General features: G+C 36.0%; 4 protein-coding genes across 8 annotated transcripts in view; all 4 read left to right on the forward strand.

The window, feature by feature from the left end:
• The first annotated feature begins 2,433 nt into the window (after window positions 1-2,433).
• Window positions 2,434-16,336, forward strand: LOC126827666 (Q-nucleotide N-glycosylase 1). 5 transcript variants are annotated; one of them, XM_050557121.2, is made up of 10 exons: window positions 2,434-2,482; window positions 5,131-5,238; window positions 6,030-6,124; window positions 7,209-7,341; window positions 8,426-8,575; window positions 9,728-9,851; window positions 10,583-10,697; window positions 11,442-11,512; window positions 13,384-13,451; window positions 13,676-16,336. In XM_050557121.2, exons 2-10 carry the CDS (start codon window positions 5,137-5,139, stop codon window positions 13,838-13,840), a joined length of 1,023 nt encoding a protein of 340 aa, XP_050413078.1. In that variant the 5' UTR covers window positions 2,434-2,482; window positions 5,131-5,136; the 3' UTR covers window positions 13,841-16,336. The 5 variants fall into 5 exon arrangements, with proteins under 5 accessions (XP_050413078.1, XP_055958521.1, XP_050413077.1 ...); XM_056102546.1 differs by lacking the exon at window positions 2,434-2,482 and adding an exon at window positions 2,918-3,300; XM_050557120.2 differs by lacking the exon at window positions 2,434-2,482 and adding an exon at window positions 3,345-3,826.
• Window positions 16,337-18,413: 2,077 nt separating this feature from the next.
• On the forward strand, window positions 18,414-32,537 carry LOC126827654 (uncharacterized). The gene is made up of 5 exons (XM_050557096.2): window positions 18,414-18,566; window positions 20,418-21,814; window positions 22,328-22,478; window positions 23,501-23,639; window positions 26,069-32,537. Exons 2-5 carry the CDS (start codon window positions 20,418-20,420, stop codon window positions 26,761-26,763), a joined length of 2,382 nt encoding a protein of 793 aa, XP_050413053.1. The 5' UTR covers window positions 18,414-18,566; the 3' UTR covers window positions 26,764-32,537.
• Window positions 32,538-33,379: 842 nt separating this feature from the next.
• LOC126827653 (uncharacterized) lies at window positions 33,380-57,773 on the forward strand. Its single transcript, XM_050557095.2, has 5 exons — window positions 33,380-33,508; window positions 51,782-53,229; window positions 53,450-53,600; window positions 53,995-54,133; window positions 54,790-57,773. Exons 2-5 carry the CDS (start codon window positions 51,794-51,796, stop codon window positions 55,446-55,448), a joined length of 2,385 nt encoding a protein of 794 aa, XP_050413052.1. The 5' UTR covers window positions 33,380-33,508; window positions 51,782-51,793; the 3' UTR covers window positions 55,449-57,773.
• A 2,567-nt stretch (window positions 57,774-60,340) lies between these two features.
• LOC126828047 (uncharacterized) overlaps window positions 60,341-72,089 on the forward strand; it is a 17,750-nt gene continuing 6,001 nt past the window's right edge. The window contains exons 1-3 of the mRNA XM_050557628.2: window positions 60,341-60,434; window positions 67,766-69,692; window positions 70,483-70,633. Of these exons, the coding sequence (XP_050413585.1) occupies window positions 68,242-69,692; window positions 70,483-70,633 (1,602 nt within the window). The 5' untranslated portion in view covers window positions 60,341-60,434; window positions 67,766-68,241. The remainder of the gene's footprint in view (window positions 60,435-67,765; window positions 69,693-70,482; window positions 70,634-72,089) is intronic.

Genomic DNA, 72,089 nt, shown 5'->3' on the forward strand with positions numbered 1-72,089 from the left:
TTTCATTCGTTACATTTATCGACTATGTCATAGTCTTGCCGATCCTCTCTCAAGCCCAACTCTGGGACATCACTGGATCACAGCCTGGACAGTAATGGTGAACAGGTGTAACTATAGAACATCAAATTTAATCCCCGCACCAACAAAAACCACAGGTTGGATATGAAATTTATATAGCTTACAAATTGCGATGTTGGTAAAGGACGTTGGTCTGAACCCACTAGACTTGTCTTTGTAAAACACACGAATAACTGATTGTAGTAGTGAAAGGCTGTAGATAGTACGAGCCGTGAAAGGGGCGTCTTTATGGGTGACTAGTCTGTAAAAGGTAGATATTTAATAGATGATGAATACAATATCTTATAAAGATGTCATAGCCGATAGAGAAACGAGTATGAGAAAGGGTTTGAAACCCCCGTTTTTCGAGTCACCTGTCCGTGAAAGGTGGGCCTAAGCTCATTAAAAAAAGTGGGCCTAAGCCTATGAAGAAAAAAGAAAAAAGAGAAAGAAAAAAGAAAGGAGGGGGGGGGGGAGAAAAGAAAGAAGGAAGGAGAGGAAACAGGACAGGAGAAAGAGAAGATATGAAAAAAATGACTTTCCAACAACACAAAAAAGAAGTGTACTGCAAGGAAAGAACTTTATGAGTTTGACCTCATTATACCGAGAACCGTGTAATAATGATAGTGCTCTTAGGTCATTCTGTTATCTAATTGTATCAGGAAATAAAAAAAATTGCCTTCTTCTGCTTTCGTCTGAAATGCTTGGAAAATGGGTTTGCGGTTGTCAATTTTCAAAATTTTCGAGGGGGGAGACCCCCCTCCAGACCCCTTGGGCGCGCTCGTGACGCGCCAAAGGCGCGTACTTGTGTGACCCTTGGTCAATGACCTGACAGGTCCGGCACTGTATCCACCCTATTTCAAAGACAAAGTGCATGGTCCGTTTTTCGGCTGTCGCACAACAACTTTGATGGTCAAATTGATAGACTTCTTTAAGTCTATAAAAATAAGAATATTGGTGAATTAAAGGTAAATCTTCCAAACTCTTTTGTTTTAGAATATATATATTTCTTGTATCTTAACAAAGCATTGTTCAAATATTTCTGTCCCGATAATGTGGCAGGGCAACTTGATAAAAGAACACTTTCTGTCTACCAGCAGCTGCTTCAATATCACATGATACTTTCGGCACTGTCTTGTATCTTGGGTCAGTACATCCACCATTCAGCTTCAATCCAGTATTTTTGTGTCTTGCTGTACAATTTCTTCCTCGCGTTTGGTTTCATCAACTTATTATCAACTACAGTTCCAACCAATGCCATACAGTCCTCACCATACTGAACTGGAGATAACCTGTGACAATGCCAAGCCCACTGTATATCGAGTGGTGCTGGTAGAATTTCATTAGGATGTTTAGCTGCTAGTGGTAACCATAGGCTTAAATATCTATGAATTTGAAATCAAGAGTGCCCACAAGCTAAAAACGCGATATTTCGTACAACCACGAGCAATGATCCATGAATTCACGGTCCGACACCTGCCAATATCGAAAGGTACCGAGATCTTTGGCATATAAACATAAATTTTATGTTTTATCAAAGTGCTTTGGGGGTATTCGCGGGTTGTTACAATAATTATTTTCAATTTGACGTGATTTGACACTATATTGCAGCTTGACCGGGCATGATCAAATTACATTGTATATCAAATTTCAGACGTATTGTACTCCAATCCATCGCTGAGATATTAAACGCTTTAATCATACAGTCGTTATCGCTCTCACAAAGAAAACAAAGTTACATTAATTTTGAATAATGACACCATTACGAAAAATCCAAGTACTAACATACTTAGAGATGGGCGTAGGAGCCCGACCATTTTTCGGACAATGTAATGTATTTCCGTTCTTCGGAATAGCACAGAATGAGACCATATATCGTAGAAATATAACTGTATAACGTTTTGAATACTATAAAGCTTAAGAGGAGCTTTGTGTAAAACTCGTTTTAGTTAATGATTGATTCGTTATGAAAATTCGGGTGACAAAGAAAATTTTCAGGTAAATAGCCTCAGTCCATTTTTCAGGGATGGCTTGGCAACATTGTGGAGACTTTTGAATAACACTCCCGATGATGTACATTCAAATTACGTCAAATCCAAAATTGCCAAACGACGATGAAAAATTAACACAGAAAGGGAATTTGGGCTGCTAATTTATGAAATGTTCACATCTATTACATTTCAATAATCTTAGAAAAACACATTCTGTCAACTTATATCACGACACGATAAAAGTTGATGATATTACTATGCCCTTTAATTTCGTTAAGGTAAGTTAACAAAGTTGTCAAAAATTGAATAGTATTTCTATGAATAACTATTTGTCGATAACTGGCACAGTTGCCATTAGGCTACGGTGATCAACTATTTATCACCGATGGGGCTCCATACTTCATGAGTGTTATCAACAAACTGGTGGCCTTATTGTTAGTAGACACTGTCAATTTGTATCTTCATCTGTTAATGTTATAGCGCCATTGTCATAGCCCAATCCTCACATCTATTACGAATATTATCTTATTTACCAACACAAATTACCAATATTTTGTGCGTGAATTCATAATTCATACAATCGGACATCAAAGACTCGATCACCCAGCCCAGCTTTATCGCAGAATATTACAAATTTATGTGCCCTTGTTCGACCCTGAGCAACACCCCAATTGGGATGGTGTAGTGCTGCTCTGTTTCAGCACCAACCACGGCACGCCAATGCAGTGTGCTATGTGGGAAATGATGCCCGGGCAGCGGAGTTCAATTTCCACTCTTCGTCAAGAATCAAGGTGTACAACCATGGACCTTGGGCTATTATACATGTATTATAAGGTCCATTCCCCCATGATACACAACGTGTGCACGAAACATGGACTCTTTTAAGTCCCATACAAACGACTAGACTTTCTGTGCCAGTCCCGCCGTCCTACCCAACTGGCAAGCGAAAAGAATGATGAAAAAACCCAAGAAACTTTCGCAGCCAACAGGATTGAGTCGAGATATGGTTTAAAGTGAGCCAGCGCCTTCCTAACTGAATTCTTTTGCGGGATATTAGCCTATAAACGTCCTACTTCAAAGGGCAAAAAAATATGAACCAAACAAAAAGAATGTCGATTTTAAAGACCACCCAGTTTTAAATCGATTTCTCGATGTTTATGCAGGAAAGTCTATTGGCTACACTGTTTTATTAATTATCACTTTGATGTCCATGTTAATGCTAATTGAACCCCAGCTGTCCAGGTGTATACGTGTACGTATCATCCGAAAGACTATTACGGGCCTACGCTGATCCTGCGCCACTGGCAAAGAGGAACCGAGCTGAATAGGCCTAATACCGAAGAACTTTCTCTGCCAGTACCAGTAACATGATCGAACCCTGGATTAGCGAGCCCGCGCCTTGGTCTATAAAATGTATTGCTTGTCATTGGCTAGATGCTTTGGTTATATAAAGGGTGTCTGTCGCTATATTTATTATTATAAGGTCCATGTTATCAGTAAGAAGTTTTGGTAATACTAAAACTAAGCTGAGGGTCGTTACGATGACCGTCTGGTTGTCAATATCTACGAACTGAAAACACTGTGAACTCAACTGTAATTATAGAGTACTGAAATTTGTTTTGGCGGGAAACAGGCGGCAAGACGCATAAAGCCACGTGGTCCAAGACTTTCATACTATTGTGCAATCACATCACAGCCAAGGTATAACAAGTCGTACTGCCAACGTTTGCATAAACCTATTTAATAGTGTGTGTCTTTTGGCGCTATCATTATCACAGGTGATGATTGTCGTTTGAAGTTCAGCATAAGATAAAGTAATGTATTGGTAAAATAAAATTAAAGAACATATAACAGTCACTGATCGACCTTGTCTAGTAGGCCTGCAAATGTATAATTTATTAGAATTAAAGATATAACAAAATAATTCTAATATTAAATCAAAACAAGAAATCATACGTCCTATATACTATCTTTATTTATCCAAAAGTGTATATCCTTGTTTGATTATTCCTATCAAATTGATAAAAAAAAAATTAAAGTGATTTTATTTTCATTTTTAGGGCAAATTTGCTCCATTTTGGAGCATTTTTGTCTCAGTTAACTGTTATATGGGCATTACATGGGTATGTAGTATTTCATAAAGTCTTGCTTTGACCTCATCCTTTGAGTAGTTAATCCATTATAGGGTAGAATCATAGAATGTATGAGTGATCGTTAATACCTCACTAACTCTCCCCCATTAAGACAAATACGATCCATTATTTTATACTTTTTTGGACAGTTTCTTTTAATAATGGACACTTTTTTTTTAATAATGGATTTTTTTTTTATTAGCAAGAAGAGCAAACGAACAACAAAGAAATCTATGAATCATAATTTTATTGTAATATCGTAAACATTTTATTCCACCACCCGCTCGGCTACATAACAAATTTGTAAAACAACACTTTTTATGAGAAAAGTGTCACCATTGTGTGCTTTATCCTTTATCTGGAGATGGTGTGATGGGATGGGCATTCAAAGCGCGGGATGATGATATAGGCTTAATAATATGTGATATAACAATTAATGCTTTGCATCAATGAAATTGAATCACAATGTCATTGTATTAATTCATCATAAAAATTGATGTCGAACAGGGGGTTGGGTTGTCTACGATATCACCATTGGTGTGTATGGATATATGCCAAAATGACAATAGAGACCATGTATTTCTCAAAAAAATTTGTCTCAGGTACCGGGCAAACCCCCTCCTTCAAATATTCCTGGATCCGCGTCTATTCATTCGGATTGTGCAAAAACACAAGGCTTGTTTTTTTTGCCCAATCCAAATGAATAGACGCTTTCCCTTGCTAGTCCCTCTGTCCTGTTCCTCCAAAGAACTTTCTCGGTCAACAACAGTAGTGAGCAAGCACTGTAATCACTAAGCCAACATGGTTCCCATTATTTGATCGAAATTTTAGTAAGTAGGATGAGAAGTGAAATTATTATAAACACAAAATTTGATAACTATACTTAGAGAGTAAGAGTGAAATTGTGATTTGTAAATAAAAGTAATCTCAATGGTTTCTTATTTTAACAGGTAAAGATGGCAGGAGTGTTGAGTCCAAGAGAAACAGGAAGATTAATTGCTGAAACAAGTAAAGATGTTTCAATATGTACTGATGGTATCAAGAAGACAGCTCAATTGGTGAGTCTAAACTGGAAGTAGAACATGTTGGAATGCAGGGTGGGACGGTACTTGACATCTGATGATATATGGGCCATCCCTGATTTATGGCTTATTCAACAAACAATTTTTTTTCGCTAGAATGCTAGACACTTCACTCCTAGATTATGCATGAATGCCCACCTTCTCTATTGTAAATTTTTCTTTGGTGTGGGGGGGGGGGGGTTGATATCTGGGGCATGTTATGAAATTAATTGAGCACTGGTGGGGGCGTATGGGTGGAGACAAGTCAAGTTTGGCATGAAGTCTGGGGGTTTACCAGAGAATAGCCCCCCCCCCAATAATTTGGCCACAAGTACTCTTTTCTCCAGGTTATTGCGGCCCCTGGACCCTTGCCTATAAGGACCTAGGATGGAAGCCCCCCCCAATCAAGAATTGCTTCTGCCGGCCCTGTTATATTTGGAGCTAAAAAATGGGCAACAATGCTTTGCATTATTGTTTGTTTGACTTTATTTCAATGAATGTTTGAGAAATAAATACACTCAATGTGAGAGGGAAGGGACGAGGGGACACAAAATAGGAAATTCTCTCTTAAACCATACAGGTGTGTGTGTATATATAGACACCTGAATGGGATTAACACTGTTTCCGATATTATCTTTATTTGCTAATTTTGTATAAATTTGTAATATGCCTATCCTTCAATTATTTATCAAACAAGGGTTTTATTATTTACAAAAACCTCATGGTAGTAATTGGTGGCGTGTCTGCTTAATCAGTTTTAACTTAGTTATCTCCCTTTTCTCTTATAGGTTTTTGATCATGTGAAAAAAGATGCCTTTAGTGTGAAGTCGTGGAAAGAACATGAACTCAATCCTAAAACAATGGATAAAGCTGCTGTAGATTGGTAAGTTATGCTAGTTAAAAGGAAAAGAAAAACAACTGAAATTAACTGACAATATAAATGTTATGTAATTCAGACTCGTTATCATTCATTTATTTTGTATTTCTTTATTAAAATTAGAAACATGTATAGCAAATACATGCTACTGCTGGCCCTGCATCAGAGCTATTTAGTAATCAGTTTAGACATTTTCATTTGACTATGATCATCTGTTGAGGTAGGGTAAACTCTTTTGGGCTGTGCGGGCAGGGGCGGATCGGGCAATCAGCCAAAGGGCCGGTCGGACAAAAAATGAAAACAATAATGGGGGGGGGGGGTATTGGACCGGCCATGGAGCGATGATGATCATGTTGTATGTGGCCGGTGGGTGGAATGGGCTGGTATAATAGACTTTCTGGGGTGTGGGCCGGAATTCGGAATCCTGCATAATATGACGATATGATAATTTCACAAGTTGATGGTTGTAAATTACTTGCAGGTCAGGGTTTTGGCCTAAATTAATCGATTTATGAGATATATTATTTGACAGAGATTATAATCAGATATGCCACCAAATCGCGTATTTGGGGTTCATTTTTTTAAAAATTTTCAAAGGGGAGAGCCCCCGGCCCCCCCTTCTGGGCTCCGTGGTCAGTAAAAGGGGCCGCTCCGACACGGGAGCCCGGGCCGGTTCCCGTCCCCAATCCACCCCTGTGTGCGGGGCATCCTACTGTTTATGTGTTTATTGTTGTTGCTGTATTTTATTACTAATATACCAACAGTGCCACTGTATATTATTACCAGTATACCGATAGCACTACTGGAACTTACTTGAAATGATAGAAAAAAGTAGTTTAGAATGTTTTTATTATGTATACAGATGAATATTTTGCCTATACAAAGTTATTAATGGTGGAATGGAGTTATATTAAAAGATGACCCCAACTATAAATGTCTGACTTGCAAAATTTAAAACAGAAACTCTGCTTTCCTTCTCATATAGTGTTGTATGATTCACCTTAGGCCTACTGTGTGATTTGGGAGAAAGTAGGATATTTCAGTTGTAAATAGGTATACATGGAAATTAATGGTAAAATAACTTTTTCAGGGTTTTTCTTGCGGACACCTTAAATTTTTCGTTTTATTCTGATGATGAGACAAAGAAATATAGCGTGGAATATGGTGGAAAGAAACATACAGGTTACTGGTCATTGTGTGCCGCCATTAATAGAGCTTTAGATGTGAGTAAAATTATCTTCAATATCTGTATCATTGAATCATAGATTTAACTTTAAACATGAAATTCTAGATATATTTTTGTGCCAAAAAAATGATTATTCTAGTCCTATTTAAATCTCAGAGAGAGAGAGAGAGAGAGAGAGAGAGAGAGAGTGTTTAATGTCCACTCCACACAAACTAGATTATTTAGGAAATAACACATGGTTCAATTTTATTTCAATAATTCGCTTGCGCATCTGGGTTTTTAGCAGTGGGAGGAAAGCGGAGGACCTGGAGAAAACCCACAAGGTTGAACACGCAACCCTACCCCTTGTCATGTACAAGCCGAGAATCAAAAACAAATTAAAATACTGTAATAATCTACCTAAGATATACTCTTCAAAAAGTAGGGGATATCCAGAAACAATACTAAACTCTGGAAATGCACTGCTGTTTTTATTAGAAGTAACCTGTGTATGTCAATAACAGGCCAATTGCCTACACATGAACATAAACAGTTCATATGGGTGGCTTATCTGACGGCCCCATTTCACTCGCAAAGAGATACACTGTCAAAAGTGAAAATGGACGCTTTTGATTTTTGTCTTAATAATGAGTAATTGCTCCACCAATCCTCAGACATTCAGCAATTCGTCGTGGCATGCTCCTAATCAACCGTCCAATCTGGCCCACTCCTCTTGCAGTGCCACGGCCAATTCTTGCTGTGTTGACGGTTGACGTCGCCGAACACGTCTCCCAATCAAATTAAACGTAACACACTAAAGCAAAGATACGCTAAACAGTAAATCTTATGCAAGAACCGATAGGAAAGCAAACATGGATAGGATAAACGAGCAAGCGACAGTTTTCATCAACCTTTCCTTGAAGTGTCAAATTTGACAATGAACCCCTCCCACGTGTATGGCGCTATTGCGTGTCGCACATGCAGCTCAGTGGTTCTGTTGGGGCTATAAGTTCTTCATCTGTGAACATACTCTCAAAGCATGTCAAGTGTCCATGACTATTTATCATATCTCAACCTGCATAGGTATTTGCATTTCAATATCCCCTACTTTTTTTTGAAGAGTATATATTTTGTAATTTCAGGATGGCATTCCTATTACTGATCCTAATTATTATGCTTCTATTGGTCAAGAGAAACTAGCAAGTATTCTACGTTCAGATACAGACTATAATATACCTCTACTAGATAAACGTGTTGAAGTTTTACATGAAGCTGGTTCTGTTTTATTAAAGGTAAATAAGAAAGCTGCTACTAGCTCAATTACAATGGGGTATTGGGCCATGGCCCCAAAGCTTAATTGGCTGCAGCCTTCATTGGGTTGAAATATTTTCCCTTTTTGCCCACACATAAACCTTTATCAACAAATAGTTTTTAAAAAGTGAACATAATACTCAGGGTGATTTATTTGTTCTGTAAGAAAAAGACAGCAATTTTGATTTTTATACGTCCACATTATGCACATTCATAATGTGGACGTATATTGCCGTCGCCACAATTCTTAAGTGATCATCTTCAAACTTTACATACTTATTCCTTATATCCTAAGGATGATCCCTATTGTTTTTGGTGCATGCCCAACCCCCAGGGGCAGAGCCACACCCATTTTTTCTTTGCGTCTCTGTGAGTTGCCTACAGGCCAGGATTCTTAATGGATTGTCTTTGAACTTGGGATATGTTTTCCTTATAGCCTAAGGACGACAACTGCATGTCACAACCCCCCAGGGGCAGAGCCACACCCAATTTTTATGTTAATCGTTTACAGGCCGGAATTCTGAATGGATCAACTTGGTATTTGGCATATGTATTCCTTAGAGCCTAAGGGCATCAACTATTGATTTTGGTGAATGCCCCGACGCCCAGGGGCAGAGCAATGCCCTATTTTTGCCTTTAACGGACAAAGGCCACAATTCTGAATGGATTATCTTGGAACTTGGTGTACGTATTCCTTAGACCCTTAGGAAGGCAACTATTGATGTTGCCATTTCAATAACAGGATGCTTCCTATTTATATTGTTTCCATATCCAACCCCCATGGGCAGAGCCACGCCCAGTTTTTGTATTTATCGTCTACAGGCTGCAATTCTGAATGGATCATCTTGAAATGTTCCTTTTTTATTCCTTATACCATAAAGACAGCAACTATTTATTTTGATACTTGCCCCGACCTCCTGGGGCAGTGTCACACCCACTTTATTGTTAGTATTTTATCTGTAAATTTGGCAAAACAAACCTGACGCCTAGCCTTCTTTGCCTCTGATCATATTACAGCCATTTCATATTTCATTCTCTTCATTTTAAAAAGTACCATATCAATCAAAGCTGGAATGTGGACGTATATTGCAGCGTTAGCGATGCTCTTGTTTTATTTTATTATCACATTTTAGAAATATGATGGTAGCTTTATTAATTGTATAAAGCAATCAGAGAAGAGTGCTCAGAGTTTGTTGAAGTTAGTGGTTGAAGATTTTCCTGCCTATAGAGATGAAGCAGAATATAACGGTAAAAAAGGTTGGTAGAAATATGTTATAAAAATGTGGGCTGTCTTTTAAAGTTGGGACCCAAGGTGGCTAAGTGAGTAAGACGCCGGCTTGCTAGCCTGGAGGTCACAGGTTTGTTCTCAGTGGTGGCTGAAAAAATTCATCAGGATTGTTAGTAGTGCAGGACCAGAGGGCCTGAGAAAGACAGCTGTCAGTCTAGTCATTTGGATGGTACAAGAAAACAAGGTCCTGTGTACACATTGGAGTGCACGTAAAAGATCCCTTGGCAGTCGGAATTCGATATAAGAGTAGACTGTAGCGCAGCTGTCCAGACTAAATTCCGCTCATAGCACACTGTATGTATGATGTATGCCCGTCTTCATTAAACCAGTTGGAGCAGTAGGACATTAAATCCCATTTCATTTCATTTTCTTTTAAAGTTGACATGTTCAACATTATCATGTAAGAAATTTTGAGGGGGTAGAAGAGTTTATGTAAATTATGATTTTTAACATAACCCTGCAAGAAAAATGCTTAATCAATATTTGTAACCCAATCTTGATTTAACCAAATACATCAGAGTCTGAAAAGTAGGTTTTGTGGGATTTTAAGAAAGTGATTTCACAGTAATGGAAGAACTTTGACACAGCTAGTAGTCACAGCTACTAACCACAGATACCTGGAAAGTTTCCAGTGGAAACTGTTCTTTATAAAACTTTAAACTGCAAAGACATTTATCCTACAATTTATAAACCTTTTCAGTGGCTTTCTACAAACGTGCTCAGATATTGATAGCAGATGTATGGGGCTGTTGTGAAGGCCAAGGTTATGGAGAATTTAATGATATTGATACTATAACTATGTTTGCAGATTACAGGTAACACTAAATATACTTTATTACTAGAACTAATATTTTGTTATACTGTTTCTGTTAGCTTCTGAGATTTTTATGTCCAAATTGGCTTATTCTGCTACCTATAGACATAAACCCTGTTCTAATTCAGAGTCACTCAAAATTTATTGCAGTCTTTTTGCCCTTGTCGTTAAAACCTTATATTCACTTGCACAGGCCAGAGCTTTTGTATTTTTTTTTTCAAAATTCCTGGGATTGTTTTGACTAGTGATAGCATGAATCATTATGCTTTAATTATAATGTCACTAGATAAGTATTAAATGTCAATAAAAATGAGAAAACAAAGAAAAAGTCTGTGCATTACCATGTTTTTATTAAGCAGAGAATGAATAAAATCAAGGGAATGCACAGGCCTTTTATATTTTTCTCATTTTCTCTAATCTAGTGACAAGTCAATTCTTATTTTGAATTATCAGATATCCTCTCACAGTCTCATAAAAAAACTTTTTGACTTCAACAGAATCATTAGTAAGCTGAAACTCGACCGTGTATCTGTTATAACTCGTTTCTTCAGTTAGTTATTTATAAGGATAACTCACATATTTCATTTTTTGTGTCACTTCCCGTTTCTTCAAATCTTCATTATGCATCTATCTAGCAATGATCTCTGTGTTAAAATTATTTTGGAATATGATTAACTAGTTCTATCATTGTCCTTTAACTGCTGGTAGGCATGTTTCATTGCCTGGTAATCTATGTTTATTACAGAATTCCACAGTGCTTGGTCTATTTTGGTGCCTTAAAATATTCAGATGACTTACTTCAGACATTACACAAAGGTAATTTTTATGTAGATTCGTTAAACAGTTCTGATGAGTGTCGGGTGCTATAGGAACAAAGTAAGAAAGGCGGTGGCTCACTAACTGGTTAGATGCCAGTGTTCAAAGTGAAAGTGATAGTGGTTCAAGACGGAAGGCGTGGCAAAGAAAAAACATCTAAAGAGTGGTAGAGGAAGGGAGGGACTGACTGTGAATGACATATACTGAGCGCCATGGAAAACGCATCACTTTTTTTCCCAAATATTTTATTACTAGGTGGTTTTGTATGTATAATATTATGCAATATTATGAACTATTGTTTCACACAATGCTCCCAAACGCAAAAAATATCGGCCTGTGTGCACAAAAAAAAAATTGCACGAGATGCACATGAAAAACCCAATATTCACGTGCAACATTGTGTGTGAGCCCTTTAAAAGCATGTTTTCAACTTAATGTGCGATACATGAACTGTGAAAGGTCAGTCTGTCGTAATTTGTTGTTGGACGTGTAAAGGAATCGAGCTAGAGATGCCGATACTTACTGAAAATCAACGAAATGAAGCCATGGGAATGTCAAGGGCTGGCATGTCGACACGTGCTATTGCCAGACTCTTTAATTGTCATCAGTCCACTATTGTAAGGTTGGTGGAACGTGTTCGAGTTACTGGATCAACATGTGACCGTCAACGTCCTGGTCCACAACGCGTTGCAACCCAGACTCAAGACCGCTACATCCGGGTCACTCATCTGCGTGACAGATTCCGCCCAGCGACTCGAACAGGTGCAGCAGTCGTCGGAAGACAAGAACCAGTAAGTGCCAACACCGTAAGACGTCGTCTAAGTGAAGTAGGACTCCGTGCACAACGACCTTATGTTGGAGCTATCCTCAGGGATCATCACCGTCAGCGGCATTTGATATGGGCTCAAGGACACCAGACATGGAGAAGAGTAGACTGGCAAAGTGTGTTCTTCAGTGATGAGAGTCGCTTTCATCTTTATCACGCTGATGGCGGTCAACGTGTGTGGAGACGTCTTGGGGAACGTCTTGCAGACTGCTGCGTCTTCGAAACAAATCGATGGGGTGGGGGAAGTGTAATGGTGTGGGGAGGCTTCACATTTGCAGGGGTCGCATTAATGCTGTAGCCTACCGTGATGATGTCTTGCAGCCAATTGTTGTTCCGATGTTTCGAGTGCACCCACAACTTCAGCACTTCGAACAGGATAATGCACGTCCACGTTTTAGTATGGACTACCTGGCTGCTAACAACATCAATGTCTTGGACTGGCCAGCCATGTCTCCGGACATGGCACCGATAGAACATGTCTGGGATGAGATTGGACGCCGTCTGTATCGGAGACCACAGATGCACACCATTGCTGCTTTAGAAGCTGCTCTTCTCCAAGAATGGAACAATTTGCCCCAGGCCTTCTTTCAAACATTGGTAAATTCCATGCGACGTCGCTGCACAGCGTGCGTAAGAGCCCGTGGAGGACACACGCGCTACTGACATCTGTGTCGTACTTTTGGTTTTGACCCCTCTGACTTTGTACCGTTGATTACAGAGTAAACATCCATAAGTGTACAAATGTGTTGTTATTGATGTGTTCCCATTTGAATATTGTTCACAATAAGAAGCAAAATAAATAAGATATGTTTACAGGATCATTTTGTTAAGTGATGCGTTTTCCATGGCGCTCAGTATATGTGACTCAATAACATACTTTACGATTTAAAGCACATGTATTCCCCTAATTTGTTTTAGTGTTTTAATATTGTGTTCTTGTAAATAGAACCTCAGCGCAACATAATCATAACTTGGCTTATGAACACTTCCAAAGCACTAAAATATAAAGAATATGTTGTAATGAATACTTCTTTTTTAACTTTAGGTGTAAATATTGGAAATGGAGACAGGCAAGAAATGGAGATCAGAGGTTGTAGTATCTGGGCAACAGAGGTAATGTATTACTTTTTATAGTAAGAATTTTATCTACCGGTATAATAAATGTATTAAAATTCTTTGAAAGTAGCCTTTGTAGCATGATTTCGGTATCTGCTAAGAGTTTAAAGCTATTATTCAAAAATGAGTACATATCATTTTATTTTCAATGAATTTGTTTTCTTTGTATTAACCGTAGCTAATTAATTAATAATTATGCTTTTTTCTCTTTCTCTATACAGTTGATCTGTGAAGAAACAAAAAAGCTTTTAGCTGCTGATCCACAGACAGTCGATGCTGATATAAATGCTATTTTAGTAGATCATTATTTGTGGGATTACAGACGTGAGAAGGCAGATGAAATGAGAAATATTCCTTTCCACAAAACAAGATGCATCTACTATTGACGATTATGACAAATTCATCCATAGGCATGTTTGTTAAGGAAGGCAATTTTGATGTATCCGAAATTTTACATAAAATCCTGGTACCAATTTCTAATAAAAAGTCTTTTTTTTATCAATCAGCAATACACATTTAACCCAAATCAAACAATATGTAACTTATTTTTCAGCTGGATTACTTTTTTTAGTGGGGAAACTGCCAAAATGTGATCTAACAAAAGGACTTTTAGGGATATTGGTGTAGATATATAACCAGATATTTGACAAGCTTACTAAGATAAGAAGCACTAGATATTGTTTTATGGCCTTTAAGTAACTTCTGCACTCCTGTGGCCAAATTTAATTGTTAATTGGTTAATCGTTTTGCTTTCACTGTTCGATTTCTTTTCTTTCGTGCTTTTGCCGGATTTGGGAAAGCAGACCCCCTCCCATCCCCTTGCTCATAAGCCCATGAATTCTTTAATTATATCTTTGTGTATACACAAATGTATACATGCCACATTTTATGCAGGGTTTGAGTGTGTCTTCTGGGGTTTTTTTTCATTCCATCCTATTACCATGCCTAAATGTGTGTCATGTTCAACCCAAAAATAGCTATAAAATGCAGGGTTTGAGTGTGTCTTCTGGGTTTTTTTTTCATTCCATCCTATTACCATGCCTAAATGTGTGTCATGTTCAACCCAAAAATAGCTATAAAATGCCCTTAGTCTTTCCTTTGTAGGATGTTTTGATAAAATCGTTGCATTTACTGTAAATGGATGAGGTTACTGTTTCTAGACATAACCACTTTTTGGTAAACGAACAAGTACATTAATAAGAATTTTGTTTAAACTTTACAAGAGTAGAAAAATAGTATATTGAGACAGCAGTTAAAACCAAATTGATGCAACATACTGACTAAAAGACCCAAACCATTGATGTCACCTACAGATTAAAAGGATTAGGCCAAATTAAAATAATCTGTGTTTATGGTTACCTGACCCACCCAATCTTTTGAACTAAAACCATTGACCCTAAACTTCCTTTTTCATTTCTCAATTCCTATAACTGGACCTTGGCTTGATAGACAACTCCCAACACTGAAATTTCGGTATTATTTTCAAGAACCTTAATTTCGTCGGTTACATGGAGAGTGGAAACGGTCCCATTACATTTGCACCAGACCGACTTTTTCGCTGGTGAAAACGCATAGGTTATATTAGCATTGTGTTATCACGTAAAAGTCGCCAAAAAAGTATAATATACTAATTTGTTTCCTCCACTTAATTAATATGGTCACCACCCACGTGTGATATGCGTTTCAAGTGGGAAGCTGAATCATTGAAAGAATATTTTAATGCAAATGAGCTAACTAAATCCTCAAATTTTCAAACTGCGACCGATATTAATAACATTAATAAGAATGTACTGCAACTTGAAACAGTTTTAAAAACGGGCTAAACCCTATACTAGAATACTCAAGTAAAGAAAGAAAAATGCTAAACCATGGTTTGAAACGTCAGTGTACAAATGAGAAGACAAAACTGATTAAATCTAATAAGCGTGAATTCAAAGATGAATTACTTACTAAACTTGATGATTTGGCTAAAACAAACAAGATCAATCAATTCGTTTTGATCCCGAAACCGTAAAATCTCACTTCCGGGACTTGTGTAAAATAGATACAAATTCTACTGATTCTTTCGATAATAACTTTATGATTGATATCAAACGAAAACTGAAAGTTCCGTAATAAACAGGAACTTATTCTAATACGTGGAATGAACCTATTCATCGCAAGGTGGTTCACATTCACATTGCAAAATTAAAGAGTGAAAGATTAGACGGAATAAGCAATGAAATTATTTTAAAGGCTTAAAAGGCGCTTAAAGCCCGCATTTCACCTAAGTTAGTGGAAATATTTAATAGTTGCATGCATATCGATGGGTAGAAGGTTTTAAATACAGATGTGACGTCATCCTTTGATGTTGGTGCGCCATTATTTCAACTAATGGTACGGGCAATGTGCCAAGCCACAGGCACTTGAAGGGATTAAAATAAAACTTCTTACTACTGCTTGAAGAAGTTTTATTTTAATCCCTTCAAGTGCCTGTGTGCCAAGCGTACATTATTATACTAGTTGTAATATTGAACGCGTATGACGTATTTCATTGAAATGCACGTGGTGGAGAGTGTCTGTATTTTTTAAGTTGTTTAATGGTCTCGTGCCAGACATTGCGTAATATACAGATATTGCACTCGTACAATATCTTATTAAATATGTCTCGCACTCGACCATTAAACTACACATATTGGATATTGGACCAATCAATAAAGTCAAGTCACCGCAGAGTGCGAATGATTTTAGAGGTCTTATAACCAGTGACAGTTGTGGCTTTAGAAAACATTATAAAACCTCTAACAATATCTTAATTTTAAGAGCTTTAAGATAAGTGTTTCAAAGAGAAAAGATGTCATTATGTTTGTTTCAATGATTTTAATAAAGCTTTTGATAGAGTTTGGAGAGAACGTCTTTTCTACAAGCTATTAGATTTAGGTGCAAGTGGAAACGTTTATAATTAATGTTTTAAAATATGTTTTACTAGCAGGATACCCGGCTTCGCTCGGGGTTCATAACTCCGAAACCGGAAGTGGTAGACTAACGCCACCTGGCCTATGTTAATCCCCGGTCCAAGCTACCCCTATACCCCAAATTTCAGACTCGGGGCAGACCTAGTGTAGCCGCCAACCCCGAACAGACCGGCTTCGCTCGGGGATCATAACTCCGAAACCGGAAGTGGTAGACTAACGCCACCTGGCCTATGTTACTCCCCGGTCTTCGAGCTACCCCTATACCCCAAATTTCAGAGTCGGGGCTAGACCTTGTGTAGCCGCCAACCCCGAACAGACCGGCTTCGCTCGGGGGTCATAACTCCGAAACCGGAAGTGGTAGACTAACGCCACCTGGCCTATGTTACTCCCCGGTCCGAGCTACCCCTATACCCCAAATTTCAGACTCGGGGCAGATGTAGCCGCCAACCCCGAACAGACTTCGCTCGGGGGTCATAACTCCGAAACCGGAAGTGGTAGAATAACGCCACCTGGCCTATGTTATTCCCCGGTCCAAGCTACCCCTATACCCCAAATTTCAGACTCGGGGCAGACCTAGTGTAGCCGCCAACCCCGAACAGACCGGCTTCGCTCGGGAGTCATAACTCCGAAACCGGAAGTGGTAGACCAACGCCACCTGGCCTATGTTACTCCCCGGTCCGAGCTACCCCTATACCCCAAATTTCAGACTCGGGGCAGACCTAGTGTAGCCGCCAACCCCAAACAGACAGACAGACAGACAAACGACAGTCACAAATATATATATAGATAGATAGTAGCCAAATACAAGTCAAAGTTGGAAATACACTGAAGTGAAACGTTTATGAATAACCATAGTATTGACAAGCTCCCATAATTTTAAATCATTCTATTATGTCCCTAAATTAAATGATACTCCTATTCCTGCATTACTATATGTTGAAGATATTATTTTGTTATCAAACAAACCTCATTAAATATGGTTGATAAATATTGCGAGCGATGATCGAGAACTCAAAATTAACTTTAAAAAAAACACAGGTAATGATTTTTAATAAGTCAGGAAGAAAACTTTTTGACAAATTCAATATTAATGGAAACTGTCTAGAATTGTTCAAGAATACAAATACTTAGGGTGATTGTAGTTAAATTTGTACGATCTTCTGGTTCTTTAACCAGAGGCGTCGACAATTGAAACGAAGCATTCAAAGCATTTTTAGCCTTTTCAAATATTGATGTATCTTTGAAGATTAAATTCAAACTAGTTGATACCCTAGTCAAACCCATGTTTTTTTGGGGAAAAAAATCATTTGATTTACAATGTGATTGGGTATCTGAATTATCCGAAGGATATATGTGAGCTGTTGATCATCCATCAAGAAGATATTTATCCCGCTCATATTATGAACTTTGATTTTGAATCGTCTGATGAAGACTAACGAATAAACCTTATAATACCTATACGTGTCTCTTGTTTACTGTGGGGTTTTTAATTTACATTTCCAGATCTCCGCCCACAATATTCTTCGGCAAAAGTTTTAAAGTCATCACATTAAAACTAGTTTAGGTTTCAATAATAATGGACGCTGATAAATGTTGCAACGTTCATATGAAATGTTTAAACAGACAACAAATGCCATTTGCTAAGTCCTAATATTTGAATGCGTATTATTACAATTTAATATAAACTTTAAGAAATCTATATATAATAAATCTTATTCTATGTTTTTCTTGTTTATTATTGATGCTTTATCTCGTGTACATACCATGCAGTTGCGCAATTAATATTATACGGTCACGACAATAAAACATTTTAAGTTGGAAATAAACAATTTCAATGCATATTATGCTCTATTATATGGAATATCCTGGTTGTTATTTTCCAGCGTGTTGGATTTCGTAACATAGTTTGATTGCAAAACATGTAAGTCCTGATTGAATTGGAAATTACAGCCCAAGTTAAATTCTCTTTTCCATTGGTTAAATGAGGCACGTGACTGGATTGGAACGCATATAATAAGCTGCCGATACACGGCTACCTAAATTGAAGACGATTATTTATTTGATAAAATTAATGATAATATTTGTATTTTGAAATTGACAATGAAGATAAAACAGTAATAGGTGAAGATAGAAACAGACGGTGTCCATAGATATCAAGGTAACCATTTTGTAACTCTATTTATAACCAAACCAACCAGTTTACAGTGACATAACCCACTAAGCATTGACGTATAAATATATACAGTACTAGTAGTTGTACGGGTGACCACTAGTGTGGAAAGGAGTATAATCCATAGTTTGCATTTTTTGTTGTTTTTTGTGATATTGTGATCCGTATGGGCGGGTCTCTGGTTACAATATTATCATTGCATATATAGCAGACCTGATCTGTTGATTTGTCAATTAAAGCTGAGATTTCTCTTATAAACTTAAAATAGTAGGGCAATATGTCCTTCACCTCTCATTTTATTTGTCCTCTTTTAATTAGGGGCCACCTTTTAATAGTAAACTTTCCCAAACAGTAGTAAACCTTCCCCAAATACAATTTATTTTTTTCACCTTGCTGCAATTAACGAATTATTTATCTTTATTCCAGCTAGATTCAGTGAGTAGGCTACTAGAAAACTTGAGGTGTTTTCACTCTTGGTTGCATTCTCTGTTAAAGTTATCATCAGTTGCTATGCATTATGGGTTGCTCAGATCAATAAAATGAAGGATCTTTCTCTAATTTCAACAAATTCAATTAATATATTTTGAGTATGGCCCTTGATCACTGTGATAAATATGTACTGTCGTCTTATCAACCGGTACTCAGAATTTATATGCATTGTTTAAATTAGTGAAACAAATAAAGTTGATTCAATTTCAAAATTGCTGTTAATTTATTCTTGTGTTGTGGCCCTTTGGAAAATCATGTGAATTTTCTATCTTCAAAAGTTATCATCTGATCTGTTTGAAGTTGAAATCTATATAAACTGTTTCAATTAGTTAATAGTTTCTAGAATTATGGACCATGCTCACCTTAAGAAGTCTTTTAATTTATTCTTGTGTTGTGGCCCTTTTGAAAATCATGTAAATTCTCTATCTTCAAAAGTTATCATCTGATATGCTTGAAGTTGAAATCTACATAAACTGTTTAAATTAGTTAATTATTTCTAGAATTGTGGCCCATGTTCACCTTGAAAAGTCTTGTTGCCATCTTTTCTACTGGAAATTTATATGCCTTTTTAACTAGTAAAACGAAGAATTCTATTGAAATGAAAAATGAAATGAAATTGGGTTTAACGTCCTACTCTTCTGCACCTAACCTGGGCTAATTGAAGACGGGCATACGCCATACAGTGTGCTATGAGGGAAATTTTGCCTGGGCAGCGGCGCTACGGCCTACTCTTATATCGAATTCCAACTGCCAAGGGATCTTTTACGTGCACGCCAATGTGTAAAGGGGAGAGTTCTATTGAATATTTAATTAATTGACCAAGATTATGTCATATTTATGTGCTCATCTTGTTGAGGAACGAAGGATATTATAATTATACGATTGCTTTTTATCTAAAGATCCACAAAGCACAATCTTTGTGGACTGCTTGAACTATTTAATTGCTGTGTGTATACCCCCAAAAATAAATCTTTCTGCACAAAGGTTGCTCATATGTCCCCTGTGTCTTCCAGTGATGTATGTTTTACTGCCTGGCAAACTTTCTTCATACCAAAAAAGAAAAATGTTTCTGCACGAAGGTTGCTCGAACGTCCTTCATCTTCATTAACCCTGTTGGTACAGAACAGTAAAACCCATTTCATCTGCTCGAAGGTCCCCTGTCCTTTAGTGGCCAAAAAATAATGCATCTAAGTTAGAAGCAATGTCACCTTAAATACTTTAGTATTAAAAGATTCAGTACAGGGCTTTGAGCTTTCATTATAATTGTTTACAGGAGACCTTTAGATGGCAGATGCTGGCAATGGCAATATTATCAATATGGTTCCAAAAATTAAATCTTTTATTTTTTAGATGGCAAAGTCACCAAAAGATATACATTTCAGTGTTGATCTGAAAGAAGCAGCTGAAAATCAACTTAATTTTCTTCATGAAATAAGTTTACTACGGACACTTGAAGGAGGACCAGTATTGATTCAAGCAATTCATAGATATTTAAGCCTCTGGTTACCACTAGCAGCTAAACATCCTAATGAAATTCTACCAGCACCACTCGACATACAATGGGCATGGCATTGCCACATGTTATCTCCAGTTCAGTATGGTGAGGACTGTATGGCATTGGTTGGAACTGTAGTTGATAATAAGTTGATGAAACCAAATGAGAGGAAGAAGTTGTACAGCAAGACCCAAAAATACTGGATTGAAGCTTACCCAGATCACCCAATTGAAATTGATCTGAGCGGCGGATATATTGACCCAAGATACAAGACAGTGCCTAAAGTATCATATGATATTGAAGCAGCTGCTGGTAGACAGAAAGTGTTCTTTTATCAAGTTGCCCTGCCACATTATCGGGATTCCAAGTTTTTGAGCAATGCTTTGTTAAGATACAAGAAATATCTTTTTCTGAAACAAAAGAATCCAGGAGTTTTTCTTGTACCCTGTTATGATATTGATTTGATATGGCATTCTCACCAACTTCATCCAATAGCTTACCAGAAAGATACAAAAGCAATCTTAGGACGAATCTTTAATCATGACGATACTGTTAATGACAGAAATGAGGGATCAAAACTTTATAATGCTGATCTAGAGACCAGGCAGATTTGGAAAAACACATTTAATGAGAGTTTTTCGATGTATGGGGCCATGTACCGAGGGGATCCACCAATGGGAAAACTGAATGCCATGGGTCCAAATGACATTTGGCTTGTGAGTACAAAAATCGCAAATGTAACTATTGATTCCATCGAGCTTTCCTCTATTCCACCATCTGTTAAGAAGTTTAAAGTGAAAGTGTCTATGGCATCAAATCGTGCAGATAAAACTATGGTGGCAAGCTTGAAAGGACCCAAAACAGTTTGGAAGGACAAAGAACTGTCAAAATTTACTTTTAATTCAAGATACACGAATAATTTAAAGTTTAGGCTAGAAGAAGTTACAGGCTTCCTTTGTATGGGGAGTAGAATAACACTGGGTGAGAATGTTTATAATTTTCTGCCATTAGTGGAAGCCATGAGCAGTTCCAACAGAACATTTAATGCATGCATCGGGTTGGAACAGTCAGTCAATTTGACTTTTAACGGCACTATTCAGCCTTCTAAACTCGGACAATGCCTTTTGTCTCTGAAATCTGGTGGATACGAGAGATGTGTGATGCCAGAAGATATTGAATCTATGTGGGGCCCAGTTCCTTTGACTAAACTACCACCAGGAACAGATAACGTTTGTGAAGTAGCCTCACATCAGTAAGTATAATCCAGACAAACTACATTACCAGTAATTAATTTAACCTTTCAGTGAAAATTATTGTGTTAACTTCTGACAGATTGTGAACTACAATAATATTATTGAGGAAAGTTACAATATGTGAACTACAATATTAGTGTGAAAAGGTACAATCTTTCAAATAGCACAAGAATCATAATAACCACTCAAATCACTCAAAACTAGTTTGCTTATGCAACTTTCTTTATTAATTTATATATCATATGTAGGTGTATTTTGGTTTGTTATTAAATCATATGGGTTTTGGACATACATATAACTGCCCTGACCCAAAACAGCAAAGTAATTTGGCAGTTATAACCAAAATGTCTGGCCGTTTTGACTAAATTGTGGCCATTTTGACCAAAGTGAATTTTGGCTTTTAAGGTTTAGTGTCCTTATGACCACATCCTAATTGTGCTCAATATATTTGTGACCTTTCTTAAGACAATGAACAGCAAAGTGTATGACAATTTACATATGTCTCTTTACAGATTGCACAATCACAAGATGGAACTTTATTTCACAGCTCGTATTATTCACTGCCTGCCTTTGCTACAATCAGCTATTCATGTGTTTTACAAAGAAAAGATGACAGTGGTTGGTCATTTGGTAGGTTCAGATCAACTTCCTCTACCCTCATTGGTAAGTAAGCTTAATCCATGTATATATAGAAAGCAATGTCTCAAATAGGCCTGCAGCCAGAATTTCTAGTGTGAAGTTTCGTTACATGGTACCACCAACTACAATCTTCCACCTGTATAAAATAGATGAACATATGTTTTTTAAAAAATGTGATTAGTTCCAAGCAAATGCTCTAGTTACAATATCGTCGCGCTAAACTGTGTTTAGCACTACAATTGATACAGTCTAAGAGGCCTCACGCAAGTACAAATAGGTTCAAACGCACAATTGTCAACACATATCATTACAGTTTGTATTGAGAAATTCTATCAGAAATAGTGAAGACTGGACCCCTTAAATAGTTACCGAACCATTTTTCGTTGCTGTAACGCGTTCTACATTTTTGAAGCGATATTTCTTATAATGTACAAGCCGCCATGACACCACCCAGGTGAAATCTCGCCAAATATCGCATGTGTTAACTTCGCTGACACTGTTGGGAACTATGTTCAGGATGTCCGTTATCTCCCCCACGGTCTCCAACTGTAAAATCTCTGTCAGCTGCAAAGAGAGACATGAGACATGTGCCTAAGTTTCACTGTATAGTAAAATTGTAATGGCCTCCGAACTTCAGGGGGGGGGGGGGCGCGAATGGTTAGCGCGTGTGTGTTGTATTATAAGGTCTATCATTAAGTCAACTGGCGTGATTTCGATTCCCAGGTTGTACTTGACAAGGAGTAGGGTCGCCTGTCCAGCCTCGTGGGTTTTCTTCAGGTCATCCGGTTTCCTCCCACTGCTAAAAACCCCTACACGCAAGCGAATTATTGAAATAAAATTGAACCAGGTGTTAGTCCCAAAATGACCTGGTTTGTGTCGAGTGGACGTTAACCCCCATTTCTCTCTCTCTCTACCGAACTTCAGAGGCAAATAAAACTAATGGGTGGTCATCAAAAGTCAAATTAAGCTTATCTTGTGACTGGAACTAAACTCTCCAAATACATGTACATGTGGATCCGTCCCTTACACATAATAATGTATTTTAGGTGAAAAAGCCAGAACTGTGTATAACATTAAATCCAAGACTTGGTGAAAGAGCTGTTTTGTTGAAAAATCACGCTGGTGATTGGGGCATAGTTATTGGAAGATGGTATGGTTTTAAGAAAGGTGTTGCTGGAGTAACAGGTGATATTATTATTTCTTTTTTTAAAAAAAACAATCATTACAAACTTGGAGAGTGGGAAATACCAAAATGGAAGCTAATTATGTCATTATTTCAAACAATAAGGTGCCAGCATGCTGTGTCTATAGAAACAGTGCATGGTTCTTTTAGGACAAGTTTTGCATATGAATAAGCTAATAGCCTTGGATTGGAATTGAGTTTGGGCATTCACACACATAAATATGTCCATAGTCAGTTATTTTAGTACCTTTTGAAATAAATATGTGTTGTGGACACTTTAGAAGTCACAATTTTTATCCGATCTTGAAACATAAAATGTATGTTTATATCTTGGTTCCTTTCAATATTTGTGCATATTAGACCGTACATTCCGGGATTAAGGCCCCTGATTGTATCAAAAGTAGCATTTTGTTCTCTTAGCTTATTCTCTATCCAACTCCTGCAAATGTGGGCGTATCTTGTTTAGCAACCGCTGATTTTCCAACACATGATGAATGCCATGTCCAACATGATGATTGTGTTGAACTTGATTAAATTGAATTTTCAAGAAAGAACTTTTTATTTGCTGAAATATTTAATTGTACACTGGATTTATGTAAACCTAGGCGATTTCAAACACATTGATAAGTTTTTGATAACCATAGTTAGGGATTTTGCTCATAGGGACAAAAAACCCCAGACTATTCTGTAAGGTGGCTCAGGCAGTAAGTTTTGGGTAACTAGATTAAGTGTCATTTCTGTGATGTAGACATGTGTATACACTATAGTACGGAACATGTAATTAATGTGTGAATTAAACAAGTAGCTATTTGAGTGGACTGAGCTAGTAATCAATTTCTGAAAGCTAAAAACATGTCAGCCACAAGGAAGCATTTGCCCACTACTGGTTTTGATATATTTCATATTCGATCATCGTTTAAAGGAGCTAAGTCGCTAATATTTGGGAACTAGAAATTGACACAAATGGGTTGCAACGCATACAATAATGTAATATGAATGTATATAAATTTATTTACATTCAATCGTTTCTCGTTTTACTGTAATTTCTAATCAGTTAGTTTCGGCGAAATACTCCAGTATTCTCAATCGAATTTCAATCTCTAGCGTCTGGTTTTCCCAGTTTACGCTGATAGTATTTATTGGGCATGCTCTCCAGATAAGAATATAGCGTCACCATTTGACATGACTTGTGGAATATGCCTAGCCTCGTTTTTCGAGCCCCTTATTACAAATAACGCTGAAACGCATTATGGTACACGATTCGTGTACCAAATGTTAAATGTTTATTTTGTCTTAAATATTGGATATCAGAAGGTTATCTTTTCCCGGTAAGATCACAACATCAATGTTGATTTAAAGCGAAAAATAAATCGTGTTTTCAATGTCGCAGATTTTTGATGATATTGAGTTAAAGACTTAGCTACTTTCAGTGGCATTATTGTCCCCCGCCTTTCGAAGAAAAATCTGTCTGTCTGTCTGTCTGTCTGTCTGTCTGTCGTCCGTCCGTCCGTCCGTCTGTCACACTTTTTGGGTCACAATAACTCTCTTTCTAATTGAGCTAGAATGTTCAAATTTGGTGTAGGTGTTTATTAGGTCATTGCCTTGATGGGGTTCGAAGATGAGCATTTTCTACTTAGGGGAGGCAGAGATAGTCAATTTGATTGGTTGATGCTTTGGGGCACGATAACTTTAGTTCTAATTAAGTGAGAGTGATGAAACTTGGTGTATAGTTTCATTACATCAATACCTTGACTAAGTTTGATAATGAGCATTTTCTGCTCAGGGTAAGCAGAGAGATAAGCAATTTAATTCGTCGAAACACAATAACTCTCCTTCTAATTGAGGTAGAATGTTCAAACTTGGTGTAGGCGTTCATTAGGTGAATGCCTTGATTGAGTTCGATGATGAACATTGTCTGCTTAAGGTAAGCAGAGATAAGCATTCTGATTGGTTGATGCTTTGGGGCACGATAACTTTGGTTATAATGAAGTGAGACTCTGAATATAGATTCATTATATCATTACCGTGACTAAGTTTGATGGTAAGAATTTTCTGCTTAGGCTAAGGAGCGATAAGCAATTTGATTGTTAAAGACTTTGGAACATAACAACTCTGCTTTTAATTGAGGTAGAATGTTTAAACTTGATGTAGATGTTCACGAGCTGAAGCTAAGCAGAGCTAATCAATTTCATTGGTCGATGCTTTGGGACAAGATAATCTTGATTCTATCTGATAGAGAGTGATGAAACTTGGTGTATAGTTTGATTGCTCGACACCTTTGAAAAAAATAAATGTGCGATTAATTAATATGTGTCATCTTTTTATTTTGGGATTTCGGCGGGGGACATCAGCCTCACTGTTGGCTTGTTGTTTGTGTTTTACGATGTTACATACAGCTACTACATTGTAGTGATCTCTTGTTTATTTCTAGGAACCCGCGGCAAAAAAGGTGTAAGAGGGATACCTGGAAATCCAGGAACTCTGAAAATCAAGTTCCTTAAATTTCGAGAAAATCGTTGGAATGAGGTTATTTTACCCTATAATCAGCAGTCTTTTTCTTTCCATCTTGGACCCTTGACCCTGGACTTGAAGAGAGGACTTATTGGTATTGCTGGTGGTGAGAATGAAATTGCTGAACATATTGGTTTAGCGTTCAGTGTATCATTGTTGCATGTTTTGTGTCAGCCAAGGCCATCAGGATGGAAACCTGGAACCTCAATAAAACCAAAAACAACTAGCCGAGGAAGCAGAGCAATTCAGCCTTGCCCTTCGGAAGATATGGCATTTATTATGGCAGCAGGTTTTTTAATGAGCACTCCTTCAAATTATCATATCTCTACGACCTATGGATTGAATGCCTGTGCAGGTTGTGGTGGTGGTTTTGGAGGGGCTGTTGGTGATGTGTCTGGTGTGGATTGTGGAGATGGTGGTGTTGAGGGTGCTGGTGTGGATTCTTGTGGAGAGATTGGTGATGTAGGGGGTGGTGATGGAGGTGGAGGTGCTGCAGGTGGCTGCGGTGGTTGCGGTGGTTGTGGTGGCTGTGGTGGTGGTTGCGGTGGTGGTTGCGGTGGTGGATGTGGAGGTGGTTGCGGGGGTGGTTGCGGTGGTGGTTGTGGTGGTGGATGAGTTCACAATGTACTCAACAGACATTGAAAATATATTTCATATTTTTTACATCATGAAGCAATTTGGACTAATTTGCATACCAAAATCTGGAAACACTGTTTATGTACAATCAAGGACATTCAGAGTGAACTTAACAAAACAACTTTACCCATAGACAATCCATGCAGTGTTCTGATGAATGGTAGTCAAAATCTATACCTCCTGAAAAGTATCAGCTATTCTGGATTATTTTTTTTAGAATAATACACATTATCTGTAGTTAACAACATATTAACATTATCTGTAGTTAACAACATATTACATGTACATCCATTTCAGAATAATATTTAACAGGTGATTACCTTAATTATATGGAGCAATTAATATTTTTATACGCCCATATTTTCATGTTTTACGTATATTGTCGTCGGCCCTGTCCGTCCGTCTGTCCACAATTTGTTTGTGGACACTCTACAGGTCACAATTTTTATTCGATTTTGACGAAACTTAAGATAAACTTAAGATCTCCCAAAGCTCTTGGTTCCTTTCGATATTGGGATATATCGGACCATAACTTCATGGATTATGGCCCCTGATTGTATGAAAAATCACATTTTTAGCTTGTGGACACTCTGAATTATGGTCCTTGATTGTACGAAATATCGTGTTTTTAGCTTGAAGTTCCTCAAGATGTCACAATTTTTATCTGATTGAAAATAACGTTTGAATATTTCACTGTTACGCCCTAATGCTGGCTGAGTTTGAATTTCATGAAAATCGGACCAAAACTGCCAGACAAAATGGCCGCCCTCATACGCAAATAGTGTAAATATATGGTATATCAAGGTTGTGGACCCTTTAGAAGTCACAATGTTGATCCCATTTTGATGAAACTTGAAAAATATCTTAATAACCCAAAGATCTTGGGTCTTGTCGATATTCACACATATCGGATCGTGACTTCCTGAACTATGGCCCTTGATTGTATGAAAAATCGCTTTTTGTTTAGCCTGTTCTCTATCCATCTCTTTCAAAATGTGGGCGTATCTTGCATTGCAACCACATGTTATGTTTCTTATAGTATGTTATATACATGTACATGTAAATCACATACTTTATAATTTCTTAAATGACTAGACCTCTTTAATCTTTTAACACTAAAACTGTCGATTTCATTGGATTTTATGTGTTGATTTGCTTTGAGGGATGACAACCTGTTTTTAATCCAAATTTTGCAACCATGGATAAAGCCAAAGTTGAGAGGTAATAAATTACATGTTCCCTGTCAACACAGTAAGACACAAAAATGGAATTAAAATTAGTGAACAAGCCAACTTCATCTTAGTTTTTCAAAACAAAATTTTAATAGTGTAAAGCATGTCCAATCCCTAAATGAATAACAGATCAATCAACACAATTCAATACTTTATTTTGACAGATATCAATGAGATCATGTTTAATGGATCAATATGCCTGTGCCTCATAAATGCTATTTTTAAGAGATAAACATGTAAAACTACATTTTGTAAAGTACAGATTATATTTTCTTAACTTTTGTAAATTACCAGGTATTCAATATGTTACTGTTAATGCCACATTATTATTTTACATTAAAGATGTTTTATTAATTGACCTGTTCATAATGTGGTGTTATGTATAAATTGTAAATTACCAGGTATTCAGTATGTCACTGTTAATGCCACATTATTATTTTACATTAAAGATGTTTTATTAAACATGCATTATGCAAGAGCTAAATCTGATTATTGCAAGTCTTAATTTAGGCTTCAGATGTTATAGAAATTATTAATTAGATCTTTATTTAAACAACAAGACCAAAATCAACTCTGTAGACCCACGGATGGCTCGGCTACAGCTCGGATTTAAATAGGATTTCACTAATTGATTAAATCAGATAAGGGGTAACCTGATGAAAATACGTCTGTTAGATCGAGGCTAAATGATAGAGTGTACTTAGCGAGGCCGCTGTAAAGCGTTTCCGTATGCCATTGAAAACTTTACTTGATAATCGAGATATGTAGGTGGAGTTAACGCCTGTCAATCAAACGATCAGCGAAGGTGAATACACAATTCGCTACCATTTCTAGGCAAATATTACAACGATGATAACTATGTTCAGAATAAAGTAATTTGACTGAATTTTTCAATATATTCTTCTTTCATCATCTACTTTTGAACTGTTATAGCAAGAATGGCCAACTCTTTATAAAAATCTCCCATAATGTATCTTTAATTGACCTGTTCATAATATGATGTTATGTATAAATTTCCTAACTTGTTTTTTATGGTAACATCAGCAATGGCCAATATTGATTGAAGATTCTACTAACTTTAGTTAATGTCTAATCTCGAAAATTGATGAACAGGGCCTGTATTCAGTTAATTGCCTTGAACTTAGGCAGAGGGTCAATGGAACCGAATTTCGTAATTTTCGACTATCCCATGAATTGGACTGTTGACAATAAAATTAGAATAACAAAATTCAAGGATATCTTTAATATATTACACAATTATGTTGATACATGTATGACAATCTGCACATCTAAAGCTACATCGGGCTCTTCCTTTCTAGAAAGAGTAATGGTAGTCTCGGACTGCATAAAACTGGTACCAGATGAATTGAAACCTGATGCGGGCCTTTAATTTTATTGAAAGTGGTTTTTTTTTTATCATCATGCAGAACCCTTACCAATGTATTTTTATTCTTATTTGACACTTGGACTAATATGTTTAAATTAGTTTTAGTTTTATTTTGTGAGGTTCACAGCCTATTAATTTATCCAGATGGTTTGGTGTGTACCAGAATTTTATTTTTTACATCTTGTTTTTTACATTTTTATATAGTTTATTGACAATAATTGTGTCAGATTTCAAAATATTTATTCTACACTTTTTACTATTTATATTTTACTTTTTTTATATACATGTAGAGTCTGGGTATAGACACATCATTTGTGGGAATTATAGTTGCTTTTAAGTGCACAATTTTGTAATATGATTTGAAATAGTTAATAATTATGTGTTCTACTATCTTCTCATCACTGCATGTGTAGTTTTATATTATGTTATAGTATTTTTTATTCAAAGTTTAACTAAATGCCGTGCTACAGACAATTACGCCCACAGATTCTGAAAATTGGGTCATACTGCACTCAAATGTTCAGAAGAGCTGTACAAGTAACAATAAGATAATTAAATATATCAATATCTATAAAACTGGAATCATTTGTAATATAATTGTATAATAGTTAAAATAAAATAAACTTCAGATGAAAGCGTTAATAAAGATGGTTAACATTCATACACTTTTAAAAATAAATGTGTGAAGGATTCAACTGAGGGACTGCTTGTAATAGCAATTGGGAGTTTATTCCAAGTACACTAAGGATAGACAGGGGCAATATTATTAAAACATTTGTATGTAAATAATAAAATCTTAAAATCTATGCATAAATAATAGGTGAACATTTATGTCATAGAGTGCAAGTGTAATATGTTCATGTGTTTTAGTAACAGTTATATGGCAGACTGCAAAATTTTACACTCTCTGATATTTACCAATAAGTTTAGGAGTAGGGCAGCTAAAAGTGAATTCAAATTGTCAAGTTTTGAGGTAAGATAAATGCGTGCATGTGTTTTGGTAGCAGGGGGTTCACCTTTTGTCAAATGTGAAAACTTTTAAAGTCTCAATGCTGGATAGAAAATGATTAAAAATGTGAAAGTAAATACATTGCATGACAAAGCAAAATATCAAACTTCTAACCATCGAGTCTTTTGAAAGTTAGAGCCGATTAAATTTAATAATAAGTGTCCATGTTAAAAATATTGATATATTTTTTTTAAAAATGTGGCTACGTATCCGGAGCACGGCATCATGAAATCGTGTACTGATATTTTATTTGTGATTTTTGCTCAATGTTTTATATGTCCACATTTTATAAGTTAGTTGTTGTCCCTTGTTATGTACTTTTATTTCTTTCATTGTATTTATTGGATTTTCTTGTTTTATAAGATTATTAACCTTTTGATATTCAAAAGTACTATGTTAACAATTGCTCTTACAAATACATTTTTTATTGGGGGTAGGAAAACAAATCATCATGGATGTAACATTCATTTCCTGGCAACTTTAACTTAATATATGTGGCATTTTTTTCATCAGTTACACTTTAAAGCTGGGGACTATCAAAATGGGTCTGTCTGTCTGTCCATTACACTTTTGGGACACAATAACTCTCCTTCTAATAGAGCTAGAATGTTCAAACTTGATGTAGGTATTTATTAGGTGAATGCCTTGCTGGAGTATATTTTCTGCTTAGGCTAAGCAGAGATAAGCAATTTGATTGGTTGATCCTGTGGGACATGATAACTTTGGTGCTAATTAAGTGAGAGTGATGAAACATAGTTTCATTATATCAATACCTTGACTATTTCGATAATGAGCTTCATAACTTTTATTCTAATTGAGTGGTGAAACAGTGTTCGATTATGCATGTGTCATCTGATTATTTTGGGATTGTGACTTGTTTCTATAAAGTATAGACAACAAATTTTAATTTACATATGGACTTCATGGGTAATCTCTGTGTTGTCTGTTTTAGGTCAACATTTTTTTATAATTTCTTTATATTTTAATTTTTAATTTTTCATTCCCATATCCCTCTCCATTGGTTCACCCCTTCGCCTGTCAGTTCAAAATGCCTTGTTGACATCTAGAAAACAACAATATTATTATCCAATTAGGCGACAATATCTATCATCCAGTGGTTTTAAATTCATCATGTGATTTTATGTCCCTTTACAACAAAGTCTTGACACTCTGTAGACTGCAATTATCATCATTTCAATATTTATATAGGTTGTCTAGTTATACAAGAGAGAGACCTTTATTGATATCAACCATTCCCCATGATAACGAGATCCTGTCAGCACTATGAATGCCACAATTAGCATTCAGTCTTTTTGAATCTTAATTGTTGTAGGCCTAACATGAAGAAGCCTTCGGTTTTTATCAATATCTGACACAATCAGATTAATACACAGATATTATATCGTTTCGTTTTTTATAGTTCAAAATTTTGTTTTACTTGTCTTTACTACACCAGGATCCGGAAGAGTTGTTATATAACCCACGTTCTGGATGATGTGAGGGATTAGCCAATGAAACGGCCTATTACGTGAGTTCTTGGCGTGGGGTGCACTTAACTGTGCGTAACCCGCTAGAAACATCAACACTGATTGGTTAATCAAATGTATGATGTCTTAGGGTCAAAAGCCACTCGTATGACCTCTGATGCGACGTCCCGCTACAACTGGTCAGATCTTCATGTAGTAGAGACCATTGAAAGTATAAAAAAACGAAACGAAATATTTATTTGTACTTTAATCAAATTGTATCGGACATTTACCTTTTTTCTGTAAGAGTCCGCATTGAACTCTACATCTTATCCAATATTTATGAATGTATCTCATAATGAAACTGCAATGTTCCATTTGTGGGTGTACTTCATATTCTTGTGGGTAGGTGCTTTGTTGACGCACAACCTATGTTTAAATATTGAATCTATGCTTGTGGGGTGTGTTTCATTTCCTGGCAACCTACATTTAAATATTTTTATATATAAAAATCAGATATTTTATGAAAGATATGATAACACTAAAGGCAATAATTGTATGTAAATTAAACTGCATAATTTTTGTGTAGCTTGATAATAGTTTCTTTCATATTATAGATTAAAAAGTGTGTTTAAAATAATAAAAAAATTCACACAGCCTCCAAATTTGTTTTTTTTTTAGGTTGTCCTATATCCCTGTTAGTACTTTAGTCTTAGTTTTAACAACCCTAAACTAAGTTTGCTAACCGTCTGTATTCTGGTTTGCCCATCCAAAAGGGGAAATCAGTTGACTATTATATTAAAATAGGCTTATCTTTCAGCCACGTTGCTTCTAATTTAGATAGAATGGTTAAACTTGTGTAGGTGTTCGTTAAATGAACTTGGTCCTGAAATGACCTAGTTTGTCTTGAATGGGCTTTAAACCCCATTTCTTTCTCTTTCTCGTTAGATGAATGTCTTAATTGACCGAGTTCGAGTCTTCGGAACCTGCAACTTTGATTCTAATTGAGTGGCCGGATGGTCAATGTGTGCGCTTTAGATCATAAGGTCTGTTATTGAATCCAGTGGCCTAGTTTGTATCCCAAACTTGTACGTGACACGGGGTATGTCACCGCGGTACCTAACCTCGTGGGTTTTATCAAGGTTCCTCCCACTGCAAAATACCCCTTTATTCAAATAAATATGTATATTATACTCCTGAAATGACCCAGTTTGTGTTGAGTGGAGGTTACCCCCCCCCCCCCTCGGCGATTCATTATATATATAGACACCCACACACACCCATACACATATCACATACACCCACCCCTACAGACACGACTGGACATTTTCTTATATGATTAATATATAATTTGTTGTTTTGGAGCTTAAATTAATATTTCTAATTTCGTTCGAGCTTTCCTGCCTTTATTCTTTCATTAACCTATCATCTAATATCTTCCACTTCCATATTCCTTATTTTCAATCAGCTTTAGGTTCCAGAATCATAAAGTAAGAGCTCGCGCGCTTGAAGGTTGCCAGGGTAACAGCAGGCAGCCTCGCATCGATTTGATGAGAACACGAGAAGTACTCTGTTATTTTTATATCAAAATTAAGATGTCAGACTTGCCTAGTGAAAATTAACTATTGAAGTAAGTATTAGAATTCTGCCTGAACAGTATTATATTTCCACAAATTTTCCTGTCTTCAATGTGTCGTTAGTTAATAATTATGCCACAAATTGTATGGTTTGCTAGGTACAATGCATGCCATAATATACAGAGATGGTAAACACACGCTGCTATTTATTAGAACAAGATTGTGTTCTATTCAACCTTATTCGAGTCTGTGGTTTTTTTTTTTAATTTTTTTAAAGTCATTTCATGTTGACAGTTTCAAAGTTCTATAATGATATCTAAAGGTTTATTTTAGCATGAAAATTCATAACACGGTAACGTCTATCACGGATGTACTGTCTCTCTGTTGTTATTGAACGTTTGGCCAAATCTAGAGATACATGAATGTATTTGGCTTGGAATTGTTAACTTCAAGGTCGTTTCAAGGGTAAATATGTAGCTTCTATGGAACTTTAATGCTGGTATCTAGCAAGATTTGATATGGTATATGTGTTTTTCATAAAAATGAGGTAAACATATGAAATAGGGGGTATCAGAAAATGTAGAAAGAATACACAAAGGGAAGGTGGTCACATGCCTGTAGATCAACTCCAGTATCGTGGCCAATTTTGTTAATAAGGACGATTATTGAACTTTGAAGCACATATAAACGTTTTTAATACTCGATTCTAAATCTAGCTTATTTATTTAATACTTCCTTATAATTATTGTCATGGCTGTGTGTTCTATAGGCATATTGATTCTTATAATCATGTAAAGCATTATACGAACAGTTCGACCTATTTGGTCTTGTAATCGGTCGGTAGACGTTTAGAATCGGGTACAGAGGCAGTGCTCAGTATTTCATAGTAAATATAACAGTTTTTAGTGTTACAAATAATGCTATGAATGTCAGTGTATCATTTATTAAGCCTTGTCGAAAATAAAGGGAGAGAGAGAGAGATATGGGGATATTTCACAATTATTAAAAGATCCTGATTAACTCTCAACATTATTGTTTTGAATATATTCACCCCATAAATACCTTGCCCCGGTTTTACAAAGCCTTCTCAGACTTAAGAATTTACTCAAATTTCAATCACTGTTTATGAGAAATATCTTTATCCAGAAACAAAATACATATTAAGTCTGGGAATGTTTTGTGAAACCGGGGCCTGATCCTTTAATGGGCCTAAACATTAATCATTTGCGAAAGTATCTCCTCCAAAAACCTGTCTCTGATCACGAACCCAGACTTAAATTACCGAAATTAATAACTCACAGCCACCCCACCCCTGTTAACTTTTTATCTGCTGTACGAGTTTATGTTATGGCTTGTCTGTTCTCCTGCACAATTCTACTTTTGCGCTTGTATGATCTTAAAACAGGCTTCCATGCTAATAAGAATGTATTATTTTCTTTTCTATTTGGAAAACTTTTGCGAAGCACCCTTTAAAAAAACAGTACTTTTATAGTATTTTACAAAGCAGGTATATTTATACAAATACACACATAATATATCATATTACCTACTCAAAGGTTTCATAATAGTAACACATATGGTTATTCACATAATTAATATGTACAAAAAAAGTTTAAAACATAGCTAAAATTTAAACAAATAATACACACCCTGTTAATATATATGGCAGTGAATCGAGGTAAACTATCTAGAATGACATGCTGGTATATATAAGCTTATATATACATGGAAACAAAGCCGCATCAAAGCACCCCACCCCCACCCTATTATTTTCTGATATTTCCATATACGCAATACAAATCATTTTATAGTGTTTGTTTTGCGGGCCAAATAATAGACTCACTGCATTATCACATGCATATAATCATGCTTTTAGGCAATTATTTTTTATAGACTTTAAATCAAAATATTAACACTAAAAGTAAAGAAAGACCAAATGATAACCTTACTATTAGCTATATTGTCTATATACTTTAAGAAATAAATTCTGTATATCCTTAAAATAAAATTTGAAAAAGAAGTAGAATTTAGTATCACTATTCGGTGATAATAGCCCCTCAAAAATATGTTAATAGCTAAAATTTATTTTTTAGATTGTAAGAAAAACTGTTTTGTTTGTAACATTATTATATATATCGTATACGTGTATAAATAAATTAAAAAATTATGTTTTTAGTGAATTCATTAAATATGTAGGAAAATTCAGTTAATATTTTCTATAAAATTCAGACCTTTATAAATGGTCTCAGCATTTTGCCAATTTCAAATGTGCTACCGGTATTTTAAAAAGATATGTATGCACACTGAAATTTCAAGGTAAACATATTTAAAAATCAACTGAATGGGTATCTGTTTCTAAGCCCTCTTTTAATATTGAAAACATTATCATATTCATTCAAATTCAGTTATATATAGTAAATACTTGAAAGTAGGCTCAATAGCTAAAATGTGTATAATGCTTCGTCATACTTTCAAGCCAGATATAGTGTGTTTAGATTTTTTATGCAAGTCAAATATTGGTTGTATTGACATTATAAAATTTCCATGAATGTAAGTCTAAATATCGGATAGTGACGCTGGTTTTTTTGCCTTCTAACAATATTTATTTAATCAGTATTACATAATCTAAAGATACATAATTACTGGATCTGAAAACTGTTAGGATTATGTTGAATATATTAATACCCCTTTAAACTCCTCAATTTCTTTATGAAGATGTAAATACCCCTTTAAACCCTGTACTTTCTTTTGTAGGCCTCTGAATATAAGATGAGCTCTACCCTGCTACAACCCTCCATGAATAAAAGACTTTATTGCAAGTCAAAAGACTTTACTGTCAGTAATTTCGGACGGAGGGCCTGGCAAGGACATTGTCAATTCGATTCGTTGGAGTACATGTAAAAGAATCCTTGACAGAAATCGAAATAGGAGTAGGTAATTACCCTGCTGTTTGGGCAGCCAAACCATTCAGAAAAATAGGAGATAAACCCTATCTGTTAAAAGATGTAGCCCCTATCGTGTTTGGAGAAGGAGGGGGGGGGGGATTCAGGAACACCACATTTGATATAAATCTGTTGAAAAACTGTAGCCTCTATTGCTTTTCAGAGGTTTTCAGGGGTTAACTCCGGAACAGAGTTTTGTGGAGCACTGATTATTGATGGAGTTCGTCCTCCCATGAACGTACAATCAGGGGTAATAATCCAGAAATTTAAGGTTCGACATGTGTCCAAGTTATTTGGGAAATAAACATATATTGTAAGCTTCATCTAAATTGGATAAAAATTGTGACCTGTAGAGTGTCCACAAACAAATGTGAACAATGGTAACAGCATGATACGAGTTGATTATTGGCTTGTCATGTGAATAAATGTCTAATTAATACTTTATATAACATATGTTCGTTAAAAAAGTATTAACATTAGTGTTACTTTGCTCTTATTTTTTGAAAAATTTTCACAAGTTGTTTTCCTTTATTTTGTTAATGTAGAATGGTAATGAACTGCTCTTTTCATTTTCTTTGTTTTATTTGTTTCGTTTGAATTTGATTTATCTGTTTAGTTTTTGATTGTTTAATTTTTGTTAATGAAGTTGATTCTTTTAAACTTCGTTTTTTATTTTTGAACTCTACTTGGTGTAGGTGTTCATCAGGTAATACCTCGACTGAGTTCAATATAGAGATTAGCCGGTTGATTTATTGGATATAAACCTTTGAATAATAGCGCCTAACAGGCAGCTGTGTTTAATTGTGTTTAATTATGTTCTCCTGATTTTGATTGTTTCTGTGTGTTTGAAGTAAATGTTTGTGATATGTGCTTAGAAACACTTCATGTGTAATGAAGCGCTATATAAATCGAACAATAATAATAATAATAATAATATACGTAACTTTCAATAATATATTTCATTCAATTTTGTTTAAGGCAATAATGCATCAATATAAACAATATGTAATTATAAAAGTGTAGATTATGAAACATTTCTGAATAAAATAGTATTCTAATGCTGGAAAGCCAATCAGACCATGGCCCTCTTATCAATCGCCAACACGACCTTTAGATCCAAAATTTGTAAAAATCAAATTACCTGGGTGTTAAGGGTCAAATTAACCATAAAGAACAGTTTATAGGTGATAATTAACATTAAATTTACAATATCCAATTTCAAAACTGAAAAGCCAAGAGTTACCAAACTTAATTTATATTTTTGTTTATTGACTGATATAGACGTTTGACTTTTATCGTTACGTCTATGAAAATGTTAGCTTATATAATTTGTTATCTTAGCAAGTGACAGCTTAACCAACCGAAATATGAAATAACATGAATGTAACTGTAAGTAGTGTAAGTGGTAAATGATGAATGAAGGTTTCAAATGGTGGGTAATTTCTTGGTCCTTGAAAAGGATCGGTCAAATAATATTAAAGGCATCGAGAGTACGATATAGTTACTGATATTATGATGTTTTGGAATCTTTATTACTTGTGTTGGAACAAAAACACTTATAGTTAAGACCAATATATAATATATTATTTTATTGTATTTATCAAAGAGAAAGGTAAGGCTAAAGTCTAAAAGAAATACGGAATGAAGAAAGTCTGTAGGTTGAACCACAGGTTCCTCCTCGGTTAGATGATCTGGGCCAAACAAAAAGGGGGGGGGGGGAAGGTAGAATACTCATTTATTTGGTATTTCTTAAACCAGATTTAGGTAATTGTGGATAAGAAAGAGAATAAGGAAATTTAAGATTTTTTTTTTAAAATTATATTTATATTTAGGAAAAGAAAAAGAATAATGGAATTAAGAATAAAGACTCTTTTTTTTTGTTTATATTTATGGCAATTGTGAATATTACCGGGTAGCATAAGGATATTAAAAAGAGTAGGAAATTAAGAATATTTATAGTTATGGTAATTGTGGATATTACCAAGTAAAATAAGGATAAGAAAAAGAATAAGGAAATTATGTTAATTGTAGATATTACCGGGGAATATAAGGATAAATAAATAAATAAAAAGTTTTTTGTTTATTTATGTAATTGTGGATAGGGTAATTAAGAATATGGGTTATTTTTGTTTATATATTTATGGTTCTTGTGGATATTACCGAGGAATATAAGGATAAGGAAATTAAGAATAGTTTGGTTTCTTTTGTTCATAAATATATTTATGGTAATTGTGGTTTATTACCGGGGAGTATAAGGATAAGAAAAAGAAATAAAGACATATTTATTGTAATAGTGGTTTATTACCGGGGAGTATAAGGATAAGAAAAAGAATAAAGACATTAAGAATAATTTTATTTCATGGTAACTGTGGATATTACCGGGGAGAATATAAGAAAACGAGAAGGAAATTAAGAATATTTTTTTTGGTTTATATTTTATGGCTATTGTGGATATTACCGGGGAGAATAAAGATAAGAAAAAGAATAATAAAATCAAGAGTATTTTTTTATATATATATTTATGGAAATTGTGGAAAAGAATAAGCAAATTAAGACGAACTTTTTGTTTATATTTATGGTAATTGTGGATATTACCGGGGATAAAAAAAAGAATAAGGAAATTGAGAAAATGTTAGACTGAACCTTTTGGCTCCAAAATATAACACATAAGAATCTATAATATACTTTTTTTTTCGTTGATATAATTTGTATTTCTCAAAGTGACGATTAAAATCATAGTTACAGTATTTGCTGTTTTTATTTACTTCTGGGAGAGTAAGGTTACCAGAAAAAAAGCATGAACCTTAAGAAATGCAGAAGAATTATGGTGAAGAATACATTTTTTTTTTTTTTTTTCGATGTGAATTTCAATTTATCGTACTCTTGATACAACTTATTATTTCGTCAATCATCTGATGCACGGAGCGTTTCAATCTAATTGTACAAAGTCCAATACCTTCATCAACATTTATCACACTTACCGATACATGATATCGGGGAGTTTGTTACATCAGTTTTATGTAGCTAACAAGAAAAGCGTTCCTTATAATCAATACAAGTTAATATATGGATTGGTCAAAATCCCTACGAACGTTCTCATGGCAGCAGTCAAACTAACACCACAAGATTGTAGTTTTTTAGAAGAGGATTGGCGGATAAACATTTATTTAAGCAGTCGTAACAGTCCCATACGGACTATTTTTGGCATTCATGTGACTCACATTGAAGATCATATCCCTAACCCTAATAAAATGGAATCGGGTAATCCATGACCGTTATGTGTAGGTTGTTTTTCAAAGTGAAGGTCAGTAACCTCGCTTTCCAAAACATACTCATCAGAGGTCTCATTATTTTTTTTTATAAATGGGGCAAAATATGCACTCACTTGCTATTTTGGACGGCCGACCAGCAGGGGTGACGACAATATAAGCTTACCGTTCAGATTACCTAATTTTGACATTTTGAGCCGTCCCATATTTCAATGGTTTAAGTATGGTGCGTTATTCGAATCTGTCCAACAATCTTTATAACGCTAAACCCAACCTCGCAGCTAATCCGTGTGTTAACTGTACCTTCAACATGGCTAATGTGCGCGATAGACAGATCCTAAAACTTAGCCTTAGTATCAAATCAAATGCCTATTTAAATTGTGTGATAGTTACGAGCGTACAACTTAACCTGGTAAACGCCTCTTCTTTAGGATTGCGTGCAAGAAGACGGAAACCATGCGATTTCTTGGAAAATATCATTTCTTAATGCAGTCTCTACATTTCTGTTCCTCTAGTTCACCTTCCATTAGAACAAAACGAAGATGATTTTTCTTGGCTTTCTCCACCAAATTGTTGCACTTTTCTTCCTTTTCTCTTATTTTTTCCATTGTATCAGATATTTCTTCTTTACATTTCTTATTATTTTCTTTAATAGATTCCAAAAACCTGAAATCAAAAGAATCATAAATTGATATCCCTTTTAAAACTGGTTAGTTAAAATGAGTGTAGCAAAGTCGTAATAGAAAACGTGGCGATAGATTAGTGAGAGCGGAGACCGTACGGCCCGTGCCAATGATCGTTGCTCAATCGTCAATAAATTGACCACGCGCTCATCACGTTTTTGCCACGACCCCACCACGCTTACTACGCTGTCCCCGCTCCCATCAAGTTTTTGCGAATGGGGAGTGCGCCGCAAGAACTTTATGTGTGTACGGGCCTTTCGAAAAACGTATGAGCGTGGCATGAGTTGTGACAGTACGTGGGGCGCGTCGCGGTGCGTAACCATGGGCGTTCTCCCAAACCCTCGATACGCTGCCGCTACTACGCTGCCTCTACGCACCCCCCCCCCAGGACTCTTGATATGTGTCCACTACGCTGTGGGGTAAGAACGCAGCGATGACGAATGGAGCGTGGTGTAAGTGGAAAAGGGTGATTCTTTTTTGAGATTTTGCGCTTACTGAGATCGCAGTTGCATTCACACTTGAAGGGGTTTCAATTTCTGCGACAGTACGACCTCACCAAGCTCTATAGAACTTTCGTGTGTAGTAAGCGCGTAGCGAGGTCTTCGTTATCTTTGGAGAGGTCTTAAAACATATTGAGCCCTATGCGTCAGTGGTTATTTTATTGTATTTAACATGATTCAAATCGGAATCAGCAATACTGTATTTATCTCGACAAAAGATAAATCGATAAACTTAACATCCTTATAGGCTATCATATCCTAACTTTAAAGATGAAAAGGATGGTACTTACTCGTCCATTTCTTTAAGGCGTTGGCTATAATAAACATCCAGATCTGTTATTTCATTTGAGTAGGAATCCATGATTGCGTCGAAAGTTTCTGTTAATCAAAATTTAAACATGAAATTCGTCTCATATTCAGTCACTTTTTTAGACTAGAACTACCGGGCAGTATCATATTATTATATAAAAAAAAAAACAAACGAGAAAATATTATCCAAACCGTACCTAAACTGTTTTTATCTCAAATCTACGTAAGTTAAATATTTGTTATACTATAGGGTAGAGTTGTAATACACACCTGCACTCATTGTATTTTCTCTATCTAGTTCTGGAGTTTTATGTGACTCTGTGCAATCTTCGTCTTTTGGTCCATTTACTTTGCACGGAAGCTTTGATCTTCCTAAACCTGTATCCATCTTCAATTTCACCTGTCTGTGACCACTATTCCTTGTTTTCAAATAACTATCAGTTTTAGGAACAGGTGGTCGTTTTGGCAGATAAGGAGCAGAGTTCTTTAATCCGGATTCTAATTTTGGCAGCAATGCGGGTGGAGGGCGAGGAACCCTTTTTAAACCAGAATCTGTCTTTGATTGTACAGGTAGTTTTACTGGACGACACACAGCCCGTTTTGCCCTCAATTCACCATGTATCTCTGACTCACGTTTTACTTGAGGTGCTGTTTGTTTATCTAAACCCGAGTCTGTCTTCGACTGTACGGTTGACTTCATTCTCTGGTACTTTTCCAGATAGTTTTCGGTTTTTGACGACCCGGTTTGAATTTGGTTAAGTGGTATTTTCGATTTACCTAAACCGGGTGCAATTCTTGGGAGGTCATTTCTTTGATCTTGATTTTGGCGGGAAAGCATTTTATCAATACCAAAAGAATCGCGTTTTGAAGGGTTCATGCTATTCTTATTCTTATGTAAGCCAGAGTCAATTTTGGGTAAGATAACTCTTTCAGTTGGAAATGTCCTTCTTCCGACAGGTGGTAGATAGAGTTGATTAGATGATTTTAAAATAGCTGCAGCCCTTGCTCTCTCTGAAGGAAGTGGTAGGCGTGGACGCTTTACTGGCAGTACCGTTTCCCGAAAGCGTTCACGGGAAATCGCTTGATTCACTTCATCTACAGACCCTTCAAATAGAGAATGTCTGCTATTGTGTCTCCGAACCTGGTCTTCAGCATAATCTACAGAGATTGCCTCTTTCATATTGACTGTAAAACCATATTGAAAAGAATTAAAAACGTGTTTTTGTATTTTTTTCTCAAAAAAAGATAAGAATGATCCATTAAAATAAATAGAATTTGTCTGCCAATGTTTATTATTTCAAATTTGGACTGTAAAGTTGGTCCGAACGTGTAGCCTATGTAGTGTTGGATAATGGCAAAAGACTCCAGTGGCTGAAGGGGGGGGGGGGGGCGCCACCGAGCTGTTAATAGACCAGTTTGTTGCGTAGATTCCGAATCTGGGTGGTGATTACTAGCATTTTTTTTGGGGGGGGGGCAAAATATGGGGGGTCCCATTTCTACAATTGGGGGAAAATGTGATTATGTTGACACAAATGAAGATCATGTTATATATTAATAAAACATAAATTTCCAGGACTGTCCATCTCTAAAGAAGTGAAAATGATGACCCTGATTTATAGCGAGGTGGGTTGGGGGTAGAAGATGTGCTTGTGTAGGGAGGCAAAATTGAGTTCACATTGATTTAAATAATGATTTTCTTAGAGCTTGATGAAACATCTCTAAATTTTTTTATAAGATTCCCATTATGTGGGGGTGGGCTCCGGGGTGTCTGTGTGTGGGGGGGGATGGGGAGGGGCAACATGTATTTTTGTGGACAGAAATCATATGGTTCAAAATTTACCTTAAAAGTGGTTTCTTGTTAGATTTTTCGTTCAGTACCTATTTCGTCATTCAAAATATTAAATTATAATGGTACTTTTCAAGAGATCTCGAAATGTAAATAAAAAACACCGTAAATCAGAGATATTAATAGTTTATTCCTCGTCTTAATCAGAAGATTTAAAATCAAAAGTTCATAATATGAGCGAGATAATATCTTCTTGGGGCAGACAAATAATGTTTCCGATGACGTAATTACTGGTTTAGAAAAAACTTGTTTGTACCATGTACGGCGATAGGCGATTTTACATCAGTAGATGACACTAGAAGAAAGATTTTTTGGAGGAATTTTATTTGTGATGAAAAATAACAAACTTTTCTGTCTTTATTACCATGTTGCCAGAGTAATCTTTTGCTGCACGTTAAATATAACAATTATGTTGTAACACTATGGAGCCAGGCTGCAAAACAAGATGACCCTGCGATACAAGGCTGGAATGTGAAAATTTACAATGGGTATCCGAAGGATACCCAAAGGATATATGCGAGCTGTTGATCATCCATCAAGAAAATATTTATCCCGCTCATATTATGAACTTTGATTTTGAATCCTTTGATGATGAATATAAGAATACACTAATATCTAAACATGTCTCTTTCTTACTGTGGTTTTTTTATGTACATTTCCAGATCTCTTGAAAAGAACCATTATAATTCAGTATTTTGAATGACAAAATTAGTACTGAACGACACTTTTCAGGTCAATTTTGAACCAAGTGGTTTCTGCCCCCAAAATACCCCCCAAACCACAGCCCACCACAGCCCCACCCCATACAATGGGAATCTTATACACATATTTAGAAATGTGTAGCGGAATTAAAGTAATGTTTTCACCAAGCTCTAAGAAAATCATCATTTAAATCAATATGAGCTGATTTCCCGCCAATTTTACCCCCCGCCCACCTTTCACACACGCACACCTGCTATGCTGCACTCCCATCCCACCTCGCCACAAATCAAAACAGTTGTCCAGCAGGTGCAACATATGCACTTCTCTAGTAATGGACTGCTCTTGAAATTTATGTTTATACATGTAATATAACATGATCAATATTTATTTCAACATCATAATGACATTTTTCCCCCAATTGTTTGTAGGGACATTCGACCCCCCCCCCCCCGCCTCCTCATATCTCGAGAACGCCACCTCAAACGCATGATCACCACCAAGATGCGGAATCTATGCAAACTGGTCTAGAAAAATTTCATCTCATATATTAATTCACACAGCTCGGGTGGCGATTTCCCCCCACCCACCCCTTCGGCTTCAGCCAACGGACTAAATGGAGTAGAACATGATTTACATTAGGCCTAGTATTTTACTACTATTAGTAAGTGCAGGAGGACAGCGCTACATTTATAAACAATTACACAAGATTTTGAAGATTAAGAAAAATGTAGGCTACACAGGTCAGATGCCTTAGCCTTAAACAAACGTTAGCCTTTGCGACCAGTTTCTGGTCCAAAAGAAACAAAATCATTACTAAATCGAAATTTTACTATAAAAGAACGGAAGGTAATGAAATCTGTTTTTTAATCGGATTCAGATTGTATAGTTCGGTCATGGATCTTAATTTGTATTATTATAGCCTAATGTAAATGTGTCCATCTCAGGACGTACGTTGCCAGGCCGGCGTATGAACCATGGACATGGTATCCAACAAGTGTAATTATTTAGAATAAATTATATGCTTTCTCACCTGATTTTGCTGAGAATCGTTGTCGTACAACAGTGTTCTGAAGAGTTGTTTGAACCAAGTGATTATCTGACAAAGTAAAGAGTTATTTTTTAAGTTTAAGCTACGCACAGAACATTAAAACTAGTTAATATTAATAGTATTAGAGTAGACTGATTACGTCATAATATTCAATACTCTCCAATCAAAATGGCAAGTCGAAAAATTAACAATTTTTAACCAGAATACCAAAACTAAATTAAAGGTAATGACTTTAAATTAATACAGTGGAGTAAGCAAACGGATTTTATTATCGTAAAGCCAAAATAAAAATATGTGACCATTGTCATGCGTAACCAGGCAATTCAGGGGAAATAACTGATCATCACCAATATCCTACCAAAGAGAGTTGTCTTTCCCTCCAGTTCACTTAGCACTAAAGAATGCTAGGTAGAGAGACGTGCATCCATAGAATACCTATCTATGGTGCATCGGATTTAGCGGGTGCAAGTTTAGTGCGATTTCACCTACGGACTGAATGCAACTAGGCACCGATCTACAAAGTTATTTTTGCCCAGAAAGTTTGTGTGGTGTTTAGCAATACTGTCGTCCGGCATATTGCCATATATATTATATGCCTACCATTTTCTTAGCCTTTTCTCGTTCTTGAAATTATGGGCCAAGCTAAGTGATAGGTGTGGCGGGTGTGTTTCGACTTATTGCACTCCTGGTGTTTTAGCGGCCCCCTCTCAATTAAAAAAAAAAAAACCCTGTACTTTCAATGATCATAATGATCAACCAGTGTTGAACCTACCGTCAGTCACCCACATTATGTTACATTTCGATAGAAATGGTTCCACTAGCCTACTGTTGTCCGCTCTGTATGAAATTTATATGTGTCATTTAAATTAGTGAAATAAAAAGGCCTATTCAATTTCAGCAATTTCCGTCAATTACTTCTAGTATTGAACCTTGTGATTGTTCGAACGACAAAAGTTATGATCCGATCTGTACGAAATTTATATGTATTATTTAGATTAGTAAAACGAAAAAGCCTCTAGACTTTCAAAAATTTCTGTAAATTATTTCCCGAGTTAAGGTCCTTGTTTCAGATTGCAGAACCTTGTGAACCCTAAAACGGCGAAAGTTATAATCTTATCTGTATGGAATTGTCTTGTAAATACCCCCAATTACCTACAAGAGTATAAATATGTGACAACCCTTGTCGACCGCTCAGTAGATTTAGCTGCTGTTGGCGTATGTTTCGTATCCAATATACCAAAATACGGTCTAAATTGTAGGTAAAAGTTATGAAGAATGAGCATGGGTCTTAATTTTAAATAAAAAATAAATATGCAAAAGGTAGCAACACTTTCTAAATGAGATTAGTTGGGAGTTTCATTTATTCAATTTTTATTTATCTGGAATATTTTCTTCTAGCAAACATTTTCGAATTTTGAAATATGGCAAACTTCACCAAGATGGCGAGGCGAAGTTGATATAAGTCAGTAACAGATTACATTTCTTGAGAAGACGTTTTACGGGTTTTCAAATGAACACATGCTGAGATCTCTTCCGTCAACTTGCTCAAAATGGAGATAAATGCCCCGAAGTGGCCACCTTCACTCCGTTACTACTTGCTTTTTGCCAGTGATCTTCCCATAAATCATAAACTCGATAATCTCTATTCTCCACCATTCAGAAGAATATCGCACGTTGAAAACTAGGAGGTTCTGGGTGGACATCAAACAAAGCCGCCTACGACATTACGTCTGTCCAAATCAAAGGTATTGGTGTTTCCATGCATAAAACACAATATGACGATATCAATTTTATTGGAATACATATATAGTTAAGGCTAATTATAAACGTTACAGTTTAGAAAGGACAAACCGGGCACCTAAACTGAAATACTGGACATTCCCATTGGCATTAATTGTTACCATTGTGCACTTTGAATTGAGTGATTTTACAACAATTATAGTGTCTTTATGAACTCAATTCTTCTAGTTAATAATATTCAACAGTTATTGAGCTTTGTTAATATTGGAAGCCGTATCTAAATGTTTCTTATTTTTTCTCCCGGATTTTTGACTGGACCTTTTATGTTTTATTTGTGGGGTTGGAGATGGATGTTTATTATTACAAATGCATCTTTCAGAAATTGCTTCATCTAACTGGATGCTTAACAATTCCATCTCACTTTCCAGGAGGTCGTGCCTTAAGTGCCATTTCTTAGCTCTAGCAATCCAATAATTGTATTCATCTTCCAACAATTCTATCTTTTTCACAGGCAGGCAAATATCTTTTCTACAGTTTTCACATGGTGTTACCAAACTATCGATAAAACTATAAAACAAGACAAAAATAAAAATGAATATTTTTTTTAAAAATTTCTCTAAACTATAATTATTTCATGACTCAGTAAATTTAGTAATTTCGATCTATTGTCTATACGAAGAATAACATACGATAATGTTTGTTTACATATATTGTTATAAGGATATTTTTCTTTTAGAATCACATGTGGGATTAATTACACAAACTTCATTGCCTGGGAGTTTCAGCTCAAGTATCGATTACGTTCGGAAATGTCTGCCAAAATTTCTCAACGCGGCTGTGCAATTGTGTTTTGTTTACTTGTAATGTGTGACCTTATATATCGTGATTATCATACTTTGGCAAGCTTAATTAAATACTAAATCCTGGGTGGATTGTAGAAACTCAGTAAATTTTATTGGGAACTCTCTTTACGCCCAGTAATATAATATGGAATTTAACGTCCTACCTTTCTACGCAAACCGAGGTAATGCGCCAGCTTATAAAAACGCAGTCATATATTTTAAGTAAAATGATACATTTCTCCGTTTGTTGGAGCCAGTGTGCGGTTAACAATTTTCATTTAAAGAGCTATTTAATGAGTCATGTGGCTTTTTGTTTTCACTAGCTATCGCAAAACGGTTACCCAGCTAAACTCGATATTTGATTTGCTTCAGACCGGAACTTGACATGGTTGACACGATGTTTAGTCTGGACCATGTTGCTGATAGTTGGACAGGACTAGGGTAAAGAAAACACTTACTCCTCAATGCGATCGGCATGGCGATTGTAGAATTTTTCTATTTCCTTTGCATTTCCACCATACTCATCACCCATCATGTTTGATTCTGTGAAAGAATGTAAAATAAGATCCACAATTATTTTTTTTACATCAAATTGATACTCTGGAATACTCTTTTTCTGCGCTGTTGAAACGTTCACAAATGTTTGATTCAAATTAACATTCCATGCCCCAGTTATGCTTCCTTTGCCCCATCCAAACGACTAGGCGCCCCCCCCCCCCCCAGGAAACCAGGCTGAAGAATCCCAAAGAACTTTCTCAGCCAACACCGATATTGATCCAGGAACCTCCTGGTTGGTGACCCAGTGCAGTATGACCCCCCCCCCCCCCGTCTGGATTTCTGACCGAAATATAATGCATTATTTTAGAACCGGATTCTTGTCTCAGATCATTGGAAATGTCATTTTCAGACTTCTACTTTTCGAAAGTTACCGGGGGAGGCGTCTCGCCCCCCCCCACCCATTGCCGAGCGCATCGCCCCCCCCCCCCACCCATTGCCGAGCGCATCGCCCTTCGGTGCTCTCAGCGCGTGGCTTCACCTCTCGTCCTCCCCTATTGATGGTCTGTGATCTGCCCTTGGTACAATATCATTACTAGGAGTATCATAAAAACAAAACAAACCAAACTGACTTGAATCAATTGGGACACCTTTAACCACCTTTATGAAATCTTGTTATATTTTTTCTTGAATAGTCAACTTCCTACCTGATCTACTGGCCTGTTTTAACTTCTTAGCCTTCTTCTTAAATTTTTTGGCTTTCTTAGATATTTCTTGCAGGCCCACGGAGTTCTGTGTTATTCCATTTACACGATTTTCTATCATAGGAAGTTTGTTATCTAGACGATGTGACTGACGTCTAGACATTTCTTTACCGCGAGGAAACGGTGGCTTACCAAAGCCAGGAAAATTCAGAGATCCTTGATAACCAGATTTTGATTTAGATGCTCCCTTGACTCTTCGATCTGACGATGGACTGGAAAGAGGTTCCGGAGAACTGTCGGGTGAACTGGAAATAAAAACACTTGGTAATCCGGAACCGTCGTCCTGCGTCTCTGACCTGTGCCGCATTTTAAAAATCTAATGCTTGTGGTGTATATCTGTTGAAAAATATAATGCGTTTGCATTATAGATATGTTACATTTAATTATTTTGTACAATGGAGTGATAGGCTACATCTGAATGTGTTTCCACAAACATAATTGTTGGAGGGTTGCCACTATCCAGTTAAAGAAGCTTTTAAAGTTTTATATTTCACAAATATAACAGATATATAGTACATTTCTAGAATAATAGTAATAATAGAGCAAATAAACCTTACCTCCAAGCAATCCAACTAACGTTGTTTTTGTTTTTTTATTGCATGACACCATCCTTTGTGACGTCACAATTGGAAGTATTCCCCATGCATTTTAGTACAGAGTTGTTATGCTATATAGATAATATTTTCTTGACATTTCCGGATGCTTCTTGAATTAAAATGAACACCAAAACGGGCCACTTAAAATGTAATCATTATGTTAGGCTAAAATGCTTTAAAGTGTCTTTTTTAACAGTTTTATTCGACATGTGGGGACAAACATTATAAATTTTCCTACTACAGAGTTGCCTGCAATAATTCAAAGTACTTTATTCTGAGTAAAGTTATGAATATTTGAAGCTTTGACAAGAAATAGGTATAATTGACAGATGGAAACTCCGCCCACATTTCATATTTGCGATTGTGATGTACCAGTGCCATAAGAATAAACGAAGTCTCAATTGTCAGTCCTTTTATCAGCAGTGTTTGGCCATATTATCGATTTAAGCAGATGTGGCGGGTATTGCCTAATCCTGTCAATATCTAAGCCAGCCGATGTACTAGAAAGTTGATTTCGACTTTGGCAGTCAAATAAATGTCTAACATGATAATTTATATTACATTTGAACTCACTAATATAGGCAGGTTTAGAAAGTACAACCAGTATAGCCTTTACTTAATAAATGTAAAAATATAAGAGCATATTATTATATACACATGCATGGGGGTAGAAATGGTTTGTTACGGAAAAAACATTACTAAAGAATACAAACATACGGGTTAAACGCATTTATTATAGAGATGTTTGGCAAGTGTAAATTCCTGGTCCTTATGGTGTATCCGTATCGATTTTGCGTGTGACGTCATCAACGTTTGTGTCTTTTTCATACGTGATACGGCACACGGATACGGCAGCACATATCGAACAACTTTCATACGGAAAAGGTCCGGATAACATCGTCGTCTTTCTTGCTTCTTCTAGACGCTGAAATGTTGTGCCATAGCGTTTTTGTGAATCTTATGTGTATCCTAGATCACGAAGGTGTATATTTGATCTGATCTTAACTGTGATAAAGACTGGAATTTAGTCATTATTTTTGATGAGTTTTTCTCGGAATTTTCATATATGTCCTATCTGTCTGCCTGCATGTCGGTTGATCTAGGTGCCAAATTTAGGGAGGTGGGACCTTGCAAATCTGTAAATGATGTGATTCTATGGTAAAGGGGTATAAACTTTCTGAAATGAAAGCGTGTTGAAACCGAAAATTGTTGTCGAAGTCAGTACGATTACAAATTCAGAGAGGCACTTTAATCAAATCATTCTAAAAAAACGACTTACTAAATGGATCAAAACAATTTTTTGTGAACAGTATGTTGGCACATTAGTGATTAATTCATCACAATTCCAAGACATTACGAGAAGGTTTAGAGTCTGTACACAGTCTATACATCAGTATCTGGTGTATCCACCACAAGTGTCAATAACAGGAGCGCAGCGTCTGTATATGGAGTGGACCAGACGATTGACACCTGGAACGCCATTGGCACCTGGAACCACACTCTCAGAAAAGCCTGGCGCAATCCATCAGCTGTGTTTGGTCTCGGTACGACGTTATTAAGTCTCCTGTGAATTTCATCCCAAAGATGTTCAATCGGATGTAAGTCCGGACGTTGACACTGCTCTGCTGTAGAAAGTCCCGAGTAACTGGCGGTGTGGGCACGAACGTTGTCATGCTGGAAAACGTTGTTACGATGACGTGCGAAATGTGATATGACGTGGGGTCTGAGAGCTTGGTCGATGTAGCGCACTTCTATGATGCCGCCTCCTCTCCCTGGACCAAGATTTTGAAACACCACGGGACCCACTCTCTGGTTCACCCCACCCCAAACCATTATGCTTGGACCTCCCCATAAGTCTCGTTCCATGACACATTGGTCAGAATAACGCTGGCCACGTCGACGCCATATTCAGGTCCTGCCATCTGCAGTTGATACGAAATACCGTCTCTCGTCTGTAAACAGAACAGTTCTCACTTGCCTGTGTCACAAGTTCTGTTGTTGTTGGGCAAACTGTAGACGTTCACTTCGCTCTTGAGGTTGATTTATATTTATATTAAAGATACATTATGGGAGATAAGATAAAGAGATGGCAGTTCTCGCTATAATAGTTAAAAACTAGATAGTGTAAAGGTAATTTGCTGAAAATTGATCCACTATGAGCCGAGAAAGAAGCCGGTGAAATTTTTGCATAGTCTCGGTTATCATTACTAAGATCATTAATATAAACAGCATAGTCTCGATTATCCGCTTTTTCTGATTTAATTATCTTTGGCCGTTAGCGGCATATAGGAATCAAATCCAGCCTACATCGAAGGCTAGCCTTGACATCGAGAGTTTATTATGGTCTGGATAAGTTAATTAATGTCTAATTGATAATTTAGATAACATTTCAGGCCTAAAGAAAGACTTGTAATAAGCAGATTTTGCTCTTGCATAATGCATGTTGAATTAAAAAAGGTAAATTTGCAAACGTATTATTTTATTTGAAGTATTTATTAGGGTGGTATCAAAATATTTGAGGTATTGAGGTCCGTGCATAACATAAGCAGTGGGGAATAGGGAAACTTAAATGAACGTTCTTTTTTTTCAGATCGGTGTAGAGATGGGGGCCAGAGATTCATTCAATCCGGATCTCATCAAATTTGGTTTGGATTTAATCAGCTCATCGTGGGACCATTTACATTTTCTAGAAGAGGTCAGTCGCTATTCTTGTCTACAAGATGGTCCGCTTGTCAAGAAAGCTGTTTACCGATATGAGAAATTCTGGCTTCCATTAGCTTCCGAGAACTGCAATCATACTTTAGCTGCTCCCTTAGACATAGAATGGGTTTGGCACTGCCATATGTTATCTCCTGAAAACTATCGCAAAGACTGCACTGAATTGGTTGGTAAAGTGATAGATCATAAACTGCTGGATGCCAAAAAGAGATCTCGAGCTTTGGAAAATTCAAAGCATTTATGGAACCAGAAATACTCCATTCTGCACCCAGATGAAACGTTTGAGCTTACACTTAGTCATGACACTGTTTCAAAAGATTATATTTTTGAGTCTTCGCTCTCTTATGACATAGTTGCTGCTGTTTCTAGACAAAAATCCTTCTACTACCAAGTAAGTTTGTCCCATTTTAAAGACGTGATGTATTTAGAGAATAGTTTATTGCGGTATAAGAAGTATTTATTTTTGAAGAAGGTAAATCCAGATGCCTACCTAGTACCTTGTTACGACATTGATCTCATCTGGCACACACACCAAATTCACCCTTTTATCTATAATATCGACACGACCAAGTTACTAGGGAAACTGTTCAACCATGATGATGCCGTCAACGACCGAAAGCTAGGTTCTCGACTCAACAGAGCTGATATGGCTACCAGGAAGATTTGGTATGAAGAGTTTAAAGAGAGCTTTTCCAATTTTGGGGCCATGTTCAGAGGTGATCCTCCTATTCATAAACTACATCGCATCCACCACGGTGACACATATGCATTCTCGACGAAAATAGCTTTTATTGATCTGGAAAAGATTGTGATTGAAGGATTGGATAACACAGTTGGAAAAACAAAACTACAAATTCACTACGCTACGAATTTATCGAAAGGACCAATTCTTGTTAATCTTAAGGGAACAGAGCGGGAGTGGAATAGGAAGAGTTTGCCCAAATTCGAGTTTGACACCAAAAAGTTCAACTTACTCAAGATCTGTCTGCAGGAAAATGATGGGGTATTTTGTTTTGGTAGCAAAAAGGACATTATATTGGACACCGCTTACGATTTCTTGCCTGTGTTAGAAGGGGCTGGGGAACATGGATCAAAAGTTAGTGAGTGTTTTGAACAGACGTCAGAAATTCATGGGAAGATTAGAATACACTTGCAGGGATTCATAGAATCACCAAATATTGGAGCATGTCTACTATTTCTGCAGAGTGGTCGATTCGACATTTGTAATATGCCACTTCAAGCTGACAGACTATGGGGCCCAATACCACTACCACAGATACAGGATACCACAGAAACCCACTGTAGCGTTGCTAGTCACTCGTGAGTATGCTTTTTCATATTTCAATTAGCCTATATTAGTTTAAGAGGCAGGCGACACAGTGGTATGTTAAATTATCGATCTGACCCCGTGAGTGAAATCTGTACGGTAAAATTAGCACGGGTTTTATGTTTGAAATTACAGACCTATCTGGAACACCCGGTATTTTTTTCATATTTTGTTCTTAAAAAAATACTTACTGATGATTATTTTCTCTTCCAGTTTATTAAATCATACTGGGCGTTTGGTATTTACATGTAGGGTCATTCATTGTCCAAAGATTCTTATGTCTGCTGTTCACGTCTTTTACCAAGACAAGATGGCTGCTGTCGCCCATCTTATTGGCTCTGATCAGCTTCCGCTGCCGTCTCAGGTAAGCAGTGATAAGTAATTTCCAGGAAAGTTCTGTGTAGTGAATTTTGGTAGTGTGATGGACAATTTTTTTTAATGCTCGTTCGATCCTCTTACGTCTGATCACCTCCAGCTAGTTTTCGAACTGGTCAGTTTTCTTTTTTTGGAACAGTTGAAGGTGATATCACGACGTAAAACCATAGTAGTAGTACATGTAGTAGTACCAATCTGTAATTGTTTTATTCTTTGTGGTAATTATCACTGGCCTGAGATGCTGGCTAATTCCAAATGATTTATTCGTTTTACACATTTTGTTTTACGTAGCGAACATTTATATGCAAAGTGTGAATGTATGTGTTCTTCTAACGGATTATTTAATTCTTCTTATCAAATTAAATTAATATTCACTATTTTAGGTACATAATCAAGAAAAGTGTGTTACTCTTAACCCAAGGAAGGGTGAAAGGGCAATTTTGATTAAGAATCATAGTGGTGATTGGGGAATATTGGTTGGTAAATGGGATGGCTATAAACGTGGTGTAGCTGGCATTCCTGGTAGGTTTTTCTTTTCTTACACATATTAATATAATATTATCTCCCCAGAAAACATGTTGAGGGATATTTAGCAATGTTAACGGATGCTATATATGGAAATGGAATGCGGTTAATGTCATACTGTTCAGGATGCTATAAATAACCACAATTCAATCCCTAGAAACCAAATGAAGTATTAAATGTTTTCGCGAATAGTCTCCAAAGTAATTTCACTAAACAGATAGAAAGAAATTCATTTACGCCCACATATTTCATCGCATGGAAACCTATGTTGATTTAAAGACTTAAACATTGGGTTACGGGGCATTTTTAGTAAGCAAGTATCGGGGCAAATACCAGACAGCTGAAAGAGATTTTCCCACTGCTTTGTAATGAAATAAAGAAGCGATGGGACAATACCGAAGATGCCAAGTGAAAATCACGAGCTTTGGATACAATTGAAGAGATGGAAAGTAGCATTTTTCGGTAAACATCAAACTTGTAACGCAAAGCACAGTGCGTTTACATCCCCAAAATTCCACTAAAATGCAACATTTGTCTCGCGCTCGGGGGAGACAACCGCACCGAATCTCCCTTTACACAGTGCTTCGAATTCCTAAACAAATGCCCTGTTGGGTTGGAAATTTAAAATCCAAATATTTTGTGTTATGTTTCAGGTACAAAACATCATCTAGCTAGACGAGGAAAACCAGGTTGTCCAGGCTACCTTAAAGTTTCCTTTACAAAACTCTCTACTGGAAAAACAGAACTTTTGTCTCTTCCGTATCTTCAAAACATTTTTAGTTTCTCCTTATATGATGTTACAGTAAACATGCGAGCGGGTGCTATTCACGTCAACGCAGAACAAAATGAGGTAGCGGAAAATCTGGCGTTAGCTTTTTCCTTAGCTTTACTACATGTTCTTTGTTCCCCTCGACCAGCTCGATGGAGTCCTGGCCAACCAACAAAACCAAGCAACGGCAGAAACGGTCAAAAGGCCATTAATTACATACCATCTGAAGACCTGGCGCTAATAATGGCGGCGGGTCATCTTGAGGCTACCCCTTCAAATTACTATATTCACAATACACATGGAATGAATGCTTGCAGTGGCTGTGTAGGGGGCGACGTGGATGTAAATGGTATAGAAGCGGATGTTGAGGGTATTGGAGATTTAACGGGTGTTCTAGATGTGGGTGGAGAAGGGGCGGATGGGCTTGGAATGGATGCGGCTTGTGGAGGATGTGGTGGATGTGGCGGGTGTGGAGGTTGTGGGGGGTGTGGTGGCTGTGGTGGCTGTGGAGGGTGCGGGGGTTGTGGCGGATGTGGGGGTTAAATTAATTCGATCTTTGAATTGATAATATATCTAAAATCGCGTTTAATGTTCGGCTTTACGTATAGGTTTATCTTACTTATTATTCCAGACACTAATTATTATTGAGTTGTATATCCTACATGTATGATTATAATGTAATTGGGAATGACACTTTGCAAGATTCTTCATACTTTCAACATACAACAATCACAATGTGAATCTCCCTGAGAACTATATTCAATTAATGTAAGTTAGTGTAAAGAGAGAATAGTGACATGGATAATTGTGATACAAGACCCTTAACCCTTTCCCTTGCAATATATTTCATACCTGATCCCTGACAACTGGGTGTAACACACCCGTTCGTATACTAATTATATAGGAATAATATTTTATACTTGATCCCTGACAAAACAGCAGATTTGATGATTTACTGGGAACTATTTTTAGCGCACAATGTGAGTGATTTGGCTAAATACATGAAATTTCAAATGCAAGTTTGAGCCGCCATCTTGGATCTTTGTTAACCCTTATCCCTGACAACTGGATGTAATCCACCCGGGAGCACCGTATTTTTGTAATTACTCGCTTTTCGTTTTTTGGATTTGAACGAAACTCTATCTAATCTTTTATCTGAAATTAAATTGCCTCTACCATCTGTTTGTAAAAAAAACCACTTACTTACTACTTTTGTTCAATGTAATGTCTATTAATAGATGGGTGTGATACACCCAGTTGTCAGAGACTGTAGAAAAAAAAATTGAACCCCCACAGATTCCACCAAAATACAAATACGATAAATTGAACCAATCCGGCAATGCACAACAACTATCTTGAAGATTAGATAGAGTTTCGTTCAAATCGAGAAAACGAAAAGCGAGTAATTACAAAAATACGGAGCTTCCGGATGGATTACACCCAGTTGTCAGGGAAAGGAAGTGTTTCCACTTCAAGCCTATACATATTATGTATAACTCTAATGTAGTTGGAGTTCTTTTCTTGGTTTATTATTTCGTATCTCAAGCTGTATACCTTGCCAATATTCGTTAGCTAATCATTGGCCTAATATGATCACGTGACAAACAATACCTAATTAATTATTTATTTATTTGTATTATATTGTTATTGTTGTTTTAAAATACTGAAATGCCTTAAGTGTTAAATATTTATCCAATGTATAAAGTCTTTGAAACCATAAGCACGGTATTTATAAAAGAAGTATCAAATGTTGCCAACTGTTTTACCCGAATTGTTAAACTTTTATGTGATTAATATTTGTATAACACCAAACTATGTAGATTTCGTGTGAACTGGGTATAAATTAATGTTTTGTTTTGTATACAAGGTAAAATAGAAGATCGGCTATCAGTTTGGGTATTTATTCAGATAAGATGGGATTTTTATTACTAGTATGTATCATTACTTAATTGCCACGGGAAATGCCTACGGCAACATTTTTGTGCGTATTTAAGTAAAATGATTATTATAGTAGAAATATATATTTCATGCTCATATTTTATTGTTCCGGCTATTATGTTATTTTAAAACCCCTCACGTAAACAGTAAAGAAATAAACTTTTAAAATCCACAGATGTTCTTGGGCGTGCTGGAGACTGTTTACACGCTCTTTATTAGGATCCATAAAGAGAGTAAAATGCGTTGATAAAGACATAGAAATATGTGTGCATGTACGTTTATTTGGAAATATATACTAGATATAGGAGTACAGATTCAAAATCATTCGTAAAAACCCATGCAAGGATTATCAGAAATATTGGGGTTATCAAAATTAGATACTCGTCCTTCTAGGGCAGATATCAAATATTGAGGGTGGGGGGTCCAGCTGCATCTCTGTGTTTATCGAAAAATCTTTTCATTAAATAAAACACAAATATGAACTGAAATGTTATAGACGAGTAACATTCTTGACATTTACGTCAACTTTGAATAGATATCGTGTTAAAAGCCGCTGCATGCCTCTCACCCACCCCACCCCAGACTAGCGTTGGGCACGTGGTTATATATATTAAGCTTTAGTTTTTACCTTTATTCCATGGCACTTACTATGTGTGATGATACCCACCCCCACCAACTTCGTGCCCGAATTGCTCGTACCCACTTCTTACTAGATTAAGTTGCCGGTCTCCATTTCGTTACTTTTAGGGGCGTACGTTCTTTCCAATATAGATGGACCTACCACAATGTATATTGTTTATTATTATATACTGGTTATTTATATATATTTTACATGTGTTATTATTATTATATATATACATATAAGCTGGTTTATGCTGTCCTTGTGATAATAATGTTATAATATGCATGTAATAAAAGTACCGATATCTATATAAAAAATGTTTTTTCTGATATTGAATGACTGACTGAATAAATGTTTTACGTCCACTTTTCTTCTCCAAATGAAGACGATGTGCTGGAGGAAAGTTTGCCCGGAAAGCAATTGGATCCCAACTGCCAATGGTTTTTTTACGCGCAAACCAAAGTATACACGGGACCTCGTTTTTTTCGTCCCATGTGCACCCTAAACGGTTAGACTATTTTCCTTGTCATGATGTCCGTCCTGCTCTACTGACAAGGGGAAACCACGGGGAACGTTCTCGGCCATCACCGGGATCGCCTTTATATTGATACGATATAATATTGTTTTAATTATCGGAAGACAAATTAAATTGACAAAGAGCCCCAAAGCCAAGGACGACACCAGGGGCGGATCCAGGAATTTTTGCAGGGGGGGGGGGTCATGTTCCTGAGACAATGTATCTCCCCCCCCACCCTCCCGCATGGTCTCTATCGTCATTTTGGCGTATTTACATACACATTGAGCTTTTTAAACAGAGAAATCCAACACCTCGTTTGACGTCAATTTTTATTATGAATTAATACAATGACATTGTGATTCAATTTCATGGATGCAAAGCATTAATTGTGATATCACATAATGTCTATATCATTATCTCGTGCTTTGAGTGCCCATCCTGTCCCAAATCTGACGATAAAGGATAAAGAAACCTTTCTCATAAAAAGTGTTGATTTACAAAAAAAATTATGTAGCTGAGCAGGGGGACACTTAAGTTCTAGCGATGGGGGGGGGGGGGTCGATACCCTTAAGAAAATCCACAGGGTTACATAGGTTACAAAACTGAAAGTTAATCTTGCTACCACCCAATTTTACTTACAATCGCGGGACGAAACTCACGACTTACACAGATAACGACCAATTGACCCCCCACCCCTACACCGTACCCTTTTGGTTCGCAGTGTGACGTCTTGGGGCGTTCGTTAAACAACATCCATCACTTCTCTCTTCCCCATCCTTGAAATAAGAGTTTGACATTGATATGTTTATTACCAGATAATTTTTGCCCCAGAGTGGACGGTTTGGCAATTAAGGTGTATGGATGCAACACAACAGGTACAGGTAAATAAACTGCTGGTCTACATTTTTTGTTTACCTCTTATACAGTCCTAGCTGTTTCGTCGTCAATTTTCTATATAGGCCTACCAGACATGCCCATAGGCAACCAGGGCTGTGTCAGAACCAAAAGATTCTGGTTTATTTTCAGTTTTCTGAATCCTTTCTTAAAAGAAAAGAACATAATAACTGAAACTTACTATCCTTCTGACTGCTGTATAGAACTGTAAAGTAAATACATGTAATAGACAACACATGACACAATTATATCCAATACATGTTAGGCCTACTTGAAGGATTTATTTCTAGCGATGTTTCGACGCGGAATCTCGCGGTTTTACCAAGCTTAATAAAGGTGGGAGACCCCTGGTCGAAACACCGCTATAAATAATTCTATTAAGTAACTTGTATTCCATATAATTGTGTCATGTGTTATTCCCACCCAGTTACTAAATGCCGCTTAAACAATTTAAATAGTAGGCTAGATACTTACATGTAAATAATCACACACGCAAATCGTCTATACCTGTAGCGAGACACATCAGTCGAACAGAACTGTGTTGTGTTATATTATGTTTAACCACTATAAATGCCCTTCAAAGATTAGGCATACGTCAGTCCATCTTTGGCAAAATATTATGTTATAGTTGCCTTTCATTTTAATCTTTCTGATTATATATAAAACACAAATTGTTACCGTTGTGGAAGAAATGTTATATTTATATGGTATGGTGAGTGAGGTGTCAAAAGTGTACACTTTAATTCATAAGGTCTGTCAATGAGTCAGGTAGTGTGGTTTCGATCTCAGGTCTGTGCTTAACAAACGGTAGGGTCGCCTACCCAACCTCGTGGGGTTTCTCACATACATTTATATAGTTGGTATCTTTATCGGTCTCCTTTAAATCTTGGCTGTATATGGTGACTGGCCACATAAAACAGAAGATCAAGATCAGGCATCAATTTCGACCGGCATATATATGAGGCAGATCGAGATACGTAATGCGCTATGAGGCGCGACCCACAGAAATAATAATAAAATCTAACAAAAGAAAACAAGCAAAACAAATCAACAAAATCTACGGGTACGCTACAGAACAAAACACACACTTAAAAAAACGATACCCCCCCCCCCCCAAAACCCCCCACCCCCCAAAAAAACCGCAACAGTAGCAGTAGAGATCTAACAAATACAAATGCAAGCGCAATTAAGGGATTAGACAGTGGTCAAATTGGACATTTATTTATTTATTTAAAAAAGCTATACCACCCCCACCCCCCTCCAAAAAAAAGCCCAGCAACAATAACAACAACAAAAGCAAGTACATTGGATTAGACATTTATTTATTTATTTATAATGTCCCTTTTTTTTAGCTTCGAAAGTGTGCATTTAACTATTCTTCTATTTTGATAATCAAGACTATCCAGTATTCAAGGAAAGGTAACTCTAGATTTGTTTGTTTTTCCGCGTGGTGTTATTTCCCTTAGAAAACATTCCGACAGTACAAAAATGAAATTAGAAGATCTTATCTGTCGTATTTTTTCGGCAGTTAATCGTTTAGCACGCCAAGAATGTTCAGGTAATTATCGTTGTTTAACTCTTAATCATAGGAAGGTACCATTAATCAGAAATACAGTACCATAGAAGAATAAGCTGCACCGCCTAGGCTAGTGTCAATCAATTCATCAAAAGACTCAGTCTCAGACACTTAAAATAAAGAGTCATGCAGTTTGTCAGTTTATACTTTGCCCTTGTTCCGCCTGTGAGTAATACCTCTTCCAGGATATAACTTCGTCTGGTTGATCAATAGTGGCTTGATCGTCAGCAAATAAAGGATTGGTAGTATTATTTATTTATATAATATACATAATCTTTTAAGTGGCATTTACTTAGCGATTGGGAAACACATTCATTAACAATCACTGGTTTTATTCCAAAGCATGACGTTTCGACAAGTATTCTCTTATCATTATCAATAAGAGGATACTCGTTGAATCGTCGTGCTTTTAGAATTAAACCAGTGACTGTTTGCCATAAAAATTGTGTTCTCTTTAGTATACATGTACGAATTGAGACAAATGTTAGATCTAAATATTACGGTATATGTGTGTTTATCATTTGTTTGTAGTGAATATCAATTTTGTTAACATATTAGATTGTTTACAGTACACATCACATTTCAGATAATTGCAGTCATCACATGACATGATAGTAAACAAATGACAGTCCTACCCTCTTTGTTTAAACTCTGTAGACTACCTACAGTAGGTCTACTTTAGTAATGATTTTTCATTGTTAAAAATCCATTGCCATCGAATTTTACTATAAAAAATAAAACATTCTGGAACATACATGTATATCCTCATTGCCCAAATTACAGTAATATTTAGATTGTTGTTAAAAATAAAAGGGTGCATGGGTCTTCAACAAAAACTTCTTGCTTCTGTGACATTTATTAAAGACTCAATAATACTCTTGTTGTAACTGAATAATATGTCCTAATCTTTATTCTGGTCAACAAATTGTACTATTTTACAATATTCCAATTAATTGATGATACAAATTTCATCTTAACACACCTAATTTAAAAAATTTGAAAAGCCTGACGTAAAGCTTTTCAAATGTGACTTGGATTTAAAAATATTTTTGAACCCTTTGGACAAGTAAAATGGGATTTAATGGAAATTTACACAACAGGTAGGACACTAACACATCTAGTACTTAGAATAAGGCTATTTTTTTTTATTTTCTGGAGCTGTCAAGCCAGCAAGAGTGTTATTGTCCATTTAAAGTAATCACATTTAAGAAAGTAGTGTACAAACAGAATTGGTACTGTAACATTTTTTTTAGCCCACCATGTATATGCTGTCCGGTTGTCATGGGGAAACTATGGTAACGCTTCTTATTATGAATATTGTGGAATAATTATAAATGTTTGGAGATATTTTTTTATGATAGGGCACACTACCTGAATAATTTGATCAATTTCTAATTTGTTGCTTTAAACATAATTAAAAGATACAATTTATAATTCTGTTTTTTTATGAATACCATTATAAGTATAAATGCCTGAAAGATTAATAATCATTTGATAATCAAAGTATCTAGCACTGAATATTTCCCCTCATGTTGATTTTTATTGCACTTTACTTACATGAATTTAAGTCACTAGATCTAACTGTTTGTGGTAAGCTTACTGAGCGAGTCAGTTGTTACAATGATGATGCATTCAAATTTAATTATAATTTACTCTGTCCGAGTTCAGAAAATTAAAGTGAGAAGTTTTGATTTAAGCTTATAAATCAATAATGTCCACGATATTGTTTGACAGTATGACATCATTTCAGTTCTAATATGATTTTCAGCATGATGAAATCTAAATTTCATTTTATTCATTCAGCATTGGTTTTCAATTTCATTGGTGCATTGCATGTTCAACATATATTCTTACACATTGATATTAAACATATAGTTGTACAATTTATATTTCTTTATTATTTTCAATATTATGTATCATTCATTCTATCAGTTGTAGTAAGCAGGGATGTAAAGAAAATCTATATTCAATATACATGTTGGTCTTCCTCAAGACCACAATACAATTTGAAATGATTATAGATCATCTTTGACAGCCAAGTTTCTAAATTGATTGGACAGATATGTTTGTTACGAAAAACATTATAGATTAAAAAATATCTCAAGACATATGGCAGTATATTAGACTAAAAATTCTAACATGCTATCTTCTAATTTCTAACTTCTATTCGTGTAATTTCTAACTTCTATTCGTGTAATTTCTAAATTAAGACAATGTATAATCCACTTGACACAAACTAGGCCATTTTCGTTACTAACATATACATATAACCAGTTCAATTTTATTTCAATAATTCGCTTACAAGGAGGGGTCTAGCATTGGGAGGAAACAGTAGGACCCTGAGAAAACCAACGAGGTTGGACATGTCACACTACTCCTTGTCACGTACAACCGCCGAACCGGGGAATCGATGCTGAAATTGAAAACAATATCGAATGTGATATGGTTGGCAAATACTATTTCAAATACAAGCTAACCAACATTTGCAGTTTAGCTTATGATTGAAATAGTATTTCAATTCGCAAACAGTGTCACGTTCGATGTTGTTTTCAATTTCAACACTCCGCCAAACCATTCAACCTGACGAAGAGCGAGTCGTTGGTATCAACATAATGGTCCCGATCACACGGTGGCAACACCAAACGATGTCATAATAATAGTTGCTAAGTAGACGTATCAAAATCCTAAATTTGTTTGACTTTTATGCCTAACATGTAAAGCGACAACAAAGTAGACATTTTTCGTCTTAATAATAGAAATAAATGAAATGAAATGAAATGGAGTTTAACGTCCTACTGTTCTGCTCCTAACCTGGGCTAATGAAGACGGGCATACGCCATACAGTGTGCTATGAGGGAAATTTTGCCCGGACAGCGGCACTACGGCCTACTCTTATATCGAATTCCAACTGCCAAGGGATCTTTTACGTGCACGCCAATGTGTACACGGGACCTCGGTTTTTCGTCCCATCCGAACGACTAGACAGCTTTCCTTGTCAGCCCCTCCGTCCTGCATCACTGACAAGGGAGAACCACGCCGGAAAATCTGGATGAACTTTCTCGGCCAATGCAGGGATCGAACACCCGACCTCCAGGCTAGCGAGCTAGCGTCTTACCCACTTAGCCACGTGATCCCCTAATAGAAATAAGATGAAACAGAATTAAAATTTACATTGAACAAAAAAAGAAGTTGGATTATACATTGTCTTAATTTAGAAATTACATGAATAGAAGTTAGAAATTAGATGATAGCATGTTAGAATTTTGAGTCTAATATACTGCCATAAAGACAAACCCTTGACACATGAGCCATTATTAATGACACATCACTCTAAATCTAATTGTGAGACAATGTAAGGGATGTGAATTTTAACAAATGCGCATTCAATCTTCAACAAAGGTCAACTTCACGCTCTGACATACAAAGTGTATGATACTTGATACTGGTTTATTGTGCATTTTGATGCTACAATTCTTTTTTCTTAGTAATTATAGATATACTTTTAGATGATAAAAATTTGTGAGGGGGGGGGGGTAGATGGCATAGTTATGCTCATGGCTCATGGGAGTCTATCTTTATTAAATGGGAGCCATGGTGACTCAGTGAATAAGAAGTTGGCTCGATTCCTGGCAAATAGAAACAACAACCCTAAATAGTCGTTCGGATGTGATGTAAAACTGAAGTCCTGTGTGGTTATGTACACAATGGCATGCACGTAAAAGAATCCTTGACAGTTGTAATTCGATATACAAGAGTAGGCCGTAGCGCCCCTCTCCAGACAGAATTTCCCTCGTAGCACACTGTGTGGCATATTCCCATCTTCATTAGCCCAGTCAGAGAAGAACGTTGAACGCCATTTCATTTCTTTATTAGATGGAATATTAAATGGAAGAAATAGACTTTAATGTTTATTAAGGATAGATTTTACTGTTAAGTTAAAATTAAGTGCAGGAGGACTGTAATACGTACATGTACACAAACATGGCAAGCAATAAATAACAAATATCAAATCAAAATCAAGTAAATGAATCTGTGGCCCAACCTAAGAATGCAACTTTAGATGGTTTTTGTTTAATAATGACAATAGAAATATTTGTGCAATCTTCATTAATAGTATGACTATTGAATTACAGTACACACAAGCTATCAGGGTATAAAGTACACATAAGCCATCCGGATAGCCTTTTATGTTAATGTCATAGCCATAAGTAGAAAACAAATACAGTAATGATAATTAAAAAATTTATGATTTTTCTACATTATCTGTGGGTTTTCTTATATTGTTTACACATACAATGGAAATATTTTTATTGTAGTGGTACTGAAAAGAATACATGCAGGTGTGACTGAAAAATCTCATGTGTTTGAAATTTTAAAAACAAATTTAATACCGTCAACACTCCGGTCTGTCGTTTGTCCTAAATAAACAATAAATCATTTTAGTTTTGTTCTAAAACGCTTTATGGATTTGCACGTTGCCAGGGTGGTTTTTTAATCAGATTTGTTTAAAGATGTTTTGTTTAAGAGCTAAATTTGCCTATTGCAGGTCTTTATTTTAGCCTCAAATGATATATATATATATTATTTAGACATTTATTCACATGACAAGCCAATAATCAACTCTATATAGACCATTGGATGGCAGAGATTAAAAGTTTAAACGGATTAAAACATGATCGTCATTTAATGATTTACTTAGAAAATGGTGAATTGAGGCTGAGTCTTGATGAACAAGTACCAGGCCTTCACGTTTAAGGGGAGCTTTTGCTCCTACTCCTCTCGACGCACGTCGGCTTTCCTTCGAAGGAGTCATTAAAGACTCCTGCAAATTAGAAATCGCTCTCCTAAATATTGAGATTAATAAACTACTTTCAGTTTTTATACGCCCACATTGGAATATGGTCATATATTGTCGTCGCGTCCGTTAATATCCGATTGACCTAAAATTTATACAGTGTTTTAGGTCATGAGACGAAGAAGCCTATTGATTTTTAGTGATTTCCGATAATTACTGCTAGAGTTATGGCCCTTGATCACTTCAAAAAAGCTTGTGGACGCTCTAAAGGCCAGAGTTAATATCTGATTGACTTTAAATTTATACACAGTGTTTAAGGTCATGAGACAAAGAATCCTATTGATTTTCAATGATTTCCGATAATTACTTCCAAAGTTATGGCCCTTGATCACTTTGTGACGCTCTAAAGGCTAAAGTTATCATCCGATTGACTTCAGATTGATATACAGAGTTTAAGATCTTGAGACGAACAAGTATATTGATTTTCAATGGATTTTTATGTCTTGAACAGCTAAATCCATGATATTAAAAGTTTTGTATAAAAAACGTTAGCATGGGGCAGAACTTTATACAAACAAACAAATTCTAATGGTTTTCTGATAATTACTTCATGAGTTGTTGCTCTTAATCAGATTTTAGTGTATTATAAATGTTTCATTACCGAAAAAAGTAAAAATATGCAACAACTCTTGTTGACTGCCCGGACGATTTAGCTGTTGTGGGCGTATGTTTCGTTGCCTGGCAACCTATCTTTGTTTACTTTTAAACTGCATATATTCAAGGTATCTGGAGATATTTATGGCTCCCACACAATTTTATAAAAATGAAGGACTGAAGTACTGTTGCTATGATAATAAACAATCAATGCACACATCTTGTCAAAACTTCAAATGAGTGATAACTTCGCTCAGAATAAAGTTATTTGAATGAAAGTTTCAATATATTCATTTTGCAGTGTCTATTTTGGAAATATTTTTAGTATTGTAGCAAGAACGACCAACTCTTTATCTAAATCTTATATAATTCATGTTTAAATGAAGTTGTTTTTCCCAGTAGGTGCTTTGCCAGGTATTTTAAGAAAGCAAATTTAGGTTATCTTGAAAATTCTTCTTCGGAATGGTTGATCGGATTCCATTGACATTTTTTAGGAATCATACTAAGATTACAAGATTAATGATACAAGTTTGTGCAAATGAAAGTTCTTGACGTCATTTTAGCAGGGTCAGACAGGGGCACCACAGAGGACAAATTAGAACATATTTGACTTCTTCTCTGAAAGCACTCCTTAAAAAGGATTTTGATATGAATCATATACATGTTGCTAAGTTTGAAGTTATTCAGATTGTTCAATTTTGATGGGGGTGGGGTAGGGACAGTTTGATTGGGCAAATTGATTTATTTTCAATGTCTCGTGAATTGCATGTTTGATTTGAACTATAGTTTGTAGGTATGTTGATTGAGTGATGTTTGTTCAGTTTTGTTCAAATAAAGTTGCTTAACCCAAATAAAGTTATATTGTTGGAGGGGCAAAATTTAGATATTTTCGACATCTTTTCTTAACCAACTTAGGGGCTTACAAGAACAAACATTTAAAGATATGTTGCCCAGGGGTGGTTATTCAGACTTGGCTTCTTGATTGGTCAAATTTAGGCATTTTTGACTTCTTCTTCTCCTCAAACACTTTATTAATAATGCTTTGAAAACTTGTAAAAATAAAATTATTTGAAGGGGCAGATTTAGATATTTTCGACTTTCTTCTATAACCCACCAAATTAATTATCAGTACTACCAAAATTGATAGATATGTTGACTTGGTGTTGCCTAGTCAGGTTTTCTTTTCAAAGGATATTGGGCAGAAGCACCTTACTTTGGAAAATTTATGTAAATTCTCTCTATGCGAAATCTTCAATGCACACATCATTGTAACCTCTGGGGCGATTAAGGTCCCTGAGTATCTTGATTACTTTTGGGTCTATTATAATTTAGCTCATCAATTGAAACCAATATTTATATTTACAGACCTCACAATCTTCATGAATGGATGAATAAAATGGTGTTTAACTGTTTAACATGAATTTGAATGAAGTTATCATGAGGGATACTGAAAATGGACCCATTAATCCGTTTATCTGGATTTTGTTTCCAGGATACACGTGTATCTAAAAAAAGACACTCGAGATATTTTTTAAGACTTTATGCACATCTTTTATAGTATTTATGTCTTTTGCCAATTAGAAAATTTTGGTTTAAAGATACATGTGTATCTTTATGGTTATTATGCATCAACCTATTAATAATAGTAGTTGTGCTGTTGGCTATATAGAAAATTTAAGTTTCTTTGAATTATTTATTTGCTAAGTACATTATAATTATATTCACTACTAGTATCTGACTGTTGATTACTAATAAAACAAACAGAGATTGTCTATCCCTGTACCTTTCAAAATATTTGTGATGGCATGAGATGTTGATGATTGAGTCATCTTATTTGATCATGTCTTTACTTTTATGCTTTCAGGTTTTCGTGGCATGTGTCACTAAACATCAAAGAATGGATAGACATAAAGTATCGTAGTGTAAGAAGGAAATTCAAAGGATAAACAGCAACCAAAAATAAGATGATATTGAAGATAATAAAAAAATAATTTATAAATATCTAGATCTCATTACCTACAAGATTAGACAAAAGGTCAAGTTTCTATTGTTCCAAAATTGTAGAATAGATGTACTTATTGTCATTATTAAGGCCCTAACAATAACAAGATATAAGTATAAGGCTAACCCTAGGAAAAACATTGCCTTTGAGAAGTTTAGAATCCTTAGAAAGCTGCTTACAATATTTGATCCTATTGATGTCTGCAAAAACCATACTTATGTTAAGTTTATGTTGTTGTTTGCTACTGCTCAACTAACATTCATGATCAATTGAATGGTTTTTTTTTCGCTCTTCTTTGACTGTCTTCAAAAAATATGTTTACATAAATTCTAATCAACATGGCTGAAGCATTGTATGATTCTCCGGTTGCTTTTGATCCTGACAATTTTGATTTTAGCATTGATTTAGTCAGTGCTGCCATACATCATTTAGAGTTTCTCGCTGAAGTTAATAAGACACCATATTTACAAAGTGACTCTGTGATACGTAATGCCATATATAGATATGAATGTTTGTGGCTTCCCTTTTATGCCAAATTTAATGAAGGTTTGAATCTCGCGGCTCCAATTGACATAGAATGGGTTTGGCATTGTCACATGCTTTGTCCAGCATCTTATGCAAAGGATTGTATGAATATCGTGGGAAAAGTCCTTGATCATCAGTTGACAAATAAAAATAGTCGTGCTGAAAATCTAGAAGATACTCGTGCTTTGTGGGAAGAGGAATATACACAAGAAAAGTTTGTGATATCGCAAGAATCTGTGATTGATATACCCGAGATTTATTATTCTAAAATAAGTTATGATATTATTGCAGCTAGTTTAAGACAGAAAGAATTTTATTATCAAGTGTCACTCCCCCATTATAGAGATTTGAAATTCATTACTCACAGTGTTCTACGTTACAAAAAATTCCTATATCTAAAAAAATGTTATCCTGGAATGTTCATAGTGCCATGTTATGATATTGACCTTATATGGCACACACATCAACTTCATCCTGTCATTTATCAGTTTGATACAGAGTGTTTTATTGGTCAGTTGTTTAATCATGATGATTCTGTCAATGACAGAGCCGCAGGATCTCGACTTAGTCGTGCTGAATACGCCACAAGGAATCTGTGGAAGAAAATTTTTGGAGAAAAGTTTTCACTATTTGGTTCTATGTTTCGAGGTATGTCACCTCAAGGTAAACTATATAAACCGTCGGTTGATGATACCTACAAAGTTTCCACAAAAAAGTCTAAAGTGTTGTTGGAATCTGTTGAAATGTCCGGTCTTCCGTATGATACCAAGAACTATAAGTTAAAAATATGGTATAAAACTGGTTATCAAAACTTCAACAAGTCCTTATATGTTAGTGATGTTATAGCGAGAATGAAAGGATCATATGATAAACTGGAATCTGAACAACGGTTGATGAAGAATTTTAGTTTTGATACCAAATATAACAACCACATACATTTCGAACTTTCGAGACAAGAGGGCATGTTTTGTTTCTCTGCACATGAACCATGTGAGGAAGGTCGCTGGAGCTTATTAAAGGTCATTCAAGCTGCTGAACGAGGGCCAATATCAAATGCTAGTGAAGTATCGTTAGGGACAGAAATTAGTGCTAAGGTAAAGGTCAGTTTAACGACACCTGATCCCGGTCCGTGTACATTAAGATTGGATTGTGGTAGATATCAGAATTGTATCATGCCAGAGAATATTGAACAGTTATGGGGACCAATTCCTTTACGTCGTCTTCCTCCAGGGATGGATAACAATTGTTCTGTAGCCTCACACAGGTACTAGTATAATATACATGTAGCTTTACGTCATAGTACTTACACCGCCTAGTTACATGAATAACCTATTGATTTTCAACGATATCTGATAATTACTGCCAGAGTTATGGTCCTTGATCACTTTGAAATATCTTGTGGACGCTCTAGAGGCTAAAGTTATTATCCGATTGACTTTAGATTTATACACAGTATTTAAGGTCATGAGACGAAGAAGCCTATTGATTTTCAACAATATCCGATAATTACTGCCAGAGTTATGGCCCTTGATCACTTTGAAATATCTTGTGGATGCTCGAGAGACCAAAGTTATCATACGTCTTGAGACGAACAGTATATTGATTTTCAATGAATTTTGATGACTTGAACAGCTAAATCCATGATATTAAATGTTTCGGAGACTAAACGTTAGCATGGGGCAGAAAGAACTAAAAGCCAAATAATTTCTAATACTTTTCGGATAATTACTGAATGAGTTGTTACTTTTAATCAGATTTTTGTGTATTGTAAATGTTTCATTACCGACAATAGAAAAAATATGCGACAACTCTTGTTGACTGCTCGGACGACTTAGCTGCTGTGGGCGTGTGTTTCGTTGCCTGGCAACCTCTCTTTTCTTTTGTTGTAACAGTAATCTTAAGTGCAGAGCTGAATTTATTTCTAATGGTATGTGTATATACATGTAGCTGCTTTTCCTACATTTTATTTTCTGTTGGTAGTATAGAGGAGAGCAAGCTGATGTTTCTAATTCTGTTTATATATGATACAGATGTGTATGTTCTTTATTTTATAGATTATTAAATCATGCCGGAGAAACAGCATACACTTGTCGTATAATACACAGTCTTCCTCTACTCATGTCTGCTGTCCATGTATTCTATCGTGACAAGATGTCTGCTGTTGCACATCTTATAGCATCTGATCAACTGCCTTTACCACAAATGGTAAGCACATTGTTTAATAAGAATACATTGTAATTGTCTGGTCTCGTAATCTGCATGTACCAGTATCTTCTAATCTACATGTTTTAAGTAATTGGGATGCAGAATTTGAATTTGAGTTTGGAATTTAAGATTTGACTCGTGGATGTATTCCATGCCTTTTTACATCAAGACAAAAACGTCATTAGCAACAATGACGTCAGACGGTGCACAACATATTCGGCAATCACCATGGCTAATCTATTCAAGGATTTTTATCTGCTAGAAGCCATGTTAGGAATTCCTTTTGAACAGAACGAATGGAGGAGGATACATTTCGAGATTTGTTGGTAACGTTATAGTTTTCTGTAAATTGATTGACTGTAGTAGCAGGAGGCCAGTCTCATAAGAATGGAACCTGCTGGGCTGAGAAGTAATCTATTCAAATTGCCTTGTCAGTCAGAGAGGACATTGTTTTTTATCCATGTAAAAGAACGCTTGACAGTTAAAATTTGATGAAAAGTAGGTAGAAATGTCACTGACCAGGCAAAATTCTCCTCCCTAGCATTTCACATTTCACATTAATTCTTCATTAATTAATTTACATGTATCCTCTAATTTTATTTACATGGGTCTACTAATTGTGTCCACTCCTCTAGTTTATAAGCTACTTGTAACTATACTAATCTAAGTGTATCCTTTAATCTCTTTGTATCCTTGTATTAATTGGAGGGAATGTGGAGGTTGAAAGTTCAATCTCTAATATCAGTCCAATAATGGTTCAGTTCTATTAAAGATGGGTTCCCAGAAAAGTATTTATCGGGTGGTTATTTCCAATAAAAGTATGGCAATTTTGGTATATATGGAAAGTAGAGATACCCAATCTTACTAGAAAAATACTGGATTCCCCGAAAAACACTCATGGAGCGTATACAGGACAAAAATGTAAGGGTTCCCCTAATCAACAGTCCGACGATTAAGAATTTCTGCACGCGTGATGTCAAAGGTCACACGCGAACATTGAGTGCTTGATGTACAAGTTGATAAACGCTATGAAGAGTTAGACGTACAACACTTTCTGAGATAAATCTGAGATAAAAATGATGGAAAAAGACGCGGGTAGTGGATTATCCGAGAATTTAATTAGGATTCGATATTTGTAATAAATAGTAAGCGATTAAAGACAACATCGTCTTATGTATGCAATGAATTCTCCTCTGACTTCCAAGTCGTGACGTAAACATGACCTGGTTTGATCGAATTTTAATAGCAGGGCATTCCTTCGCAATTACAATGTTTGAGAAGGATTTGAAGCATAATTATGACAAATTAATTAGTTTGAATATGTTTTTAGTCCATATATACATGTACCATTAAATCACCCAGTTTGTACGCGGGAACCCATCTTTAAGTACATGTATTTATAAAGAAACGATGAATTGAAAATTTTGGCAATCCAGGTATACAGCATCCTCTGCAG

The sequence above is a fragment of the Patella vulgata genome, chromosome 7 (genome assembly GCF_932274485.2).
Source record: "Patella vulgata chromosome 7, xgPatVulg1.2, whole genome shotgun sequence".
NCBI lineage: Eukaryota > Metazoa > Mollusca > Gastropoda > Patellidae > Patella > Patella vulgata.

Excerpts from the sequence above, each read along its gene's own strand:
- LOC126827654 (XM_050557096.2), top strand. The coding sequence starts at position 20,418 with ATGGCAAAGTCACCAAAAGATATACATTTCAGTGTTGATCTGAAAGAA. Across the intron at positions 21,815-22,327 it reads TGTGAAGTAGCCTCACATCA|ATTGCACAATCACAAGATGG; the intron begins GTAAGTATAATC and ends GTCTCTTTACAG. Across the intron at positions 22,479-23,500 it reads AACTTCCTCTACCCTCATTG|GTGAAAAAGCCAGAACTGTG; the intron begins GTAAGTAAGCTT and ends AATGTATTTTAG.
- LOC126827666 (XM_056102546.1), top strand. The coding sequence starts at position 3,253 with ATGTCCATGTTAATGCTAATTGAACCCCAGCTGTCCAGGTGTATACGT. Across the intron at positions 8,576-9,727 it reads CTGGTTCTGTTTTATTAAAG|AAATATGATGGTAGCTTTAT; the intron begins GTAAATAAGAAA and ends ATCACATTTTAG. Across the intron at positions 10,698-11,441 it reads ACTATGTTTGCAGATTACAG|AATTCCACAGTGCTTGGTCT; the intron begins GTAACACTAAAT and ends TGTTTATTACAG.
- LOC126827653 (XM_050557095.2), top strand. The coding sequence starts at position 51,794 with ATGGGGGCCAGAGATTCATTCAATCCGGATCTCATCAAATTTGGTTTG. Across the intron at positions 53,230-53,449 it reads TGTAGCGTTGCTAGTCACTC|TTTATTAAATCATACTGGGC; the intron begins GTGAGTATGCTT and ends TTTCTCTTCCAG. Across the intron at positions 54,134-54,789 it reads TGGTGTAGCTGGCATTCCTG|GTACAAAACATCATCTAGCT; the intron begins GTAGGTTTTTCT and ends GTTATGTTTCAG.